The sequence below is a fragment of the Calypte anna genome, chromosome 18 (assembly GCF_003957555.1).
Source record: "Calypte anna isolate BGI_N300 chromosome 18, bCalAnn1_v1.p, whole genome shotgun sequence".
In the NCBI taxonomy this organism is placed as follows: domain Eukaryota; kingdom Metazoa; phylum Chordata; class Aves; order Apodiformes; family Trochilidae; genus Calypte; species Calypte anna.
Genome location: NC_044263.1, coordinates 10,034,922 through 10,104,118, shown reverse-complemented (window position 1 = coordinate 10,104,118; position 69,197 = coordinate 10,034,922). Strand labels below are relative to the sequence as shown.

General features: G+C 53.2%; 2 protein-coding genes across 5 annotated transcripts; both read right to left on the bottom strand.

Annotated features, from left to right (window-relative positions):
- Positions 1-9,880: 9,880 nt before the first annotated feature.
- On the bottom strand, positions 9,881-15,631 carry PIRT (phosphoinositide interacting regulator of transient receptor potential channels). Of its 2 annotated transcripts, XM_030462055.1 has the most exons (3): positions 15,406-15,631; positions 12,170-12,288; positions 9,881-10,401 (listed from the first exon to the last, which is right to left on the bottom strand). In XM_030462055.1, exon 3 carries the CDS (start codon positions 10,375-10,377, stop codon positions 9,979-9,981), a length of 399 nt encoding a protein of 132 aa, XP_030317915.1. In that variant the 5' UTR covers positions 10,378-10,401; positions 12,170-12,288; positions 15,406-15,631; the 3' UTR covers positions 9,881-9,978. The 2 variants fall into 2 exon arrangements, with proteins under 2 accessions (XP_030317915.1, XP_008497992.1); XM_008499770.2 differs by lacking the exon at positions 12,170-12,288.
- A 3,051-nt stretch (positions 15,632-18,682) lies between these two features.
- PIK3R5 (phosphoinositide-3-kinase regulatory subunit 5) lies at positions 18,683-67,452 on the bottom strand. Of its 3 annotated transcripts, XR_003988323.1 has the most exons (20): positions 67,376-67,452; positions 42,297-42,406; positions 36,032-36,132; positions 35,681-35,749; positions 34,798-34,936; positions 32,322-32,391; positions 29,996-30,170; positions 28,829-28,982; positions 28,312-28,395; positions 26,189-26,954; positions 25,784-25,937; positions 25,498-25,623; positions 25,184-25,309; positions 24,217-24,310; positions 22,753-22,829; positions 22,181-22,274; positions 21,831-21,913; positions 21,529-21,641; positions 19,936-20,729; positions 18,683-19,440 (listed from the first exon to the last, which is right to left on the bottom strand). XR_003988323.1 is itself a non-coding variant. In XM_030462077.1 (19 exons), the coding sequence occupies exons 2-19, from the start codon at positions 42,391-42,393 to the stop codon at positions 20,588-20,590; spliced, it is 2,664 nt and encodes an 887-aa protein (XP_030317937.1). In that variant the 5' UTR covers positions 42,394-42,406; positions 67,376-67,452; the 3' UTR covers positions 18,683-20,587. The 3 variants fall into 3 exon arrangements, 2 of the variants coding, with proteins under 2 accessions (XP_030317937.1, XP_030317938.1); XM_030462077.1 differs by having other exon boundaries at positions 18,683-20,729; XM_030462078.1 differs by having other exon boundaries at positions 18,683-20,729; positions 21,529-21,638.
- Positions 67,453-69,197: the final 1,745 nt, after the last annotated feature.

The window sequence follows — 69,197 nt, the reverse complement described above, 5'->3', positions numbered from 1 at the left end:
TGTTCAGAGGATGCTAAGGCCTGAGACAGGAGCTTTGGGTGTGAGGTTGGTGTCAGGTACCTGCTGGAGGTGGCCGTAGCTCCAGGGCTGGCACCAGCAGAGTTCTCCCCCATCTCCTTGCCAAACCCAGGACACCCAAGGCCTGGCTGCTCCCCAGACAGCCCCAGCACTGCTCTGCCATGGGCAGGGGGATGCCTGAAGGGAACAGGGGGCCTGACCTCCATCTCCAGGTGTTTCCTGGCTGCCCAGGAAATCCCAGGAGCTGAAAGAGGTCAAGGTTCTGCTTGCCATCCCTGGTAGGCATCTCACAAGCAGCAAGCACAGGGCAGAGCAGGCTGCCCAGCATGGCTCCTCTTTCCTGAGCTTTTCCAGCCTGCAGCTTCCAAATCCAGGGCAGACAGGACTGTGCAGACCATCTCTCACAGTGTCACCATTGCCTCCCAATCCCAAGGGTTTGCTTGTTCCAGGAGAGTTTTGTTTTTGCTTTTTTTTTTTTTCACCTGTCTCTGAATAATTAAGGCTTTGGAACACACAAATAACTGATTTACTTTAGGCATTTACATTTCTGCATCCTCTGGGGCTGGGGGATAATCTGCTCTTTGCCAGCTCAGGCTCAGCCCTTGGCTTCATTACCAGAAGGCTGGAGGGAAGAAGCTTCTTCCAGGAGCCCATCACCCTGTTTGCAGGAAACATGCTCTGAAATCTGCCTTTGGGAGTGCTCAGCCAAGGAAATCCCTTGTTCTCAAACTCAGCCTTCAGTTCCTCCTCAGTGGCCCCCAACCTCTGAAGTCAGAGCTGTGCCCAACCCTTGCCTTGCTCTGGGGAACCTCTGAGGTTCTGACAACTTTTCCTGTTGTCACGTTTCCATGGTCTCCAGTGAGCATGGAGGTGGTGAGAGGGTGAAAAAGAGATTTGCAGCTCTTTGCTCCCTGGTTCAGGCTCATTTTGTTGAACCTGCCTGAGATTTAGTGATGATGATGATGGATCTGCTCTGGCCAGTTTTTTCATGAGTTTGAGCCTCTTCATCCTCCAAAAGGAGGGACCTTTTCTGTGCCCCCTCTTGCCCCCACAGCTGTATCCAGTGCCCATCATTTTTTTTTTTATTTTTTTTTTTTTCCTTTTCCTGAGTCTTTATCTTCTTTATCTTCTGTTCACTGAATTTCATGGATTTCTTCCAGGTGATTACACCAACACTTTTTATGGTAGTGGAGAGAGCTCCAGAAGATTTCTAGAGACTTCTCTGTCCTTTCTATCCAGGGCTCTGATCCCAACAGGAATTAGCCACATGGAGCAGAGCAGGCATCACCCCAGGAACCTCCCTCAGACCCTGCAGAATCTCAGAGCTCAAAGGAAGCTGAGTTTGATGCAAGGACTTTGGATCAATCCAGGACTTTCCAACCCCACACTGCAAAAGACTGGTGCCACCTTGATCTCACCAAGTCAAGGGGAAGCTTTCTCCTGGGCTGCATCTCAGGCCTGGGAAAAAGGCAGCTGGAAAACCTGTGGAGATTATTCCAACACAGAAATGGGGAACCAGCACAAGTATCTGTGGCAACTCCTGTCCCTCTGGAGGAAACACTGGGGGGTGGGATGGCCTATCCAACACATCTGGTGTCCCTCCAAGGGAGATCTTGGAAGCATTTAGCACTTCAGGCTTCCTTCCACTGTAGCCTCTGGCTTTCCTGAGCCAGATGTTGCAAGGGGAGGTCCTTGCATTGCTCTCCTGGAAGGAATCAGCAGCCCAGCTTGGGTTTAAGCTGCAGGAGGCAGGGTTTTCACCTGGGTGCATTTCAGTGCTGTCCAGCCCTGCCCTGGAGAGCAGTGATTTTACCCATGATAGCATGAAAGGAAATGCCACACACTAAATAAAGTCACTCCCTTGGCTGGAAAGGTAGCCAAAGACTTCTAGAAGTTCATTCACCTCCAGTTAATGGCTCAGAAAGCTGGAAGCAGCCACGTTTGAGTCCAAAGATATTGGGGAAAAGAGCAGAAACGCTCATTACCTCCTCTGCCTTCTTCTAGCCCAGTTCTGCAGCAGCTGGGAAGATGCTGTTAGTGGGAAATGCACTTGCCTGGAGCTGGCCCGGGACAGGTTTGCAGAGATCTGTGAGAAGAGCAAAGCAGTTCATGGCAGTGAGAGTTACATCTGAGTTCCCCCAGTTACATCTGAGTTGGGTGCAGCCAGAATTTCAGCAGGGGAATGGAAAGGGTCTGACCAAATCTTGGGCCAAGGGAAGTGGAGACAAACCTGAGATGGGGCCTTCAGCAAGTTTACCTTGTAATAAACCCCAGGTAGCTCCTTGTAGCATGGGTTGAGCTTTTATGAACTCTCTACCTGAGGAAGCAGATGGGCACCACGGGGCTGCTTGACTGAGCAGCTCAGTTGATGCCCCAGGAGCTTCAGGAGTCAGTGCTGGCCATGGGGGGGAATGGCCCAAGCTGCCCCAGGTACAGGGGCAGGAGAGGAGTTCAGCCCTGGCAGGGCTCTGCAAACTCCATCCCACAGCACCAGAGGTCTGGTTCCCACCAAGGGCCAGCAGGTCCATGCAGGCATTTTGGGTTTGGGTCTTAGCTGTGGGACTAATGGGTGCAGGAGTGAAGCTGCTCTCCAAGTGCTCTTCTCCCAGCTGTAGGAACATCTTCCTTGACCAAAGGAAAGCATGGAGTGATTTATGCTGAACTCTCTGGGTATTTCCCTTGTGAGGGAATAGTGAAAACAGCTTCCTCCCTCCCTGCTTGCCCCCAGAAGGCACTGGCTGGACATGGAGTGATGGAACCTCTTCATACATCTGGGAAGGGAGCCTTGGAGTTGGAGAGGAATAAATGAGGAATGAGGAATGGCTCCTACCCCAGTGCTCCTACCTTGCAAAGCCCTGGTTGGTGATGCTGATCCCCTGGCAGGTATTCTGCAGAGACCACCACCTTAAGGCATCCTGGGGAGTGGGGAATTAGAACATGCTCCCCTCTGCTGAAAGAAACTCCCCCTCTTTGCAGGACCCCTGACATCCCTGACCAGCTCAGCTCCCCCCAGCCATGCTGCACCCCCCATCCACACAGGGATCACCAACATCCTCAATCTCTGGCTGGCACAGAGCTTTTTCTGCAGGATCTGCAGAGGCTCCCTGGGAGCAGCCAGCAGCTGGAGGTGCTCCTGCCCTCTCCTCCTGGGATGTGGGAGTGGGTCAGGAGCAGTGCTGGGGGCTGACCTGCAGGACAGGGCTGAAGCCACTGCATGTAGCAGAAGGAGCCATTCTTGCTCCTGAAGCTCAACGAGCTGCTGGTCTCTTCCAGGACTCCAGCCACCACACAGCACTTACAGGGTAGAAGTGTAGCAGGAGGAGCCTTTCTTGCTCCAGAGGCTCAGCAAGCTGCTGGCCTCTCCATGCCTCACACCAGAGTGAGCTGAGCTCCTTCTGTGGGTGTGTGTCCCACCTTTATTGGCCCCCTGGTATGCCCAATAGGGGCCTGCCCTAACCAGGCACAGGTGGACTCACACCCACTCACTGGCAATTTGAAGCACCTGGTTTATCTTGTTTCTCTACAACTGCAGGAGGTTTGGTAAGAGGGAGTTGGCTGGGCTTGGAACTTGCATCCTGGGGAGCACAGCTGGAAACAGCTGGAAAGAGCTGGAGACAACTGAGCCATCAGGTCCTTCACCCACCAGCACCATCAGCATCCCTGGGGGGTCAGGCTGGGCTCCAGCCAGGCTGCACCAGCCAGCTCAGGACCAGGCTGGGATTCATGGAGCTTCCATCCCCCAGGGAGGTGGGGGAGAGGCTGGGACAGAGCTGGGCAGCTCAGAAATCTCAGAACCTTCAGCATTTACTGCGGGCTGGAGGCTGGAAACCTCCAAACACAAGAAGAAGGAATTTAATTTTCCCCTTCCCAAGGCTGCTGCGTGCAGAGGAGCTGAGCTGTCAGTGTCTTGTGAGGGAGTACAGAGTGGAACCAACTCCTTTACAGTGCTGGCTTCTGTTGCAACCTGATATTCCAGTTGAGTGGAAGTTAAAAAAAAAAAAAAAACCAAAACCAAAAAGCCAAACTGCTTGCTGCAACACCCAGGGGAACTCCCAGCCCTGCACACGAGTCCGGGCAGCTCTGAGGACTGCAAGGATGGAGGCATTGCATTCCCTGGAAACACCCAGGGGACTGTGTCAGAGTGAGAAATAACCAGATTTACTGTCCCTGCCAGGGTCTGGGTGAAAGCCCCAGCTCAGCATCCCCTCTCACCCCTTAGCAGGGTCACTGGGCAAAGCTGGGGCATGTTTGCTCACATCTGGCTCTGCTGCTTTCCCACACTGCAAGTCTGAGCTGGTCCAAGAGTTTCCATGTTCCCAACAACTTGTACAAGAATAGGAAGGATTAGATTTTTGTTTATTTTGTTTGGTTTGGGTTTTTTTATTATTTTATTTAATTTTGGGGGTTTTATTTGCTTGCTCTTGGTTTGGTTTGATGACATTGTGGTTTTGTTGTTGTTTTTATTTTGGGTTTTTTTAATTTTTTTTGGTTGGTTGGTTGGTTGTTTTTTGTAGGGTTTCAAATTCCCATTGGGCACTGGGACTCCTCTGGAATCACACATTATGTTGGAAGGGACCCTAAAGATCAAGATGCACCCCCTGCAGGTATTTCTCTCATTAAGAACAGGAGAGCTGCTGCTGGCTGAGTGAGAGAGAAGAATACATAGAGAATCAGAGAATCATTGAATCGTTTTGGTAGGAAAAGCCCTCTCAGATCACCCAGTCCAACCATTAACCCATCCCTGCCCAGGCCACCCCCACCCCATGTCCCTCATCCCCACATCCCCAGGCTCTGAAACCCCTCCAGGGATGATGGGGACTCCAGCCCTGCCTTGGGCAGCCTGGGCCAGGCCCTGACAACCCTTTCCAGGCAGAAATTGTTCCTAATATCCAACCTAAACCTTCCCTGGTGCATCTTGAGGCTGTTTCCTCCTGTGCTATCACTTGAAACTTGGGAAAAGAAACCAACCCCCACCTGATTCCAACCTTCCAGGGAGTTTGTACCCCTGGGGCCACCCGTGCTCAGCTCCTCCCTCCCACACTGGGATCACCCAAGCCCCAGGAGGGGTGGGATGTGAGTGCAATTCCCAGCAGCAGCTGCAGACACCTGCAGGTCACACCAGGGATGAATGCAGGTAAAGCAAAGTGAGATGAACCCCAATTAAAGCTCCTCGGGGAGAGGTGTGTGACAGCATCTCGGGGCAGGGGTGACTTTGGTCCCAGGGATGCAGAAGCTGTTGGTGGCACAGGGCAGAGCCTGCTGGGTGGGTTTGCAGGGCTGACCTTTAAGATGCAGGAGAAGGGTTCCTCTCTGAACTGCTCTGCAGAGATAATGAGTTTTGCAATAGATTTCCTGTTCTTTTTATAGAAGAGGGGAAGCTGGCAGATCATATCTAAGCTCCCTTTAGTGAGCTGGATGTAATTGTATTTGCTGAATAACCTGGTGTTTGGTAAAACATGGGTTTTGTTGCTCTGATCCAAAGCATCACCCCAGGATTCAAGCAGGCTTCAGTGGGAGCAGAGAACATTGAAGAGCACTCAGACAGAGCTTTGTGGGTCCGTGGGCATCCCCCAAAGACAGGAACGGCCCTAGGAACAGATCAAAGGTCTCTCTCTACCCCTGCTCTGTCCCCAGAGCCACACGAGCCCAACCCTTGCTGCCCATGGACTTCCTCAGCATCCACCACTGTTAGGTTACAGAAGTTGGAGGGCATGTTCCTCCCTGTTCCTTCTGCTTTCTCTATTTTGGGGAGTCCATAAACACCTTTTAAACCCACAGATACCTCCTGCTCCTGCAGCTGCCTGTGTCAGTGGGATGGAGGAGCTCACACAGAGGTAGGATCCCAGTTTTCAGCAGCCCACAGGGGTTCTGCTGAGTGATAGCAGGACATGCACTTTATGTCAGGTCCTAACAAAACCCTTGTGAACAGCCTCCAGGACACCCTGCATCTCTGTTTCCCTACATTTATAGAATAATAGAATAGTTTTGGCTGAAAAAGACCTTTCAGATCATCAAGTCCAACCATTAACCCAGCACTGCCAAGGCCACCCCCACCCCATGTCCCTCATCCCCACATCCCCAGGCTCTGAAACCCCTCCAGGGATGATGGGGACTCCAACCCTGCCTTGGGCAGCCTGGGCCAAGCCCTGACAACCCTTTCCAGGGAGAAATTGTTCCTAATATCCAAGCTAAACCTCCCCTGGTGCATCTTGAGGCCATTTCCTCTTGTGCTATCACTTGTAACTTGGGAGGAGAAACTGATCCCCACCTCACTCCAACCTCCTTTCAGGGGCTGCCCCAGCTCACTTCAGGAGAAGGATGCATTTCCCAGCATTAGGAGCAATTCACATGGCGCACAGAAATCCAAAATCCACCCAAGCTCCTGGTAGTAACCAAGCATTTATACCCATGCTGGGTATCCCCCTGCATGCTGATCTGGCTGTGCCTTCAGGCTCCCTACAGATCTGGGCAGCAAATGATAAAATTCAGCTCTCTCAGCAAGCTTTGGGCCTTAACCCTCAGCTGGGCAGGATCCATCCTCTTGCCAGGTACTTTCCCTTGCCACACATGTGCTCCTCACACCTCCACTGGGCACATGGACACCACCCAAACCAACCTGTAGCACCCTTCCTACTGTTCCTGATGTCCTTCATGGTGGTCCCTTGATGTCACCATCATCCCTCATCACACAGGGTCCCCTCTCCACCAGCAGACACTAAATAACAGACATCAGACCAGAGCAGCAACATCAAAGTCTCTTGGGAAATTTTGGCTTTAATTAAGTTTAATAATCTTGTTATAAATGACCAGTCTGACTCTTTACCTCTGACTTCTTACCCTACTGCCACTTCATTGCCCGTGTCCTTGTCCTGGGTCATTAGATTTGGACAGCAGGACCCCTGCTCCCTCTCTCCAGGCCTTTTGGTACTTCCAGTCCCTTAGCACTGAGGTTTTTGCAGCAGGGACCATTTCCAGGTGCCTTCTCCAAAGAGTGCAGTGTTAGGCCACAGATCATCAAGCAGGAGCCAGGCAGGACCTGGTGATGCTCTTGACATCACTCCCTGATTTCCACATCATGAACCCTGATGTTTTTCTGCACTTCTGACTGCACCCTTGAGGGATGCACCCTCAGCCCCTTGCAGCTCAGTCAGTCAACACCCATGCTTGCAAAAAGAAGCAGAGGCTTGCACAGCATGAGCAGTGGCTGAGGAGCAGAGGGAGGTTTGCTGGGTCCAGTGCCAGAGGGTCCCTCTGGTCCCCCCCCATCCATGGACCTGACACCAGCTGGCCAGGGACAAACATTTCTGCACCACCTAAGAAGCCAGGACCAGGTTGAGCCTGGGGCTAAGGGATATGTGTGGCATCTCTGCCAGGCTGGGAGCTGAGCCCTGGAGCTCTCCCAGCATTGGGGAGGGGATCTTGAAGCCCATGGGACTGGTCAGCCTTGGTCATGTACTGGTGGGAGCTGGTAGCAGTGCCAAAGCCCCCTGGTTACCCAAGGTAGCCACACTGGTAGCATGAGCACTTCCACCTGAAGGGTTTGGGTAACTTGGACCAGAGCTGCTGATGTGGCACCAATGTCAGATGTCAGGGGGTTCAGGAGGAGGTTAAATATTAATCCCCAGGGAATCGACTTGTGACCCTGAGCACAGCTCCATCACCCTGGAGCACAGGGAACAAGCACCTTCCACTGGTGCCTGCTGGGCTGAGCAAGAGGATCTGGTTTTCCCTGTCTCCTGATGCTATGCAAAGCCTCCAGCACAGCTGGGAAATCAGAGGATTGAAAGGATTGTGGCTCCAGGATGCTGCAGAGATTGGAAATGAGCAGTGGTTTGAAGAAGTAAGCAGAAGGGGAGGACTTGGGCACCTTGGCTGGAGCAGGGACCCCTCAAACAGTGGTCGGGGGCAACCTCAGCTTGGGGCTGAGCTGCTGTGAGCTGCCAGGTGGCCACAAAGCAGGAGAAGGAGAATTGGCCCATTCCTTGGGCTTCTGTCCAGCCTTCTGGGGGAGTTGTTGGCAGACACAGCACACGGGGGCAGGGAAACCTGAGGGCTTCCAGGAGTGTCCCCCAGCAGCTGAGGGAGGTTGTCACCCCCTGTCTGTCTGAAACCAAAGAGCAGACACATTGCAAATGGTCTCAGTGTCACCCTCCACCAACTTCTCCCCCTCCCATGGTCTGAGGGCTCTGCCTCAGTTTCCCCACAAGATGCAGACCCCAAAGAGGAGCTGGGTGGGCTCTCCTGGGTTCCTCTTCTGCTCAGCACCAACCACATCCTCACCCCACAGTGGGTGGCAGAGCCTTGGAGCCCGTGCATGGGGCTGATGAGGGGGATCCAGGCTGGAGCAGAACTTCTGAATTCTCAAACTCTCATCACCACCTGAACCCAAAGTTAGGAGCTGGACATTATGGGCCTGTCTGTATCAACCCAGGTCCTGTTGTTCAGACTGAGACCAGCTCTTCAGACTGAGAAGTGGAGTTTCAAATTTGGCTTTGAAAGCAAACCAGGACTACTGAAAATACAAAATGAGAGGAAAAAAACCACTGGGAAGGGATCTGGGGTTTCTTTGATGAGATGCCTGGGGGCACACATCCATGAGAGGCAGGAACACAGAGTGGTGAAGAGAATGAACCTGTTTCACCTGCCCTGGGTCCAATTTTGGTTGCACCAACAAGCCAATGGCTGGGGTTTGGGGGTGTCTCCAGCAGACCTCAGTGCCAACCCAGAGATGCTGCCAAACAGCTTTGCCTCTGTGGGCACAGAGGAAAACTTTGCTTAAACATCCTCTGTCAGGGGTAGCAAAGAAAAAAAATACTAAATGTGGTGGTGTTTCTTGGCTTGAGCCTTGGGAGCAATAAATGAAGTTTGTGAATGGTCCACCCTGAGTGAGCAGTGAGCTTCAGCTTCCAGCCAGGGCCAGGAAAGTCCTGAGCATCAGCACCACAGCTGCTCCTCAAAAGCTCTGGCGAGGTGACATTCTGGTGACACAGAGGGCTCTGGAACTTCCTTGTCCTGCTTCTCCTCTCAGCTGGCTCTGGATGAACCATCTCTGGCCTCCCAGTTCCTCCACCTGAGCTGCAGTTTGCAGCCAGGAATGGTCTGAAGCCCATCAGCTCCTCTCTGCTGACACAGCTGGAAGCAGCTCCTGGGGGCTGGCAGGCTCCTGGGGACTTTGCTTTGCCCAGCCTGTGACATTGGGTTGCTCAGGGAGCTGGGACCTGACTTGATTGGGCTCAGCTGCAAAATCCTACTCTCTTTTTGTCTGGTTTGTTGTTTTTTGGTTGGTTTTTTTGTTTGTTTGTTTGTTTTGGGTTTGTTTTTTTTTCTGGGATTACTTGGATGAAAAACAAAGTCCATTTTCACACCAGAGCCCAGTACAATGTGTTTGCTCCATAGGGAAGAGATTTCACTGAGATGAAATCCTCTAGGAGAGTATAAGAACATTTTTTGTCTGTGCCTAACCAAGAGGGATGGGGAGAGGAGAGGAGAGATGAAGAAGAAAAAGAGAGGAGAGAAAAGAGAAGAGAAGAAGAAAGAGAAGAGAGAAGAGAAGAGAAGAGAAGAGAAGAGAAGAGAAGAGAAGAGAAGAGAAGAGAAGAGAAAAGAGAAAAGAGAAGAGAAGAGAAGAGAAGAGAAGAGAAGAGAAGAGAAGAAGAGAAGAGAAGAGAAGAGAAAAGAGAAAAGAGAAAAGAGAAGAGAAAAGAGAAGAGAAGAGAAGAGAAGAGAAGAGAAGAGAAGAGAAGAGAAAAGAGAAAAGAGAAGAGAAGAGAAGAGAAGAGAAGAGAAGAGAAGAGAAGAGAAAAGAGAAAAGAGAAAGAGAAGAGAAGAGAAGAGAAGAGAAGAGAAGAGAAGAGAAGAGAAGAGAAGAGAAGAGAAGAGAAGAGAAGAGAAGAGAAGAGAAGAGAAGAGAAGAGAAGAGAAGAAGAGAAGGAGCCTTCCTGGGGAGGCCCTGGGCTGCCCTCAGCGGTTAAAGAAGAAGGACTTGAGGCTCTGCAGGAACTGTGACTTCTGTCTCTGCTTCTGCTTTTTTCGGATGATGGGGACCCAGACAAGGCCACAAACGAGGAGCATCAGCCCCATGGAGAGGAAAGCTGGGCCACACATTTTGTAAACGTATTTGTTCTTTTCTATGAAGCAAGACAGACTGGTGATGACCGTCCCAAAGACAAAGACAGCTGCTCCCACAGACATGACAATGACAGGCTTGTGGTAGATGTCCCACTTGCTCCTGGATGTGCTGGTCCAGACGGATTCACTCCGGGAGCTGATGCAGGGGGTGCTGGCTGTGTTACTGCTCAGCAGCTCCTTGGACTGAGGAGATTTCTCACTCCCATCAGGGCTCTTGGGAGGAATTTCCATGGTGATGGGATGTCAGGAGGAGACCTAAGATGGGCAAAAGAGAAAGAGCAGAGCGGGGAGAGTGAGGGAAGATGGATTTGGCCCTAAATCAGTGCCATGTCAAATGAAGGTGGAAAAGGCTTTGTGTGTCACTAGAGGGAGAGAAGAGCATCACAGCTGTGTGAGCAATGAAATGGAGGAATAGGCCCAGGGTCCTGCACGTAGACTGGGGCTGAGGATGCCTGCAGAGTCCCACTGCCCACCCAGTGGGACTGCTACAACCCCAGTTCCTCTCCTGAGACCTTCCAGCTCACCAGCTCCTACAGGGATTCAGTGGGGGGATGACTAGATGCCCACCAGGACCCCCTGTCTTGTCCCAAGGCTCTTGGCAGTTTTCAGGGAAGCTTTAGAGTGCTTCAAGCAAGGCTGGTGATGCTGCCCATGGGAAAGGGCTCTGTAACCCCCAAACCTGCTTTCCCTCCCAGATCCCACCTTCTGTCAGGATCAGGTCTCCTTCTTGCAGGTAGGGAAACTGAGGCACGGGCCTCAGCCTGCTCAGGAGCTCTCAGCAGGAGAGCAGAAAGCTCCCATGGGCTGGGTGTTTCCTTCTGCCCCTGGGGCTGGATGTTCCTGCTCCTCTCCCATCCAGCACAGGCAGCTCAGCCTGGGAGCAGCCACAGCCCAGGGGCTTCCCATCTCCTGCCCAAATGCACAGAGAGAGGGGAGACAGGGAAATGCTCCTCAGACAGGGGTGTTCAGCCTGGAGAAGAGAAGGCTGCAATGGGGAGACCTTAGAGCACCTTCCAGTGCCTGAAGGGGCTCCAGGAAAGCTGGGGAGGGACTGGGGACAAGGGCCTGGAGGGATGGGATGAGGGGGAATGGCTTTAAACTAGAAAAGGGGAGATTGAGATGGGATTTTAGGAAGAAACTCTGCACTGTGAGGGTGCTGAGCCCCTGGCTGCCCAGAGAAGCTGTGGCTGCCCCATCCCTGGGAGTGTCCCAGCCCAGGTTGGATGGGGCTTGGAGCACCCTGGGCTGTGGGAGGTGTCCCTGACCATGGCAGGGGTGGCACTGGAGGAGCTTTAAGGTCCCTTCCAACCCAAACCAGTCTCAGATTCTGTGATTCATTTCTCCATTCATTTCTCTTCATTTCTTCAGGCTGCAGGATGCCTCCTGTTCTGGGGAGCAGGAGCACTCCAAAAGGCTCTGCCTTGGATGGCTGGGTCAGCACTGGGGCTTTTTGAGGCATTATTTTTTTCAGCAACTCGAGGAGGAAATAGAGTTTCCCAGAAACCAAGTGCCTTTAGATCAGAGAAAACACTACAGCAAATGGGAAGGGCTGAGCATTATGTTGACCACTATTTCCTCAGGGCTCTGCTGAGGGGAGAAGGGCAGGAGGCTGGCTCAGCCTGGAGGATGCTCTGCCCTGCTGCTGCAGAGCCTGGCAGAGATGGAACCATGGGGGGCCTGGGGGTAAGGATGGTGGGAGAGGCCACGGCCAGGGGTGCTCTGCCCCCAGGAATTGGATCTTTGTCACAAAGTGAACGCCTTCCTGTGCTACCAGGTTTCCCCAGGGCTCTCTTCCACACAGGGCACTGGGACTGTCCCCCCCCCCTTGGGGCAAGGGGATGCTCTGCAGAACCCTGTGGTGTGACAGCACCACAACCCTCTGGGCTGCCCTAAGGGACAAGCTGTCCCTTAGCTTTGCAGAGCTATGAACTGCCATGAGGTGACATTTGGATGGCTACAGCCACGTTTGGCAGCCAAGGGATTGGGTACAAGAAGCAGGGTACAACTCCTGCTGGCAGCTCACCTCATCACTCCTCTAAGTCCTGGCTCCAGCCACGGGCTCCTACGACACCAACCAAACACTGACAATAATGGTTGGTGCTCTAGGGGGATGCTGAGGCAGAACCTTTGTTCTGCTCCCACCTAGAAGACATGACCAGGAGTCAGCCCAGTCCCCCCCTCCCCAAACAAAAACAAAAACAAAAAAACCCCAAAACAAAACAAACAAAAAACCCCAAACAAACAAAACCAAACCAAACCAAAACCAAAACCAAACCAAACCAAACCAAAAAAATAAACCCCCCAAAAACCCAAATAAAAAAACCAACCAAACCCCCCCACCCAAAAAAAGAAACCCACAAACAAACAAAACCCCAAACCCCAAACCCCAACACCAGCTGCAGTTCATAGAATGATTCATGTTGGACCTTTCAGATCCAAGGCCACCACTAACCCATGTCCCTCTGCATCACATCTCCGTGGCTTTGAAATAATTCCTGGGGTGTTTTCCTGGTCCTGCTCTGCTGGGGTGTGCGGGGTGTCCACCCTGCTGGGCTGTGATGCCCTCCTGCCTTCTTCTACCTCAGATCTTTTGCCTCTACCTCTTCAGATCTCTTCCTGAAATTTCCCCCTGGGCAGTTGTGGCCCTTCTTGTCTCTCTCCTTGTAGCATCCATCGTGGAGAGGTTTTATGAGCAAACCGCCCTCTAATTTTAATTTCTCTTTGTGGCTGGAAATTTTCTCTCTCCTCTGGAACAAAGCCCAGCTCGCAGAGCTCAGCAGCCTAATGCAGTTTTGCTTTGCCCCATTTGTCAGCCACCCCACTCTGCTTTTCCCCTTGTGCTGCCTCCACATCCAGGGTTACTCTGAGCTCTGCAAACCATCTCCCTCCTCATTCTGCAGAGCATTCACAGCTCCTGCAGAAACCACCATTTTCCTTTCACGTTTGCTTTTATGCTAAAGTAGATTTATTTTCTGCCAGAAGCATCCCCTCTCACCACACTTCCCAAGCACTGATAATTTGATGGCTTTTCCTTGGCCAAGCATCCTTTTTTTTGGTCACACTTTCCCCCCCCCCCCCCCCTTTCAACCCTTTTCCTCTATTTCATGAGCTCTGTCTTTCTGCCTGGGTTTTGGTTTTGCAGGAGGCTCCTGATATCCTCCCTGCTGTTAGGGAGGGAAATATTTCACTCCCTGCAAGTGGCCAGGAGGTTGTTTGTGAGCACTGCATGAATCTGCAGCCCTTGGGAGAGCTGATGTGATTTCAGCTCCTACTCTGCCCAGGCTCCATCCCTAACTCAGCACGGATGCGCTCGGATTTTGGGGACACAGGGGTTGTTCTGAGCAGTCTGCTGGGATAATGCTCTCAGGTTTCTCCTAGGTTGGTTTTTGGGGGTTTTTTTTTGGTTGTTTTGGGGGGGGTCTTTGGGGGTTGGTTTTGTTTGGGTGTTTTTTTGTGTGTGTGTGTTTTTTGTTTGGGTTTTTTTGTTTTTGTTTTTTGGTTTGGTTTGGTTTGGTTTTTTGCCTGTTTGGGTTTTTTGGTTTTTTTTCTAATCATTAGTGCTGCAATGAGGGTTTGCTGGCTTGAAAATGCCTCCAGAGCACATCTAGGAGTTCCCAGCTGCTGGGATGGGCTGCTGCCTCTGAAGCCTCAGACTGAAGCTGTTGATGGGAGAGCTAAAGCTGAGCTCTTTCTACCCCCTCCTCACTAAGGAAGAACCTCAGGTGATGCTGTTTCTCTTCCCTTTGCTCTCCCATGTGGTGATGCTCAGTTTCAGAGGTGGGAGATCCACTGGGACCCACCTGTTGGAGACCCCAGTGCCAAAGTGGCCCAGACACCTGGGTACCTCCTGGACCTTTGGGACTGGTACCACCAACCCTGTTCAGGTGAGTGGCAGTGCCAGTGCCTGGGTGGTTCACCTGGACATGGGGGTGCAGAGGTTTCCCCCAGCCCCCCCTGACCTGGCCATCTGCCATCCAGATGCTGCCCCAGGCTACCCCACAGACAGGGACCCCCAGACTTTCCCCACTGCTTCCTGGCTCCCTGGGGTTTCCAGAGGACTACAGAGGGTTTAGGATGGTCCCTGGCAAATGAAAACATCAGATGCTTTGCAAGGTCCTGTGGTCAGACTCAAAGGTCTTCAGCCAGAGGATGCATCCTGCCTGCCCCCCAGGCCTCACTGGGGTGTCCCAGCTAGGAGGAAAGGACAATGGTGGGGAATGCTGGGGTTTTTTTTTTGGGAGGGGGCATGGGGAAAAACAAGTCTGACTCGTTCAACAGTTCTGCTCTTCAACCTCAGTGGAGGAACCCCCAGAGGACAGCCATGGGTCCTTGCTTGCCAGGAGCTGGGGTTACCTGCTCTGGAGGAGTGGGGTAAGAGGCTGAGAGACACGGGCAGGGATGCACTTGGCAGAAACATTTTTGTTAGACACTTAGTGCTGGCCAAATGTAATGAAGAGTGGCTGTCCACCAGGCTTGAAGTGACCAGGAGTGACAGCAAGTGAGCCAGAGTGCCCAAGGTCCCCAGAGAAAGCAAGTAAGGTAGGGTCTGGGATGCTGCTTCCCAGTGGTGGTGCTGGGACCTGCATGCAGGGACAGAGCTGTCCCCTGGGAGGGGACCAGGACCCCACTCACCATGCCACGCAGGCATTGTCCCATCTGTCACTGGTGGGGAGGGGACACAGCTGGGTGCTCTAAACATCCCTGGAATGTGGCAGGGAGGAACCCAGCCACCATCTCCTGCAGGCACTGGAGGAGCTGCTGGCAGTGTCCAGCTTTCTGTCCCTGTGTGCCAGCCTCAGGGGGGCTGGATCTGGAGGGGCTGGGGGGGAACTGTTGGGGGAGAAGACAAGGGAGGGCTAAAAGCCCATCCTGGCTTCCCCATCCCCACAGCCCTGCTCTCCTTGGAGCCAGCAGTGAGCTCGAGGTGGCCCTGGGGGCTGCTGAGCTCTGCCCCAAGAGCAGTGCTGGAGACACAAGAGAACATGGCAGGAAACTTCACATCACCCACAAGCCCAGCTGGATCGGGGATGTTCATGGAGATGGAGCCAGTGTCCATTTTGCTGGTTTAGTGGAGCCCAGCCTCCTGCATCCCCATCTTCCCAGCATCACCCAGAGTTTCAACAGTCCCAGAAAGGTGCTCAGGGTCCTGCTGAGCAAGGAGCATCCCCAAGCCCCTTTTTGGGGCTACGCATGCTGCATCCCCACTCTCTCATTCCACCTCCCCCAAGAACCAAACCCATGGCAATCCATCCTACTCACGTGGCAAGGGGACAGCTGGACACCCCACCAGTGGTGGGATGGGCTCCAGCAGCTCCTCTTCTCCTAAGCCAGGCTCATCCCCATCTCCGCATCCCTCTGGATGTTGCCTACTGGGCTCTGTTAAGAGTCTAATAAACAATAGAAGGTCTCCCAGCTCTGATGAGCTCACCAGCCTCTCCGTGTTTCATTTAACTCTTTGTGTCCCGGCCTCAGCCCCGGCGAGGCTGGGTTGCAGGCAGCATCCCTGGGAGGGTTTTATAGGCTGCCAGATTTTGGGAGGGAGGCCAAGAAGGGCGGGTCTGTGCTTGGAGCTGAGATCCAGGACCGGGGGACAAGTGCTGATCCAGGCTTGGATCATCAACAAGTTCCTGAAACATCTCTAGGCTGCAATTTCTGCACTATCAAAGAGAGGAGGGGATCGCAGCCAGTGCCTGAAAAGCACTTTGAGGGTCCTTCTTGAGACATCAGAGAAATGCAATTAGCTATTAATTAACATCCAGAGTCCATTACCAGGAGGGGGATGGAAGAGGGAGGTGCTTCTGGCACACTGCCCCCTTTCAAACCCACAACCAGCCTTTCAAACCCTCTTACCTCCTGTGTGAATCCAGTAGCTGCAGAGAGGGGATCCAGCCAGACAGGGACATTCCTGGCAGCCAGGACCAGGTTCCAGCAGTGGGGGGGCTGTCACTGTCCCTGAGGGATCTTTGCTGCTTCAGTGCAGAGTAAAGGTGCCTGAAGTGCCCCACAGACCTGGCCAGGCAGCTGGGATGGGCAGAAAGTTGTGAGGTCCCTGTGGGGATGGAAATGCCCCACAAGGACAGTGGGGTGGGCACAGAACATGGGGCTGGAAGGGGAGGAGAAGGGTCCAGAGGGACCCTGGGTCAGGGTGGGGGGAAAACCACCAGTTCATCCAGGTATGGGGAGCTCAGCTGGGAGGATCAGTTGTTGTTTGGCAACATGAGGTCCTTCAATTTGGCTCTGGCTGGGGGTAGGTGGGTTATGGATGTCTGCAGTAAGGAGAAGCTGAGCAGACAGACTGGGGCAGGGGTAGAGAGGGGAAGTGTTTGAGTGCCCTGTCTGCCCCCAGCTCTTGGTGGGAGATGAGCACAGTGGCCGAGTGTGAGGATCTGGGGTGGAGCCCACTGGGCACCAGCAGGCAGAGGTGCCAGGTGTTCTGGGATGTTCAGGGAGTACTTCTGTGAATGGACAGAACTGTGAGAGTTGAGTGGGTTTGGGTTCCCTAGCTGAAGTTCAAATTATTGGACCCAAAGGAGCAGTCTGGGGGGGAAATAACAGTACAGGTGGGAAGGCTTCGTTTCAGCACCTGCAGCAGGATGCATTTCACACCCTGGTTCTGCACCATCCCCAGAAGAACTGAGTTCTTCTGCCCTTCCAGGGAGCATCCAGCCCTGTGTTTCAGGCAGCTGTCCCCTCACATAGCCCTATTAATTTCAAGTGCCCCAAGCTTGCCCTGTACTCCTTGCAGGTAGGGAAACTGAGGCACGGGCCTCAGCCTGCTCAGGAGCTCTCAGCAGGAGAGCAGAAAGCTCCCATGGGCTGGGTGTTTCCTTCTGCCCCTGGGGCTGGATGTTCCTGCTCCTCTCCCATCCAGCACAGGCAGCTCAGCCTGGGAGCAGCCACAGCCCAGGGGCTTCCCATCTCCTGCCCAAATGCACAGAGAGAGGGGAGACAGGGAAATGCTCCTCAGACAGGGGTGTTCAGCCTGGAGAAGAGAAGGCTGCAATGGGGAGACCTTAGAGCACCTTCCAGTGCCTGAAGGGGCTCCAGGAAAGCTGGGGAGGGACTTGGGACAAGGGCCTGGAGGGATGGGATGAGGGGGAATGGCTTTAAACTACAAAAGTGGAGATTGAGATGGGATTTTAGGAAGAAATTCTGCACTGTGAGGGTGCTGAGCCCCTGGCTGCCCAGAGAAGCTGTGGCTGCCCCATCCCTGGCAGTGTCCCAGCCCAGGTTGGATGGGGCTTGGAGCACCCTGGGCTGTGGGAGGTGTCCCTGCCCATGGCAGGGGTGGCACTGGAGGAGCTTTAAGGTCCCTCCCATCTCAAACCAACTCTGGGATTCTGTGACAACCCCTCCCATCCTGTCCTTCAGGGACATGCTGTGGGTTCAGTCCCCATCCCAGCCGGGTCCCAGCCCACTCTGACCCCCCCGGCACCTCCGCAGCCTCCAGCCCTCTCCGCTTCCTCCGTGGCCATTTGCTGCCACCTCGTGGGTCCATGAGGTGGGGACAGCGCTGGAATCTGCCTGGGGACACTGTCCAAGCAGGGACAGGCTGTCCCTGAGCCCATCAGGGGCAGAGCAGACCCCAGCAGAGCTGTGTCCCCACGGCTCCCTCTGCCAAAAGAGCTCCAGACACGGGAAGTGGGAACCCCACGGGGTTTTGGCTTGCAGAGCTGTCCTGGGACACCAGTGGGTGATGTGGCTGGCAGGGTACACCCCTGGGGCACAGCCCTCCCTGGGGAACCTGTGCCCTGTGATGCTCATCACAGCCTGCTCACCGTGACACAGGAGGTGAATAAGGATTTCCTGCCACCCCCAAACCCTGTGGACAGTGGGATGTGGTCACCACCCTACACGGTGACAGCAGAGGAAAGCAGGGGTCCTGCCTTGGTCCCTTTCCTTCTGACTTTCCTCCAAACTTGTTTCCTAGGGCAGGTGCTCTGGTGAAGGGATAACCAGATAACCTCAGCCCATTAACCTTTTCATTGCCTGGCTGGAGGGACCACAACCCCCTCTGGTCATCAGGGCCATGGCCAGGGAGCCATCAGGAGCCCAGGTGATTTTGGTTTGGGTTTTGTTTTTTTTTTTTTAGAGGTATTTCTGGGCACCTGCACTGCTCTGGGCTGGCTGGCTCAGAAGCACAGGGATGTAACGTGGGATGGGATGGGATGGGATGGGATGGGATGGGATGGGATGGGATGGGATGGGATGGGATGGGATGGGATGGGATGGGATGGGGTGGGATGGGGTGGGATGGGGTGGGATGGGGTGGGATGGGATGTAAAGCAGGGTAGGCAGAAGGTGTCCTGGAAAGGGACTGGGATAGCTGGGGTGTCCCAGAGCAGCATAACAAGAGGACCAGAGAGGCAGCAAAGCCTCCAAGGCCATGGAGGTGACCAGAAGCATCCCAGAAGCTCCTGACATAACCTGACCAGACAGCTCAGCTTTGTTGGGTGGGGAAGATGATCCAGACCTTTTCACCTCATGGTTTGAATTTTATCTATTTTATCTTCTTGCTGGTGGCCAGTTCATCCCCCTTGCTCAGCACCATTCCTGTGTTTCCCTTCCCCCCCATCACTTTTCCTTCCCATGTTGTTCTGGTCTCTCTCAAAGGTGGATGGGATGGGTGCTGGGCTCCTGTGGCCTCTGTGCCAGTAATTGTCTAAAAAGTGGGACAGCTTCCTTCATTCAAACAGTGAACAAGATGAGTTCCAGTTCTGCTCCTTGGGGTGCTCCTCTCCCTTCAGACAGGTCCCTCCTGGGTGGTCTCTGCCTTTCTCATCTCTCCTCAAGTTTTTTCCATGCTGGTCTCTGGCAAAAGCACAGCCCCAGGACCAGGAGCTGCATAGGTATGATGAGCCTCTTCCCACCTCCACAGGGATCAATCCAGCTCCTGGAATCACTGAGCTGGAGCTAATGAGGTTTTAATAGCCACAAGAAGAGCTCTCTATTCAGGCAAAGAGCTTGGGAAGTGTGATCTGGCCCCATTGACCCCCAAGCCTTGCCAGCAGGCATCCAGGGATGTGTTTGTGCTGGCATCTGGCAGCTGGGATCCACGGTGCTGAGTGCACAGAAATCAGATGGCTTGAAAAGTGGGAGGACCTTCCTTGTTGTTAGTTTTGTTATTGTTTTCTAGCTGAAGTTTAGCAAAATGAGAAGAATTTCTGGTCTACACATTAGGTGTGTAAGGGGCTGCTGTGTCCACAGGCAGGTCCATGAAATTCTCCATGTAAATTGCTGGATTCTTGGAGAAAGAGATCAGGACACCAAGGCAGTGCAGGTGCAGCAAGGAAACTGCAGAAAACCAGAGGGTTTTGAGGCTCGTGGTCCAAGATCCATCACCATGTGACTGCTGCTGGAAACTCCTGTTTGATGAGCAGCAGGAGCTGCAGAAGTGACACTGAGCCCCCCAGTGCAGAATGCAGAGATGAGATGGGAGGCAGCACCAGACTGCAGACCCCACACACATTCTCCACTTGAATGCTGGGTAACCCTGGCTGAAGAAGACCCCAACTACAATAACCTAACCACCCACTTGACCTTGCTTCTGGTCACAAACCTCGTCCTGCATCTGGGTTAAGGAGCACACTCACAACTCCTGTTGGGGAGCGGGTGGACTGGATGAGGTGGACTCTCCTTCTGATGCCCAAGCAGGTGAAACCCACCCAGGAGATGGAAGCAAGGCCTTTCCAAGCAGCACCAGCAAGGTTTGAAGCCCACATCACCTGCAGGGCTCTGAGGTTTGCCCCGTGGCTGCAGCAGGAGGAAGCAGGGGCTTGGGGCACTTACAGTCACTGTGAGGCTTCCCCAGGCGATGCCAGACGCGTTGATGTTGTTGCTCTCCCAGAACTGCAGGGTCTCATTGCTGGGTTGGGTCGGGGCCTCACACTTATAGCTGGGAGGAGAGAAGCCAAGACAGGGGTAAGGGAAAGGAGCTGGAAGTGCAGCCCTGGTTTAGGAGGGAAAAAAACCCACTAGCAGTTGGTGAGGAAGTCAAGCTTGCTGAGCATGTGCACAGGGTAGGGCTCTCACAGCTCTGCACCCATCAAAGGCCACCTGGCCACACAGCACAAACATTCTCTGTTCAAAATAACCCCCCTGCCAGCTCCCCCCAGGTCCCACTGTCAAATACAGGCACAGCATCACTTGCTGGATGGAAAATGTCACTGTCCCTGCCTCGCCCTCTCAGTCCTGGTGTTGGCAGCCTGCTGAATCAGGTGGAGATCTCACGGGAGGAAAGTTGAGAGGTATCAGAGCGAAACACCAGTGCTCCCATTTCCCAAGGATGGGCTGAGCCCAGCTCAGGAGCAGCTCAGGCTGACACTGGAGGCTGCAGCACATCGTGGGATGGGTCTGATCCCAAAGGAGGACAGGCAGCTCTCTCTTCCCCAGCCTGTTCTGGTGTTGGATGAAGCTCTGGCCCGAGGTGAAAAAGGTTCTTCTATGGCAGTGCTCCACTGAAAGTGGCAATGGGTAAGCACAGGAGAGAATGAAAGTCAGAAGGGTCCTGGGGAGGCAAAGAGAAGCCTCTCAGTGCAAAGACGTCTCTGTCCCTGGGTTTGTAGCACACTGAGATCTCACATCTGCAGGGGAACAAAAGAGAAACCGAGGCAGAAGTCAGGTGTGTGGCTGAGAATCAGTGCAGCAGAAATACCTGCAGACAAACAGGAATCATTGTGGTCTTTAATGGGACTGGGGGCTTTAATGGTGGTCTTTAATGCCCTGGGGACAAAACTGATTGATGAACTGTCACAGGAACAATCCCTGCTCTACCCCAGTCTCTCCCATGAAGACCAAGGGTTCTTTCTGCAATGGTGATGTCAAAGGCAGTGAACCCAAATGAGGTTTAGAAGTTGAAACCTCTGTTTGTATCCCCAGTGCTCTTCAAGCACCTCCTTTATATTGCATACCCCCCCTCTGGTCTTCCTGAGAGAGCTGCTGGGGAGCCGTGGCACTCATGGAGCTAAACTACTGCTGGGATCTGAGCAGGACCATCCATCCCATGGGAGCTCAGCTGCACTACAGAGCTGGGACCTAGATCATAGAATCATAGAATACTTTGGGTTGGAAGGGACCTCTCCAGGTCACCCAGTCCAAGCCCTGCAGTCTCAGGGACACCCTCACCCAGATCAGGGTGCTCAGAGCATCCTCAAGCCTCACCTTGAACATCACCAGGGATGAGACATCAACCCCCTCCCTGGGCACCCTGTGCCATTGTTCCACTACACCAGTTTGGGTTTCTGCTATAAACCCCCTGTGGTGCTCAGGACCCTTTTTCTAACCCCTTGGCCACCCACTTTTCAGGGTCAAGTCCTTACCCACAGGATACCCCACCCAGGAGTGCTGAATGCAGTGGGCAGTCAGCCACACTGCAGTTCCTACCTGGTTACACTCTGCAGGATCTTCTGCTCATCCTGGTCCAGGCACACAGCAAAGGAGGACTGGAGACTGATAATTTGAACCTTGTCTACTTTTATCTGGGACACACTGATCTGCTGAGAGAAAAGGAGTCTGAATGAGGGAGCTGCCAGGCTCAGCTCACAGCCCTGGGCACCCCTAAAGCAGGTCTGGTAGCCAACTGCAAATGGATCTCCCCAGAAGCCACTGTCTCCTGCCCTGCTTCCCCCCCTCCCAGCTGAGGCAGGCTAAAAGCTTTTTACCAAAATTAACTTGATTTGAGTTACCTGATTGAAACTTTTCTTGGATTTGGAGTTTTGCCTTTTGACCACCTCTGTCATGGTCAGGTTGAGATATTCTGTCTTTGAGGCTGGAACAAACGAAACCTGGCATCACTTGGGGCTTCTGGGCCACTAGTGGGGACCCAAATGGTCCCTCCGGCCCTGAAAACATTCCAGAGCCAGCAGTTCTCAGCAGGACCCCATTGTCAAGGCAAACACAATCATTTCCAGCTTTCCTTCCCAAAGGGCTGAACATCCCTGCTTACTCCAGCTGGAAGATCCACCCTGTCCACTTGCTCCACCAGTCCTCCCCATTGCTCCCTCTGCAAAGCCACGAAGATCACCTCCATACCCACCTAGTTCTTCCTGCTTCTTGCAGGCTTTGCTGAGGTTGATGGATGTGCAGACCTTCTCAATATCATTCCAGTGACTTCTCCCACTGATGGCTGTCTGCAGAGACCAACCAAAGCCCTTCAGATGCCACATCCCAGGCTGATGCATCCCAACCCTAACCACCCACCTGGAATAGCTCAGGTCGAGATTTCCCTGGAGCTGCACAAAGTTTGAGCAGGCATTAAAATTCATTTAAGCTTGGACTGAGAAAAACTGCCCAGAGTTGACACTAAATAACTGCAGAGGGACCAACCAAACAGGAGGACTGCTGCCACCAGCAGAAGAGAATTCCCTGGATGCAAAGTGGGCACCCAGCACCCATCCAATCCATGGAAACTGGCTGCACATTCCCTGTTCTACAGGGATGAACAGGACTGGAAAACCTCCCCCAGTCAGACCATTAGCTTGAGTTTGGCTGCTCTGGGCTTGGTTCAGGCTCCTCCAGCACACTCTGGGTCTCTCGGACCCCCAGCAGTTGTTTCTCCAGTCCCTGAGTGGTTTTCTGCCCCAGTTTGTGCAAGCCCCCTGCACTCACCTTGCTGTAGGCAATCTGTAGTGTCAGGGGGATTGCTTCTCTGTCCCCATCTATGCCCAGCCTTTTGCTGCCTGGCCCTGCACAAAACAAGGAGCAAATGTCACACGGGGACCTTGCAGCCCCATTCTCCTCCAGGTGCTGATCCAGCAGCAGCCTCAGGACCTCCAAGGAGAGGGGGGAAAACTCAGTTTGCTGAATACAGCTGTGGCATGGAAAAAAAAGAAGGAAAGGAAAGGAAAAAGGAAAGGAAAAAGGAAAGAGAAGAGGAGAAGAGAAGAGAAGAGAAGAGAAGAGAAGAAGAGAAGAGAAGAGAAGAGAAGAGAAGAGAAGAGAAAGAAAAGAAAAAAGAAAAAGAAAAAGGAAAAAGAAAAAGAAAAAAAAAAGAAAAAGAAAAAGAAAAAGAAAAAGAGGTGTGTCCCCTACACTACTTTTTGTTGTTGTTGTTTAATTCCCCTGGAACAGTTTTTGGAGATGTTTTGTGGTGCCAGACAACTCATGGCAATAAACTTTTTTAAAAATCAGAGTTCAAAGGGATCGGTGATTTCCTGAGCTGCTGGGAAGGGCTCTCAGCCAGGCCTGTAATAATTTTGGGGGTGGTGACGTTTTGTACAGAGGAAATCTGATGAGCTCTGTTTGGAAAGATGAAGAGAGATCCCAGAAAAGTCACTGGATCCCAAAAGAGAAGGGATGTGCTGAGATGCAGTGGTGTTGGTTGGCCAGGAGATGTCCTGTGAGCTGCACCACACCAGGCAGCTCCTGGCCCTTGGTACCCAGCAGAGTTGGGATGCAGAGAGATGCTGCTGCTGCTGCTGCTGCTGCTGCTGCTTCTCTCTACTGATTTGAGAAATTCCTACTGTAAAAGCTCTGCCCTGCAGGAAGGCTACAGGCACAACCATGAACCTCGTTTTGCCCAGCGAGGGTGAGGAAAATGGAAACTGGGTTTTTAGAAATTATGCTCCTGGGCAAAGCACAACCAAGTGTGAGGTTCACAAAAGGAAATGTGGGGAAATCCCTCCCAATTTGTGAAATTCCTCACAAAAGGAAATTTGTGAAGGGATAGCTGGGTCTTTGCTGGTGGTGCAGCCTGGGCTCAGACACCTCATGCAGTCCCCTCCAGCCCCTCTTTCCGTCTATCCATCCATCCCTCCATCCATCCATCCATCCATCCATCCCTCCATCCATCTCTCTCTCCATCCATCCATCCATCCATCCATCCATCCATCCATCCATCCATCCATCCATCCATCCATCCATCCATCCATCCATCTCTCCATCCATCCATCCATCCATCCATCCATCCATCCCTCCATCCATCTCTCTCTCCATCCATCCATCCATCCATCCATCCATCCATCCATCCATCCATCCATCCATCTCTCTCTCCATCCATCCATCCATCTCTCCATCCATCTCCACCCAGCCCCCTGAGGCTGTGGGTGCAGAAGCAGTGACACAGGGACAGACCTGAGGCTTTGATGGCCCGGGTGGCTGCCGAGTGGCCCAGCTCCAGGGAATGGATGAAGACTTCAGTCATCTTTTCTCCCCCAATGAAGGTGAGCTGCCAGGAGGGAGAAGAAAGGAGATGTGGTGGTGAGGAGACACAGCCCATGCTGGGAAATTCACCCCTTTTCTGCAGGAAACAGGGGAAAAGCACAGAATGGTGTGGGCTGAAAAGGTCCTAAAGATCATCTAGATCCAACCCCTCTGTCATGGGCAGGGACACCTCCCACAGCCCAGGGTGCTCCAAGCCCCATCCAACCTGGGCTGGGACACTGCCAGGAATGGGGCAGCCACAGCTTCTCTGGGAAACCTGGGCCAGGATGTCACCAAATCCTTTCATGTTTTCAAAATCCACCTTTCTACACCTCCTTTGGGTGTCACTTGCTGTTCTTCCACTTTCACCAGACCACCCAGCAAATAAAACCACCCAAACCCCTCACTTTTCACTGCAGGAAAACTGGAAAGAAAACCCATGATGAGCCTCCCAGCAGGGTCTGAGAATGACTTTGGGTGAGACAAACCCCAGGAACAGCAGGAACTCTGCTGGCCACAGCCCCATGGCTGCTGGTCCCCTGCCACCACCCTGAGGAGCATCCAACCTTCCTTCCCCATCACAGCCTGGACACACGGATAATGTGGCAAACAGACTTCATGGAGGGGCTTCCAGCAGAGTGAATAACTTGTCTGCACAGCCAGGGAAAGGCTGGAATGGAAAGGCTGGAAATCTGCTCGTGTGACTCAAGGATTGTCTAGGCAGGACCTGAATACAGCCAGGAGCATCAGCCCAAGCACCAAGAGGAACAAGAGGAGATCAAGCTCTGCCTCAAGAGCCTGTGGAGGTTGTGCTTCACAGGCAGGTCCCATGTTGGTGGCACAGGCAGAAGACCTCCCTTTCCTCCTGGTCAAGATGGGGCTGAGCCCCTGCTCCTACCTCTGTCTGGTAGAGCTGCAGGAGGAGGGGGCGTGTGGCGAAGCGGCAGTAGTAGAGGATCATGTCAGCCAGGATGGGAAGCTGCTCCTGGGAGTCCTCCTGAGGCTCAGCCTCTGGCTTGGCAGTCTGCAGAGAGAGAACAAATCCCAAGCCTGATGGAGTTCATGGTACCCCCAACCAGGTGCCAAGAACTTCCACCCCACCAAGAATGCAAACCCTCCTCCTGATCACCCCCTCCCTGGTGAGCCAGCACAAAGCAGAAGTTCTCAGATGCCCTGGGGAAGGGGGACTCCTACCAGCTGGCACACACCTACCTGGCACAGGACATCCATGGGCAGGTTCATGAGCCCGAGAACGTTGCGCTCGTACCAGGGGTCCAACATGCCAATGTAGTGGGAGATATCATTGGTGCTGCTCTCCAACCCAGCTGAGGGGGGATCCTGAAACCAGACACACCAGGGTCACACCAGGGACCCCCAGGGTCTTCACCCCACATTTGGGGCTGGTGGAAGGGACACCAACATCCCCCTCAGACCGTCCATCTGGCCTCCTGGCCCAAGCAGAGTGCTGGTGGCACCCTGAGGTGAGCAGGACACCTACCAGTGGTGCTGGGGGACGGAGCTGCGGGTCCCCCAGGGATGGGGAGGGATGGGTCAGAGGGGTCAGTGGGGCCAAGGAGCTCCTCTTCACAGGGACGTAGAAAAACTGCAGCTTGAAGTACCTTGTCAGTGAAGGGCAGGTGCTCTCCTTCAGCCTGCCAGAAGGTAGAATCATAGAACTGTCAGGGTTGGAGGGGACCTTTAACATCACTGAGCTCCAACCCCCCTGCCATGGGCAGGGACACGTCCCACTAGATCAAGTTGCTCAGAGCCCTGTCCAGAGAGCCCTTCCAGGGATGGGGCTTCCACCACTTCTCTGGGCAACCTGTTCCAGGTAGGAGAGAGCTTGGGTGAGCAAAGCCCCCCAGCACATCCCAGCAGGGCCAGGTACCTGAGCTGGGCTCACCTGAGCTTGCTGTAGGCTCGGGCCACTTTCCCAGAGATGCGATCGGAGCCGAAGACCACGACCCTCAGGGTGGACACCTTGGTGTCCTCGTCACAGCTGAGGAAGGGCCGGCGGGGGAGGCTGAGGTGTGGAGGGAGGAAGGGGGCCGGCGGGAGCCGTGGGTTCAGGAGGTGCTGGGGCAGGGAGTGAGCGCGCCGGGAACGCGCGGGGACCCGGGGCTTGGCCGGGGGGGTACAGAGGCTCCCGGCCCGGCGTAGGGGCAGTGGGAGAGAGCCCGTGTCCAAGCAGTCCTTCAGGTCTCTCCTCAAGACCAGCTGGCTTTTGGCCTTGAAGAGTTTGTAGAGCTTGGTGGTCAGCGTGTGTCTGGGTTTGTGCGGGGGTTTCTCCACCTTCAGCTCCGGCCTCCCCGTCACGTCCAGGGAGCTCTCGTCACTGTCCTCTGCGTACCCGCTGTCCATGCAGTCCTTCAGGCTGGAGACGAAGGATTTCAGGGACTTTCTGGAGACCACCGTCAGCTCTGAGATGGAGTCCTTGGAGGTGGTGAAGAGGGACACTCGAGAGGGACACTTGGATCCCTCCTCTGAGAGCGCTGAGTACGCTGAGTCTTTGGAAATGGTGGAGAGAGGGGAAAGTAGTGAGTCCTGCTCAGGGGAACAGCCATCGGCTTCCTCCTCCTCCTCCTCCTCCTCTTCATCCTCCTCCTCGTTCTCTGAGGCCAGGGGCTCAGCAAGGCTGCACTCTTTGCTGAGGACATCGTTGAGGACATCTGAAAGGCAACCGAAGGGAGATGGCACCTGGCAGGGGCCATAACCACTGGGGATGTGATGACCCCAGACAACAACACTGAGTGGCCAATAGTCCCTTTCTCCTCCATGGTTTCAATAAGGAGATGGAAACCTCTCACTGTTTTTTCAAAGACTCACAGAACTGTTCTGGTTGGAAAAGACCCTGAAGATCATTGCATCTAACCACTACCCTGAGTCTACTGACTCCAGTGCTAAACCACAGTCCTGAGCAGCACATCTGCACAGACGCAGCCCAGAAGGCCAATCAGATCCTGGGCTGCATCAAAAGTGTGGCCAGCAGATCAAGAGAGGGGATTCTGCCACTTTGCTCTGCTCTGGTGAGACCTCACCTGGAGTCCTGCATCCAGCTCTGGAGCCCCCAACACAGGAAGGACATGGAGCTGATGGAGCAGGTCCAGAAGAAGGCAAAGGAAATGATCAGGAGGCTGGAACACCTCTCCTGGGATGCCAGGATGAGTGAGCTGGAGAAAAGAAGGCTCCAGGGAGATCTAAAGGAGACCTTCCAATAACTGAGGGGGCTACAGGAAGGCTGGAGAGGGACTGTGTGCAAGGGCCTGGAGTGATGGGGTGAGGGGGAATGGGTTTAAATAAGAGAAGAGTGGATTTAGATTGGATGTGAGGAAGAAGTTCTGTCCCAGGAGGGTGGTGGGACAATGGCACAGGGTGCCCAGGGAGGGGGTTGAGGCCTCATCCCTGGAGATGTTCAAGGTGAGGCTGAGGATGCTCTGAGCACCCTGATCTGGGTGAGGGTGTCCCTGAGACTGCAGGGCTTGGACTGGGTGACCTGGAGAGGTCCCTTCCAACCCAAATTATTCTGTCATTCTATGCTTTTACACAGCTTGTAAACAGCTCCAAGGATGGTGATTCAACCACCACCCTGGGAAGTCTGTTCCAGTGTTTAATAAGCCTTTCACGTGAAGATTTTTCTTCTAGCATCCAATCTAAACCACCTCTGGTGCAACTTCAGGCTGTTTCCTCTCATCCTGTTGCTTGTTACTGGGAAGTAGAGACCCACCCTCCTCACACCAACCTCCTTTTCAGGGAGTTTTAGAGTGTGATAATGCACAAACTCTGCCAGGGGAGGTTTAGGTTGGATATTAGGAACAATTTCTTCCCCCAAAGGGTTGTCAGGGCCTGGCCCAGGCTGCCCAGGGCAGGGCTGGAGTCCCCATCATCCCTGGAGGGGTTTCAGAGCCTGGGGATGTGGGACATGGGGTGGGGGTGGCCTGGGCAGGGATGGGGGAAGGGTTGGACTGGATGATCTGAGAGGGCTTTTTCAACCAAAACAATTCAATGATTCTCTGACCCCCTCCTTACCAAAGTTATCCTGATCCCAGCTGTAAGTGTAGCAGCGAGCAGCGGGGATGGGGATGGTGTGGAGCTTGTGGGGCTGAGCCTCACCTGGGAAGAGAGGAGGGAAGAGAGAAGTGAGTTTGCAGGGACCCTCAACACCACTCCTGACACCTCTCCTGCCTGGTGGGAGATGCCAACAACCACGTGCACGTGTTTGGGGCAGCCCCAGGTCACACAAGAACACCAGTGCTGCTGTCACTACCCCCATGAAGTCACATGGAGACATTTCCCACCCCTCAGAGCCAGCAGCATCACTGCTTTCCTGCTTTTCCCCCATTTGAATGGAAGATGAGAAACCATTCTGGCTCAGGGACTGGAACAGGACCCATGGTGGTGGTTTGGGGTTTGTTGCTTTTGGGTTTTTTTTTTGGAGTAGTTCTTGCATTTGGTTGAACCTTTGCACAGAAGTGCTCTGCACACACTACAGGGGCTGAGCTGGCAGAAAAACCTGGAGGAAAGAGAGACCTGGAGAATTCCTCACCTGGGATGGCAGGGAAGGAAGCTGCCCCAGCAATGTCCTGCAGCATGGTCTGGAGCTGCTCCCGGGCCAGGTCAGGGTCACTGCTGGCTGCTGCCATCTCCTGAGCATCCGTGGCACTGGCATAGATCTCCGAGAGCTCTTCCAGGGTCTTGGACTGGGGGAGCAGAGCCCAGGAGAGAGGGCAAGAGGTGGAGAAGAAGCAACAGACAGATCTTTGTACACCACCGGGTACATCTCTCTCCCTCTTCTACCTCTGACCCCCTTTATAAGTCCCCACCCAAAACCTCAGCGAAGAAAAAACCCCAAAGATCCGAGTTTGAAGACACCCAAAGCGTTTCCTTCACTAACTTTTGTCCCCTCCAAGCCCCAAAGCAAAGTGCTGCTCTAGGAAAGGAAAGATCTTTGCTGCATCTCAAAGGCAGGGGCTCTCCCTCGCTCCACTTAGGGATGAAGAAAGGGAGAAAAAGTCAAAACAAGATGTGCAAGGGGGGTTATCTCCCTGCCACACCTCACAAAACAGTGGCACAAACCTCAGGTCTCACCTTTTTTTCCTCACAAGAAGTGTTACCAAAACAGGTTTTTTGTGGGTTCTTTGTTTGGTTTGATGTTTGGTTGTTTGGGGCTTTTATTTTGCTTTTGTTTTGGGTATTTTTTTTTTGTTTTGGTTTTATGTTTGGTTTTGGTTTGGTTTTTTGTTTGTTTGGGTTTTTTGTTTGTTTGGGGGGGGGTGTTTCTTTTGGTTTTATGTTTGGGTTTTGTTTGGGTTTTGTTTGTTTGGGTTTTTTCTTTTTGTTTTGGGGGTTTCTTTGTTTTGGTTTTATGTTTGTTATTTCGTTTGGGTTTTTGTTTGTTTAATTTGGGGGGGTTGGTTGGTCGGTTTGGTTTTATGTTTGGTTTTTATTTGGTTTTTGTTTGGTTGGGGGGTTGCTTCGGTTTTACGTTTGCATTTTGTTTGTTTGGGATTTTTGTTTGTTTCTTCTGGGGCTTTCTTTGGGTTTCTTTTGTGAATTTTTTCTTTGTTTTTTTGGTTTTCTCTTTTTCTTTGCTTTTTTTTCATTTTGTCCCTAACCCCCTATCATTATTGGTGTGAGGAAAGCCACCAGCCAGCAACCTGCTGCTCCTTAGGGCCACGGGTGGCATCCCCAGGGGGAAGGTCTCAGCTCCTACCTTCAGGAGGTGGTACAGGCTCTCTGGGGGGCAGCGGGTCCCAAAGGTGGCCTGGTAGAGGTGCTGGAGGAGCAGGATGAGGGTGGCTCGCTGAGGGTGCTCACTGGAGCTCAGCTTCTCTGCGATGGAGAGAAATTCCCTCTGCACCTCTGAGGGGTTGAGCAGCAGCACAGTCCTGGGGACAAAGGGACTCTGTGATGCCCAGGTGGCCAAGAACGCCAATGGCATCCTGGGCTGGCTCAGGAACAGCGTGGCCAGCAGGTCCAGGGAAGGACCTGGAATGCTCCCCTGTCTTCAGGCACTAAAATGTGTTCCTTCTCTGAAAACTGCTGAGTAACAATGTTAAGCTTGCAGAGATATGGAGTCAATTGAATGATCAATTGAGGACATGAATGTGTGCTATTAATTTCATTTTCTCTCTTGTATATGTGCTTGTGTTTCATGTTGTATTTGAAATCCCTTATAGAAAGACACAATACCTCCAAAATTCCCTCAAAACACACACTAGTGGTGACTCCTGTTACAAGGGGTAGGGTTGTACTCAGCCCTGGTGAGGCCACAGCTTGAGTCCTGTGTCCAGTTCTGGGCCCCTCAGCTCAGGAAGGAGATTGAGGTGCTGGAGCAGGTCCAGAGAAGAGCAAGGAGGCTGTGAAGGGATCCAGCAGAATTGCTGTGAGGAAGGGCTGAGGGAGCTGGGGGTGTTGAGGCTGGAGAAGAGGAGGCTCAGGGGAGACCTCATCACTCTCTGCAACTCCCTGAAAGGAGGTTGGAGCCAGGGGGGGGTTGGACTCTTTTCCCAGGCAACTCTCAGCAAGACAAGAGGGCACAAAGGGTCTCAAGTTGTGCCAGGGGAGGTTTAGGTTGGAGATGAGAAAGAATTTCTTTCTGGAGAGGGTGATCAGGCATTGGAATGGGCTGCCCAGGGAAGTAGTGGATTCTCCGTGTCTGGAGATCTTTCCAAAGAGCCTGGATGTGGCACTGAGTGCCATGGGCTGGGAACCACGGGGGGAGTGGATCAAGGGTTGGACTTGATGAGCTCTGAGGTCCCTTCCAACCCAGCCCATTCTAGGATTCTATGACCTGGGTATTCTTGGTACAAATCCACACTAGGTGGCAGCCTGCTGTCGTGTCAGGCACCCCCAGAGGGGCTCAGGGTTGGTGGATGTGGAAAGAGGAGGTAAAAAAAGGAGCATCCTCCATCCTGCCCCTCGGCCACATCTGTAAGATCATCAGCCCAAGAATTGTTCAGTCAGCCCCAGACAGGGCTCCAGCCAGCTGCCCAAACGTGGTGTCCAGCACATGGAATGAAAATGGGGGATAAAAAGTAATAATAATAAAAAAAAATTCTAAGTGCACCTCCAAAACACCTTCCCCCCTGCAAGGTGCAGGTCAGAGCATCTCTTCTGGGTTTTAAGAAGAGCTGCAGCCTTTTTGCTCTGAACCACAACATGACTTGGAAGTGCTGGCTTAAGGGTTGGACTTGAGGATCTTAAAGGTCTCATCCAACCAAAATGGTTCTAACAGGCTATGAATATCCACAGGCTTTGAATCCCCAGACCTGCAGCCTGCAGGCTGGACAAGAACAGTCCAACCCCCTGAGCTAAGGTGGCTCTGAACTCAGGACAGGTTCTGCTGTGCTTGGTTCTGGGAAGCTCAGGCAATTGGCACAAACCTTCAACAAGCCCAAGGTTCAGGTGTTCATGCCAGAGTTTTAGGGCTCTTTTTGCAAATACAGGTCCTGCTGCACATCACCAGTGGTTGCACTTGCACCAGTATAAGCAGGCAGAACCAGGGGAGCTGTACTGGGAAAGCAACCCAGAGGCACCAGTGCAACCAGGAGCAGATCCAGAGCTTCCTGACAGGAGTGGACAAGGAAAACCCCAGTCCTGCACAGAGCAGAGGTGGCCCTGCACCAGGTCCCAGGAAGGGCACACACCCACCAGGATCCTTCTTCTATTTACAAATGAGGTGCCCTGGCAGGAGGAAAGGTTCAGACCTTGAATAAGGTGCCAAGTCCAACCACACAGACTCAACCATCTCCTGGTTCTTCTCCAGCCTATGCCCAGGTCAGCAGCTCCCTGCAGACACTTGCAGCCCCTGGCTGATTTCACCCAGATCCGGGGTGATCCCAGCCACAGGGAGCCACAGCCCCTGCCCCCTGGCTGTGGAAATGCCACAACCACTTTCCTCATCCCTTCCCACAGCTCAGCCCAGCTCTCCAGCTCCTCTCCCTGCCATCCATCACTAACTCCACTCTGGAGCTGCCCCTTGCTGCAGCTTGGGCAGTGTGGGGTGATGGGGATGCAGCACCTGGGGCCACACTTACACGGTGGAGCTCTGGGAATTCTTCACAGGCAACCCCTGCTCCGTCCTCACCAGTCTCTGGAAGGAGATCCCTGAGGAGAGAGAGCAGAGGAGAGGATCCATGGCAGCCCCACACACAGCCCTGCTGCAGGACATTGACTTCATCTCCTAATAGGGCCTGACCTGGCTGAACCACAGCCTGGAGCAGCACCAAAAATCCTTAAAGGGAAAAGGCACCATGAAAGGGGACCTGCCCAGGAGCAAGGAGGTGAAAACCCTCCTTGGGGATGGGAAGGGAAGCAGAGGATGGGCAGGGAGAGCTCCTCTATCCCCAGTCCCTTCTGCCCCACCACAGATGGGGGCTCCGTTAGGAATCACACCAGTGATATCCAGCAGCTTCTGCCACTTCCTAAACCCCCCCAGAGGCCCTGGATCTCACTGATGGACAGCAGGGCACTGCCACCTTCCCTCCCACAGCCATGGAGCCCAGCCTGGCCCCAGCAGAAGCCAGTTTGGGGTGAGGAGCCCCTGGATGTTACCCTGGGCTCACCCCTGGGATGCCAGCAGGAACCCCAAGCAGGTGACATCTCCCAGACCTGCACTGGGTGACAACAGCAAGGTCTGTGTCACCCTGGCTACACCTGGGGAGAGGTGTAGGAGAACCAACACCCAGGCAGCCACATCCCAACCCCAGCTGCTCCTCAGCAACCAGGAAGGAGGGCTCAGCACCCATGGGTGTTGCTCCACACAGCCCCTCCCAGGTCCAGCAGCATTCACCCCTCCTGCAGAGACATCAGCCCCTGGTTTTAGAGTCAAAGCTCTTGCATTCCTGGTAAACCCTGACAGCAGCTTGTTCTCAGTTAATATTTACCCTCATTTCAATAAAAAGCTTTTGCTTCAGCAGGTCATGGAGGCTGTGCAACAAACCTGTAAGCTCCCGAGCAGCTTTCCAGCAGAGGCCACGTTTTCACTTAGCTCCAGTTGGGAGAGGCCACGGTGATGGGCAGCACCAAGCTCCCCAGCCCTGGCAGACCAACACCTCCCCCACAACATCTCTTTTTTGTGCTTGGAGGAAGGGAAAAGCTTTGCTATCAAAGTCCCCAGCTCAGGCTCAGGCTCTGTTTTGCACCAGACACAAGAGGAGGATGGAGTAAACCCTCCAACACTGGGGTTTGCCCAGTTTGCCCACAGCCCCAAGCAGGGTCCCAGCAATAAAGGTCAGGTAGGAGCTGGGGAAGGTTATGGCTGAACCATGAAGATCATTCCCACATTTCTGCTGACCCTGCAGCTCCAAGCTGGGCCCAGCACAAGCAGACTCTGCCTGGTGGCCATGGCCATTCCTGCTGGTAGAGCCTTGAGCTGGGGGTAAATCAACCCACCCAGTGCCAACTCTGCAAAGAGTCTGGGGGGTTGTTCAGCTTTTTGTTCCTTTGGCAGCATCACTCATCCCACCTCTGCCTACAAGCTCCCATTTCCACAGGACAAAGTTGCCATGATGGAGACCCTGTGTGTGACATCCCCAGCAGGGCTCTCCAAAGCAGCTGCCTGGTTGGGGGATCACAGAATCACAGAATAATTTGGGTTGGAAGGGACCTCGAGATGGTGTCTAGGGGGGGAACATTTCCAGCCCATAGAGCCAGCTGAGGCCTCCCAAGCCCTGCTCAGAGCCTCCCCCACTGCTGTGACCCTCCACAGGGATGAAATCTGCTCCGTGCTCTCCAGAAACCACCAAAAAAAAAAAAAAAGGGGGGGGGAGCTTAGGAGAAAAAGCCTTTTAGAAATAATTGGAAGAGCTGCTCCATTGGGAACAACAGGACATCGACAAGGAGCCCTTAATTAAGGGGAACGCTGCTACTGCTGCTTGTGACAGCCATGCCCAAAGCTGTATCACAAGGTGGTGTCTGAGTTGTAAAGAAAGGGTCAGGGAGTCCCTCAGCCCTGTGGGAATCTCCACGCAAGGGCAGGCACCAAGGCTCCAGCCACCTTGATGCCAATGAATGGCCCCACTGTTGTCACCCAGGTCACACCACTGAGCATCCCCAACTGAGCATCCCCAACAAAGCCCAGGGCAGGGCAGGAGCAGCCAGCACGTGCTTCCCCATGGAAAAAAGCCACCAGACTGAAAGGCAGCCAGGAAACAGCTCCATGTTCTGCTAATCCATGCTGGTCCAGAGCTGAGAGTCCCTGGGGTGCTCCCAGCAGCTTCTGCACCAGGGCAGCTACAAAAACCCCACAACCCTTGTCCTGCTCCTCCAGAAGGAATCTGCTCCCACCCTGTGCTGGATCACCAGAGGGAAAATCCTCCAGGGATGCTGGGCAGGGGTCCTCCCCTCCTGGAAAAGCTGAGGTTTGGGCTACGTAGGCTAAAATAAGGACACAGTAAAAGAGACAGCAAGACCAGGAGGGTGTTGGGAAGAAAGGGGGGGTGGTCCCAGCAGTGGGGATTTTGGGGGAAGCAGCAGAGCTGGAAAGCCCATGGGGGGTGTGGGAGGACTTACCAGGAGCTCTGAGCTCGTTGCTGATGAAGGTGAGCAGCTCACGGAAGATGTCACAGTAGGGCACGGGCCAGGTCAAGAAGCTGTGGTAGACGCTGGCAGCCTTCAGGAGCAGGTCAGAGCCTGGTGGGAAGTGGGGAGCCTGCAGGGGAGAGCAGGTATGAAAGGGAGGAGGACAAAGGCTTCAAGTGCTGTGTGAAAAGCCCAGGGTTTAGGCTGGGAAGAGCTGAGAGCAGAGGTTCACCCCGTGGGATCCCCAGCAGGCACAGCCCTGAGAAAGCCCCATCCACCCCACACCTTCCCCACCTCCTGCCTGCAGCTCAGGTGCCAAAGCCTATAAATATAAGTTTCTTTTCAACAACCCCAGATCCATACAGATGAATCCCATTACAGCCTGTCCTTCTGCAAAGGATCTGGCAGCAATGATTTCCTCGGGATAATGATGCATTGTGCTAATAATAATCATAAAAAAAAGTCTTTCCTGTGAAGACTCAGCTCCTTCTTTTCATCAGCACTGCCTGTATGTTTTGCACCAGTAAGAAGGGCAATAAAAAAACTGGCCTTCCCTGCACAGAGCCATCATCCACCTCCTTTCCTGATGAACCCATCTTTAAACAAAAAGATTAAACACTGAAGCTCTTCTTTTTATTTTTTCCCCTCTCCCAGCCTGTGCAATGGTGCAATGGTTGATCCCTCAGATTGGTAGAAGAGCACTTTTTTTTTTTTTTTTTTTCTTTTTTTGAGACAAATTCTCAAAGCAGACTGTGATGTTTCAGGCAAAAGCCAACCCGGTTCTGGTGACTGTTCTGCACTGATCCGTGGGGTGCTGGAGCTGTGCCTGCCCAGGGGCTGGGATCAAGCTTCATGCAGCAGCCTCAGGACTTACATACAGGACTGCATAGTAGAAGAGCAGAGCCAGGGGGGTCACCAGGTCATAGTCACACTTCTCCTGCACCTGGAGGAAAGAGCCCCGGGGGGAAGAAGGATGAGCTGGGCTGCTCCACATCAGCCTTACCCAAAAGCATCCTTGGAGGTGCCTGGAGACCCAAGAGTGCAGCCAAGCACCCAACCCACACCATCACATCACATCACCCCATCAGATTCCCTCAGCTCCACAGCAAAACAACCCCTAAAGCTCCAGTAACCCCCCAGATGGGTCAGGCAGAGCAGCACAGGCTCTTGGCTCTGCCTTTACCCTCAAGAGGGGGAAATACAGCCCCTTTCCTCCCTTCCTCACCTCTTTGGCCTTGCTGAGGATCTTCTCCATGAGGATGAGGTAGTTGCCAGCATCCCTGCTCACCAGCTCCTGCAGGCTCCAGCAGTTCAGGCACAGCCCAGCTGTTGAGGACACAAGAGCCACTGTCACCCATAGTTCTGCTCCAGGAGCTCCCAGGAGGAATGGACACCAGGAAGGTGTCAGGGTGAAGGTGCTGGCCAACTGCACCAAGTCATGGCAGAGGAAAAAGAAAACCTCATGTCCTGGTTTTGGACAGATCACCAAATGGTCCTTATCTCAGGAGCATCACTTTGCACCCAAGTGCCTTCCTGCAGCCCAGAGCTGGGGATGGGCATCTCCCCCCCCTGCTGGAGAGGGAATTGCATGGCATGGGTGGATGCCCCCTTCAGAACACAGAAACCCCCCCAGCCTTGCCATCACTAGGTTCAAATGCCCCAAACCATCAACTCCCCCAAATGGGAGCCTTCAGCCCCCTGAGAGGCACCCATGCAGCATCCCCAGCTGCACTGCACCCCAAGGGGACAGGCTGCAACCCCCTGACATCAGCTCTGAGCAGTCAGAACTCACAGCATCATCACCCTTAAGCCTGCCCAGCATTTATTTATTCTCTTATCACCTTCAAGTTTTTATTCAATGTATTATTCACTTGCCTCCAGTACTCCTGGTATCTTGCTGGGTTTGCTGACACCCAAGGGCACCCCCCCACTTGTGATACCCTGGCAGCAAGGGCAGAGCTGCCCCCCACCTGAGAAGCCAGGGATGCTCTGGTTCTCCTGGGAGAACTTCAGCTTCCATAAGTGAGTTCAATGGCACAGAGCCAGGGCCCAGCCTAGGAGAACACCAGCAGCTTGCTCAAATAAACCAATACTGCCCCAGAATCCTCCAGGGAAAGCCCCAGCACCTGTGAGATAGTCAAGAAAGCAAAAGAAGTGGTCAGAGCTGCTGAGAGCTTTGCTGACCTACACAAGAAGTTGGGGCTCACAGGGTGAACCAACCACTCCTGCTTCAGCCTCCTGGGCAGCATCCCCAGCAGCATGGCCAGAAGGGTAAGGGAGGGGTTTGTCCTCAAGCCAAGAAGGACATGGAGCTGTTGGAACGAGTCCACAGGAGGACACAAAGATGGTCAGAGGCTGGAGCAGCTCTGTTCTGGAACCAGGATGGGAGAGTTGGGGGTGTTCAGCCTGGAGAAGAGAAGGCTGCAATGGGGAGACCTTAGAGCACCTTCCAGTGCCTGAAGGGGCTCCAGGAAAGCTGGGGAGGGACTGGGGACAAGGGCCTGGAGGGATGGGATGAGGGGGAATGGCTTTAAACTGGAAGAGGGGAGCTTGAGATGAGACATTAGGAAGCAATTCTTTGGTGTGAGGGTCCTGAGCCCCTGGCCCAGGTTGTCCCCAGAAGCTGTGGCTGCCCCATCCCCGGCAGTGTTGAAGGTTGGATGGGGCTTGGAGCACCCTGGGCTGTGGAAGGGGTCCCTGCCCACACAAAGGGCTGGAACTGGATGATCTTTAGAGTCCCTTCCAACCTAAACCAGTTTGGGATTCTTTTGATTATTCCAGCTGAGAGATCCTGGCCCCACTGCAGCACCCCCCATGGGAGGAATGGAGCTGAGCTCCATCAGGCTCCATCTCCAGAGCAGGAGGTGAATGCTGCTTCCTGCCCATGACCACACATGCAAACAGCCCCACGAGATGCAGGCTCCTTCCTTCCTCTCTCTTCTAGAGAAAGAGGAGGAAATCACAGCAGCTCCAAGTGTTGTTCTGTGCTGCACGGGGCAGCAGAAGTTCTGGGCTGCTTCCTCAGGGAGGGGATGGGGCAAACCTCCTGTGAAGGGGCTGGAGGGATGGACAGGCAGCAGGAATGAGAGGGATCAGGTCTCCTCAGCCTCCTCTTCTCCAAAATAAACATTTCCAGTTCCCTCAGCCTCTTCTCATAGGACTTGTTCTCCAGACATGACAGAGCCCCAGAGAAATATCTCTCTGAGAGCAAATCCTACATCAAAGCCTCTGAGCAGGGAGCAGGAGGCACCAAACCCCCCACCTTGGTACCCACTTTGTGTGTTGCTGGGAGCTGGGCACCCGTGGGTGGCCTCGGAAGGATGAGGCTTTGCCATCTCTTTTCTGAGAAGTGCTCTGAGCAGCCCTCCCCTCCCAAAGTGGCTCCTTCCTGCCCTCGGTGCTTGACACTTCCCCTCCACCTCTCTTTGCAGGGGGCAAGAGGCAAGGTGGGAAAATAAAAGGAAAAAGAAATAAAGCAGAAAAGGAAAAGTCAAGAAATACTGGGTGCCCAAGCTGCCTGCACCCGTGGGGCTCAGCCTGGGCATCAGCTCCTGGTGCCCTCAAAAGGAAGGGTGGGCAGCAGGACCAGGGTAGGGAGTGTGCTCCTTACACTCATAAGGGTGCATTTCAAATCCTGGGGTCAGTTCTGGGCCCCTCAGGACCAGAAGGACACTGAGGGGGTGGAGAGTGTCCTGAGAAGGGAATGGAGCTGGGGAAGGGGGTGGAGAAGTTGTGAGGGCCCTGTGGGTGCTGATCCTGGAGCAGGGGAGGCTGAGGGGAGACCTTGTGGCTCTCTGCAACCCCCTGAGAGGAGGTTGGAGCCAGGGGGGGTCGGGCTCTGCTCCCAAGGAACAAGGGATGGGACAAGAGGAACTTCTGGCACAACTCAAGTTGTGCCAGGGGAGGTTTAGGTTGGAGCTGGGGAAGAATTTTTCCCTGGAAAGGGTTGTCAGGGCCTGGCCCAGGCTGCCCACGGCAGGGCTGGAGTCCCCATCATCCCTGGAGGGGTTTCAGAGCCCTGAGGATGTGGGGATGAGGGACATGGGGTGGGGGTGGCCTGGGCAGGGATGGGGGAAGGGTTGGATTTGATCTTAAAAATCTTTTCCAACCCAAATGATTCTATAGTTCTAAAAAAAAGCAGGTATCTCCACTTCCTCCCTCCCCCAGACATGCTCCCACCACTTCCACCACATCCTCACCAGAATAAGGTGCTTTTCTCCAGGGGACTGCCCAGAGGAAGAGCCAAGTCACAGCAGTTTGTAAGCAAGGGGGGTTTGGAGGTGCCCAAAGCACCAGGGGACAGCAAAGTCCCTGCAGCCACAGCATCTCCTCAGGATGCTCCCTGTGCCTCACAGGAGCCCAAGCTGTGGGTCCCCTTTGCAAGCAGCTGCTCGGAGCCTCCTGAGCAGGACAGGGTTGCACCTCCCATCCCAAGGCTTTCCACCCAACCTGAGCAGTGGTCTCTGTAAGAAAACCCACCCCAAGCCCAGAGAAAGGTTAAAATTTGCACGGCTGAGGAAGCAGCTCACCTGAATTCTACACCCAAAGACAGAAGTAGTTCAGACATTGCATTCCCTACGTGGTGGCTAAGCTGGAGGATCCCCACACCAAACTCCCCTTCCTTCCCCATTTAGATGTCTCCAACTGAGCAGGTTCTTCAGCTTCACCAGAGCTGAGCGGAGCAACTCCCTTGGACACCACGCAAGACTTATCCCTGAATGCTCCTCTCCTTCCTCACTGCTCAGTGACCTTCACCCATCCTTTCTCCACAACATCCTTCATCCCCTCTGGCTCATGTGCAGCCCCACATCAGAACCACAACAGCTCCTTCCCAGCCCTGGCACCTTCCAGGCACTCCCTGCAGCCTCTCCAGCAGCTCCCCATCCACCACTCTCCTCCAGCTCTTCCCAAAGAAGGCTCCAGGAAAGCAAACCCAACCCTGCCAGCAGCCAGAGCCCAGCCCAGCACCAAACCCTTCTCATTTCAGTGCTCACCAGCAAGAAATAAAAATATTTTATTCTTTTAGCATGCCTGTCATCCCTCCAGTGCCATGGAGGAAGGCAAACAGGCTGTGCCCCCCCCCAGGTGAGTCTCTACAAGGGAGAGGTCATCCCCTCCAACAAGGCTTTCTTGTGAGTTAAGAGACAACTGATTTTCATTTGGTGCCTCCAACAAGTGTTGCAGCTCTGGAAAGAGTTTCTCTTTAGACCCCAGAGTCAACCATGGGCTCATCCAGGGTATAAATCCCTGATGGCCAAAACCTTCCCACTTCTCCTCTTTGCTGACTTCACAAACCTCAGCTATTCACTCACTTACACCAGGGGGGAAATACCACATGGGATGTGATTACTCACCTCCTCTGGAGCAACCTCCTGTAAAATTATCATGTAAAAAACCAAGCATAGAGCAATTTCAAAACTTTTAAAATTCCAGCAATCCCAGCCCAAAAAAGATGCAGCGTGGGACCTGTCGTTTTGGGGTGCAACTGGTAAAGAGGAGGGGAAAGCAAATATAAACTGGGAAAGAGAAGTGATATCAGGAGTTCAAAATGAGGAAGGAGAAAGCTACTGTGCAGTTCAGAACGAGCTGGAGGGATTCTCTGACTGTGAGAGGAACAGAGTCCTGCAAGAACAGCAATAATTAAACTGCTGCTTGTAACACCAGGGGGGAGAGAAGAATGTGAAGAAATAGAACCCATGGATAAGAGGTGTAAATGTATCAGTGCATTTTGGGCTGGCTTCCTTAAATTATATCAGTACCCAAGGGGATTCTGAGGGTGCTGAGCCCCTGGTTTCCCCCAGAAGCTGTGGCTGCCCCATCCCTGGCAGTGTCCCAGCCCAGGTTGGATGGGGCTTGGAGCACCCTGGGCTGTGGGAGGTGTCCCTGACCATGGCAGGGGTGGCACTGGAGGAGCTTTAAGGTCCCTTCCAACTCCCTCTTGGAATCCCAGAAGGGTTTAACAAAATACTGGAGCACCTACTCTGATTGCAAGGGGGTAGGATGGGAATCAGCAGCTTTGCAAAGTGGAGATGTTGGAGGTGTCAGGAGGGCTGGGACAGCCCAGCTGGAAGAGCAGGGAAGGCTCTGGGCAAGCAGTGCTGCCCCAGGGGGGGTCCAGGAGCTGTGCCCAGGGACAGGGACACTGCAGAGCTGTTACCATCCCATCCATCTTCAGCTCTGGGCTTTGGTGGTCACGCTGGAGATTTTTAGCAACAGCACAAATGGTTGTGATGAAAGGGAACTTTCTGATGTGTGAAATGCCTGAGATTCTCCCAGGAATGCCAGGTCATTCTGCTAAAGCCCAGAAAACCCACATGAAGAGAGGGCAGAAAGCCAGCAGGGAGAGAGATGGGGGAAAATGAGGCATGAGTGGGCAGCTGAGCTGCTTCCAGCAGAGCCACCACCACCACCCCCATCCTGCCTTGTAATGAGCTGGAAAAATTAAGTCATTTTGTTTGGGGTTTCTTTTCCAAGGCTACCTTAACACAAACACTGAGGGGCTGGGATTAGGGAAGGGCAAAGTTTGTGAGTGAGACAGGAATTGATTAATTCTAATTCCAGGGAGAGGTGAGTGGTGCAGGGCACAATGAGATGGAGTCCTCTGGACACTCCTCTGGTTGAGGTTGAACCTCCAGGAACCAGGAATGTCACACTTCAATTGGGCCCTTTTCCCAGACCATGGGGAGACCAAAAAGGATGCAGGGATTGCTCCAGCCTTTGGCAGCAGGCAGGATGCTGTTTGCATCTCTCCTGACTTAAAGGGAAATGGAAAAGCAGAGGAGGTTGAAAGAAGAACTGCACAGCTAAAGAAGATGTCTGGATTTGACACACACACACACACACACACACACACACACCTCCCCCTGTTGATTTCATCCCTTTCATCCACGAGAAAGTTTGGGAGGGATCTCACTGCAGCCTCCAGTGCCAGTACGAGGGAGAGAGGTGCAAATGACACCCAAAAATTCCTGCTCCTCATCACTGCTCTGCCCTCCTCACCTCCAGCCCAAATCCCTTTGCAGCCCTCTGAACATGGCTCTTTGGGGCCAGCCTGGTCTCTGATCCAGATACAAACAGAGCTGATAACAATATCTCCACGCTTGACTCTGACAATGCCCCAGAGATTAAGCCTGGAGGTTTGAGGATTTCCATTCACCAAGGCAAGGCAGGCTGATTGCACAAAGGAGTCTTTCCTCCTCCTCCTCTCCCCAGCTCCTGCATGGAAAACTGGGAAGATGCATGGCTTCTCTGCTGACCTTCACACCTATGGAAGACCTCACACGACTTGTTCAGTGTCTTAGGACATCTTCCTACTGCAAGATGAGGCTGAGGAAGATGGACTAGATTGGATGCCACCTCTAACTTTGAACACTGGAAGGGAGAAAAGGCCTCCAAACCTCCAGCAGCACCAGCAGCTCCCTCTTACCAGGTGCCCAGCTCAGCAGATCATGCAGAGGCAGAAGAACAAGCTCATGGTTAAATTCACCTACCAGCCCATCTGCTGGAGACAGCATCTCTGCTAAGTCCATGTAGACACCTTTCTAGTGCATGGTAGATCCTGTCCTCCGTGCACGTGGTGTGCTGCATTTTAATTCATCTCCTACAGAGAGAGAAGGAAGAAAATTCAGTGTGTTGGGCCCTTGGTTCAGTGGCAAAAAGAGAGCACTGCAACCCTTCTGCAGCTTGATTCTGCTTTTTTTTTTTTTTTTTTTTTTTTTGGCCAACCTCTGACACTCAGCTCTGCCCATCACACTTCCCCACCTCCATCCCAGGAGGAGCACAACCTGCTGCAAGGTTCCATTCTTGCCCTCCTCCCCCCACCCCTAACTCCCAGTAATTCCCCCCAAAGAGCCCAGCAAAGCCATCCCTGGCTTTGGAGCTCCCCAGGGGCCAAGGGAGCAGCAAGGCCACCTCCAGCCCTGCCACTTGCTCCTTCACCTGCAGAGAAGCCACCAATGACTCCGAGCAGGTGAAAGCAAAGACATGGAGGAACCACTGACCTGCTGAATGCAAGCTTTACCCCAAAGAGGCTCACGGGCTCCTGTCCCTTGTGTCCCACTGCCACAGCCCCTTATTAATGCTCTTCAGCCAGAGTTCTAACCACCCACGGTGAGCACACAAGGGAAGCCCAAGGACAACCCCTCCGTAGTGCTGAGGACAGGCTGAGGGGGAACCTGCAGCTCAGCAGCTTCGTCATGACTTGTGGGGAGAGGGAAGCAGTGACTAAGAGCTCATCATGACTCATGAGCACCCCTGACACCACCCTGCTCACAGAAACACAGCTCCCAGAGCCCAGAGTCACAGAATCACAGAATCATCAGCCAGGTTGGGAAGGACCTCAGAGCTCATCAAGTCCAACCCTTGATCCACTCCCCCCGTGGTTCCCAGCCCATGGCACTCAGTGCCACATCCAGGCTCTTTGGAAAGATCTCCAGACACGGAGAATCCACTCCTTCCCTGGGCAGCCCATTCCAATGCCTGATCACCCTCTCCAGAAAGAAATTCTTTCTCATCTCCAACCTAAACCTCCCCTGGCACAACTTGAGACCCTGCCCTCTTGTCTTGCTGAGAGTTGCCTGGGAAAAGAGCCCAACCCCCCCCTGGCTCCAACCTCCTTTCAGGGAGTTGGAGAGAGTGATGAGGTCTCCCCTGAGCCTCCTCTTCTCCAGCCTCAACACCCCCAGCTCCCTCAGCCAGAATTTGCCCCTCACCACCTGCTCTGGGTGACCCCTGTGCCAGCCCAACCATCCCCTCCTGATGCCTTGTGGATCCCATCAGGGAACAGGCAAGGAATTTCAAGACAAAACCTGACAAAGACATTACCATACCTTTCAAACCACAAACCACAGTCTTGGGTGGGTTTATTTTGTTTTGTTTGTTTTTTCCTGCTGTACTGCAGACCACACGTGAACCTAAACCTCTTCTCCCCAGGCAGTGCTTATGGAAGCAGCTTTCATGGGAGAGGGCTCAGCTTGCTCACCACAACCAGGCAGAAACCTTTCAACCTCTTCTCCTGTTTATTCCCCAAACTCTCCTTTCCTCCCCACCCACACTGAGGGAAACAAGAAGGCAAGGGGACACTTCTGGAGGACACAGCCAGACTTCCCAAGCAGCTCTGTTAAGCATCTTCAAGAGCACTAAAAAAAAAATAGAGGTTGAGCTCAAGGGTTTCTTTCATCAGTGTCCAGTGATGGACTCCCAGGAGCAGAGCTGCAAACCCAAGAGGTCTGGGGTGCTGGGAAGAGGTGGAAGAGGCACTGTGTGCTGTGGTCACGTTTCACAACCCACCCGGGGTGGATGCTGAGAGGGGTGATGCTCTGGAGCCCTTTGGGGACACCTCTGTCACCAAGCCTGGCTGCTGCTCTGCACAGCTCCCAGCAGAACAATTTATTTATTGCAGGAGATGGGAGTTTCCCTGCCAGGTGTCAGGAACGTTTTGCAGAAAGCACAACCCAGGGAAGGGAGAAGGGTTTTGATGGAGCAATGGAGACAAAACAGCAGGGAAGAAAATGAGACCTTTATTGCCACAAATCTCCTGCCAGCAGCTCCACAGGCAATGCAACAACAGGATGCCCAAACATCTCCTGCCTCCACTTAAAACCCCACTCCCATGCAGAGGGCTTGGAACTCGATGACCTTTAAGCTCCCTTCCGACCCAAACCACCCTAAAATTCTGATTCTAAAGCATCTAGAGATATTCCCCTTAGGAGGCAGGAATGGAGAGGACACCACAGCAGGTATGAGGAACATCCTCATGCAAGGACTGGACAAGGCCTCTTGTGGATGGGGCAGCATGGCCAAAGCCTCTGCCCCTCCTCTCAACAGTCCCACCAAGAGCCAAGCAAACAAGCAGAAGGGCTTTACCCACCCCACCACACCAGCCCTACAAAACCAAGCTATGGCACTTGAGATCTTGGATGTTCTCTAAGAAGAGACTGGTTTCCCTTCTCCAGTAACCTTGTACCTTCCAAGCAGCCTCCGAAGACCACACGTATCGCACAGCCACCGTTGAAGAGGCACAGAAGCCAATGTCTGGGTAAGTTCTGCAATTTTTCTGCTGTTCCACAGAGATTCGTGGTGGATCTGGGAGTGGAAGACAAACCTCCAGCTCCTTACCCTCCATGCCATCTTCCTCCCACCTCCAGAATCAGCAGGACACCAGCAGTAGATGGGAACACAGCAAAAGAGCTCAAAGATCAAGTCCAAGCTTGGTGTTTCCACATAAAGTAGTGAAGAGAACTTGACCACCCCCCCAGTCACCTCTGATCCATCTGGCAGGGCAAATCCCTGCCCACCCACCTCACATGGCTTGGACCATCCCCAGGTTGGATGGGGCTTGGAGCAACCTGGTCCAGTGGGAGGTGTCCCTGCCCATGCAGGGGGTTGGAACTGGGTGATCCTTAAGGTCCCTTTCAACCCAAAGCAATCTGGGATCCTGTGAGGTGATGGTCCCATTGCCTCATGGAGATGCTGACTCCCAGGTTAGTGCAGGGAGGTACAAGAAGGGCAGGGCAAGAAGTCTGGGGAGTCTAGAGAAAAAAGGAGCTTGGGCTGATGCTGCAACAGAAAGAAAACCACTGCACTGGGAATTAAATAAATAGATTCTCCCCAGGGGAGGTGTCAGGGCAAGATGTACAAACAAGCACCCTGGCGAGGTCACCAGCTCCTTCAAGACCTTCATACAACAAGGACACCATCTCCTTCAAGCACCTCAACTTTCTGCCTCTTCTGTTTTATCCTCCAAGCTTTTGGAGACACAAGCCCTGCAGCAGAGGAGCAGGACACGTGGCTGGGGGGTGTAGCAGAGCAAGGCACCTGCACCTCCAACCCAAGGCTCTGCTTGGGCTCAGATTTTCGAGGAAACCTTGGTTTTAACTCCCCTTAGGTTGCAAGATTTTACTGCCTCCTCTCCATCCCCATCCAGGAGCCAAAGATAGAAACCCAGAGGCGAGGGAGGGAGCAGCTGGAGGAAGTCCTGGTAGAAACTGGGGAGGAAACTGCAATTTGTAAGAGTCAAACTTCAGGCTTTGGGTGTTTACTGCTCAAGTCAGTGCCCTGCAAAGAGCAGGGAGATGAAGGTGATAAGGTGTTCAAACCACACAAAAAGCAGTGCAGCAAAAGATCCAAGAGACAACTGGTTTGACAACATCCTCTCAGGGGGCTGGTGAAGGAGCACAGGCAATCCAAACCCCCAGGGGCCACCCAGGACATCCTTGCAGGGCCCTGGGTTCTGGGGTGAAAGCTGCTCCTACCCTGAGCCCCAGCAGTGACCATGAGTGACCTTTCCTCCTTGGACTGCCAAATGTCACCCCCAGGGAGCCTCCACTCCCCAAAGCAACAGAGGAAGAGGCAGCAGAGGAGCAACACGGAGTCTTCTCCAAAAACCAGGTGGCAAAACCCAGACTAAGAGCTACGACTGAACCCTGGTTATGGAAGAACCCAAACCCAACCTCTGGTGGCACCAACACTGTCTGACAAACCCAAGAGAAATCCACTTCAGTTCCATTACCCAAACCTCTGCAACTCTCCCCATACACCCACCCACCCTATACCCACCCACTCACCCACCCACGCTGGGTGGGCTTGCTGAGATCTTCCCCTCTATGGCTGCCAGGTAGGATTATGGGCTTGAGAACAAGGGATAGGACTGAAAAAAAAAAATGTCATTACATCCCATTTCTTGAAAAGTCAAGTTGCAGCAGTGCCTGGGAACCCTGCAGGACCATAAAGCAAGGAGCCAACATACTTGGAATGGGACAGATTAGAAATGGGAACCACACCAAGATGGAAGCATCCACCAGGAAGGCTGTGGTTGTCTCATCCCTGGCAGTATTCCAGGGCAGGTGGGATGGGATTTGGAGCAGCCTTGTCTACTGGGAGGTGTCCCTGGCCATGGCTGGAGGTTGGGATTAGATGGGCTTCAAGGTCCCTTCCAACCCAAAGCATTCTGTGATTCTATGGAAGGTGACATCAGGAGGACAGAGCAGCACCCAGGTCTTTGGTCCAGGTTTGGCTGCCTGCTCCCCTCTGGGTGCTGTGTGGGCACAGCAGGTTTGGGGGGCTCTTTGGGGCAGTGCAGGAGGGGGACCCCAGCCCAGAGTGAGAACTGGAAACGTGAGGTAACCCTGAGCAACATCATCAAAAAGAACAAGAAATCCTGTGCAGAGAAAGCAAGGGTGGGGGGCAGCAGGTTGCCTGGGGTGTGGGGTGACACAGCCAGCCCTCTGCAGAGCCCTGGGAGCCAGGGGAGGATTCCAGACCTGCTGGGGAGAAATATTTTGAATTACCAGAGAAGTAGGGCAGCTAGGTTTTGGGCTGCAGATCCCACAGTACCAGGTGCTTTTCAGTGGTAATCACAAGTGGTTTATGACCCCAGCTCCCCCTGGCACAGCTTTGCTCTGCTCCCAGCTCAGGGGATCAGGAGAGAAAGGCAGGAGGAAGCTGAGCAATGCCTCAGACCCGAACACCCCCATCCAAGCCCTTCACGTTGCTGCAAGTGGGAGTTATTGAAGGGGATTTCCCAAATCCCATCCCCAAGATTGCCTGAATTTAGCAGCCAGAGCTGAAGGCTCACACTCCTGCAACGTTGTGAGGTCCAGAAAAAAAACCCAACAAAAACCCAAGAGGTACAAAACCCCACCAGTTCCAAACTGAATTGCTTTTAGCTTCAAGCACTCAGAGATGGAGGCTTCCCAGAGGGAGAAAAAAAAATATAAATATCAGAAGCAAGGTCCTAAAGCTGCACACCCCGTGGTCAGGAATCTGAGGCTGCTGAAGCCTCAGACCAGGAGCAGAATTCCAGCCCCAGAGCAGCCAGCTTGAAGCAAGTCCAGAAGTGCTCCAGGCAATGGGTAAGAGTGAAGGATGCAGCTTTGCCATGTCCCACCTGGGGGTCAGCTCATGGGGTGGCCTTGGGACCAGCTCAGGTTTCTAAAGGTGTTCAGGGAGAGCAGAGATGACAGGAGGAACAATGACAGGGAGGCAAGAAACTGGGCAAAAAAAGATTAACTGGTTAAATAACTGCACAAACTGTTTCGAGGTGAGCAAGTTCCTCAATGAACTGGGATGGATTTGAGAAAAGAAAGAAAAAAAAAAAAAAAAAAAGAAAAAAAGAAAAAAAGGAAAAAAAAAAAAGAAAGAAAAAGAAAAACAGAAGAGAAAAAAAGAAAAAAAAAAAAAAGTGTCTGTTCAGGAGGTTCTCAAGGCAATGAGTAGAGAGAGGGAGGTCTTGAGGACTCAGAATGAAACCTTTCAAGCCATCATTTAGAAGCAGTGTTTGTACTCATTTGCCTGTGATTCAAAGAGTAAAAATGAAGCCAGAAAAGAAATGAAACTTTCATTTCTGATGAAAAAAAAAAAGAAGTCTTTTTCTCCACACACCAGTGTTCAGGTTGATGTTGCAATGAGCAAGCCCCCACTATGGCAGCTGTCCCAGGGATCAGGATCACACCAGTCTGCAATGACACCAGCTGGAAAATCCAGTACCCAGGGCAGGTACCTGCCAGCAGGATGCTCCTGTGCTGCTTCCCCCACCTCCAGCATCCCTGAGACAGCTCAGACCCTGAGCAACAACTGTGCTCCTGCACCTTGAGAGCTCCCTGGCCATCACCATCCACCTCACCCCTTATAGAAACCCTTGGGGCTTCCTCAGAGCTGGGATTAACCCCAGGGTCCCTGCAGGGAAAACATCCTGCCTGGGGCAGAGCTTTAATTTGGGGCATCCCAACATGCTCAGAGGAGGAGAGCTGGGTGCTCAGCTCACACCCTGACAATTATTATTCTTTATGGAAAACCTTTTCCATCATTTCCCAGATGGTTTCCCTGCTGGGAAGAGCCAACCAGGAGCATTGGGCTGCCCAGCTCCAGCACTGATTCACAGCTGGCTGAGAGCAGGAAGGAGCCCAGCTCAGCAGCCCCCAAGCATTGTTTATCTGCTGGTTCCTGTTTTTAGTTTTGCCTCCCTTTTCTTTCTTTGTTCTAAAATTGTTTTGCAAAGATGCTACCTGCTCTGAACAGGCATGGGGATTGCTCTGAAGTAAGAACCAGCCCAACTGCTCAATTTCCTTATCTAATAAAAGAACAGAGGCCCCAAGCACAAAACAAACCATGACCAGATAAACCTCCACACCCTTTGTTTGGAAGCTGAATTCGAGCAGAGCTTACCAGCCCTTGGGAGCCCCTGCTAGGAAGCACACCACATGCATCTCCAAACCTCCCAGCCCTGAGGCTCTCAGCAGGGATCCAGCTCCTGGGATGAAGCAGGGCTGCCAGCAGCTTGCCATACTCCAATAGCAGTTCAGGTGATGATGGGATTTGTCACCAGCACCTCTTGGGGGGACATCTGTCATCCAAGTGCATCCTCCTTGCAGTACATAACAACAGGGGGGTTGTTGGAGCTGCTGCTGCTGGGCACTGAAATCCTCCTGTGGTCTCACCTGCCAGGGTTTCCTCCAAGCCTCAGTCTGAAGGGGGATGTGGATGGGCTTCACCAGGAGGATGCTGCCAGTGAAAACCTCTTGGCTGTACCCCTCATGGGCTCATCACCAGGCTCCTTCTCCTCTCAGCATGACAAAGGGACCAAGAGTGGCCAAGGAGGTGACCAGTGGGCAGCTTGAGGACTTGATGCTCCTTGGCTTTGGGTTGCAGCAGGCTAGAAAAAACCCTTTAACTCCCAGAGACAGCAGCACCCTGAAGGCCACGGGGACACAGATGCAACAGACATCTCCCTTGCTCCTGCTCCCATCACAGAGCTGACACCCCTGAGCAGGTCCAGACACCACCCAGGAGCACCAGACCTGAGTCCCACCAGTTCCCTGCTACTGAAAGAACAAACCCCACAGCCCCAAGCACAGATGGGAGAGAGTTCCAGCCCAGCACCATCTCACAAACACACGTCCTGCCTCTTGCCCAGCTGGGACCAGCCTAGGACAAGCTGTATTTTTAGCAAATGAGGCTTGAGCCCCAAAAAACCACAATGGCCCCATCAGACTCTTCTCCATGTGGTCCCTGCCTGCTCCTGAAGACTCTGACCTAGATTTCAAGCCTGTGGGTCCCCCAGTTCCATCCTGCCAGCCTCCAATTTCTCCATCCTCATCATTTTGTCCTCCAAAGCCAACTCCATACCTGGTGGTCCCCTCAGTCCTGCTTGCCACAGCCACCTCCTGAAGCAGCCTCAGGTCAGGGGGTTGCATTAGAACCCTGCAAAGGGCAGATATTTGGGCAAAGCCCCTCTGATGAGAGGGAAAAGAGAAAGAGAAAAGAGCCCAAATGCTTGCATAGCTTCTAGAGGTTAAAAAAAAAAAATCCCACTTTTCCAGGCTGTGCCTGGGAACCCACATGGCACAGCCCTAAGGCTGAAACACTTGATTCCCAAAGCCCAGATTAGCACCAGCTCCCCCCAAGAGCCACGACCTTTAGGAATAATTCACTCCCCCATTCCCTCAGCACCAGATTTGGACATTATTCAATACCCTTATCCTCCAATAATTCCTCTGAGGTTGAAAGCTATGCACGCAGTGATGGGGAAAGGTAAAGGGACTTTGTCCAGGTCATCCAAGACTGTGGCAGGACGAGGATACACCAGTATCCTGACAGAACCTTAAAACCAGAGTTTTTCCCCTTGGAGCAGCTAGAAAATCCAGTCACCACGTTTACCTTGTGCTTTTTGCTGCTTTTCCACCCTTCCTGTGTCATCCCACCCTCTCCGTGTCACCTCTAAGAGCTCAGAACTGAGATGGTCACTCAGGGACTGTTTCTTGTTTCTGAGAAGTGCCTAGCTGGCCTTTCATGAACAGTTATGGCTTTTTAAAATTCAAAATAAAGAAAAAGCACAGGCTCAGCAAAGTGAGGCCACTCTGCTCTGCCATCACACAGCTTTGGGAGGCCCAGAGCAGCTTGATGGGCTTCCCACCCCACCAACCTATCCCCCACCCTTTCTCTCACGTCCAGGGAAGCCCTCAAGTTTTTTTTTTGTTTGGTTTTTTTTTTTTTTTGGCTTTTAACTTCCCAATGTTAACCAAAACCAACTCTCAGGTTGTTTTGACATGAGTTCAAAATTCCTGTCTCACATCTTCCAGCTCCACTCTCGCCTCCAGGAGGGATCAAAAGACCCAGGGAACTGCTGGGCTCACCTCCTTTTGGGAATATAACACCAGGGAGGTGCCAAGCCCTGGCTCATTCCCATACTGACCCCTCTGCTTTCTTCATCAGACACCAAGCAGCAGCAATTTGCCTCCAGCAGCAGTGGGGTCCTTGGGAGATAAAGAACTGATCCCTGACCCCACAACTCTCCAGTCTGTGCAGTGCCAGCTGCTGCTGGTCACAGCTTTTTGGCACTTTGCAGAACTTCTGGTCTCCTCCCCGAGCTCCTCACCTACAGAACTCCTCCTGGTACCCATTCCAAGACTTGGAAAGCATCATTTTCCTTTCATCTATCTTTATTTCCTAACGTAGGCTTCTTCCCAGTCCCATTTCTAACCCTGGCAGGTGAGGCTGGCAGAGCAGGACACGTTAAAAAGAAAAACAAAACGTAATCGTAAGACGTGAAAACATCCTGCCATTTGACAGGGGCTCTTTCTAACCCACAAGAACCACAAGATATCCTGCCACGGGCACCTCGAGAGCAGAGCACCCACAGAGCCAGCCCTCAAACTTTTGGGGCAGTCAAACAATGCCACAGAATCAGAACTGCAAAGGCAGCAGCAAACTGCAGAAATAAAGAGAAAATAACTGAAAAAACCCCACGTGTTCTCCACAGCAGTGCAGGCAGGGGAGCTGTGGTTTCCACCACTAGGACCAGCACTGCCTTCGAGCTCCACTTGCTTTAAAAACCCAAATTCCTAAGAAAACAAAATACAGAACTGGCCTTGTCCCGACTCTTGCAGCAGCAACCACTCAGCTCAGTAAATCTAATTAATGAGCCAGGAAAAAGTGTCATTCGTTTGCTAACTACTTCGCCCAGGGTTGCCAAATAGACAGATAAAGGATTTAGCTGGGGCTGATTCCAGCCAAAAGAGCTGGGAACCTGGCAGAGATGGCAGCAGATTAGAGAGGGCTGAAAAGACCAAAAAAAAAAAAAAAGAAAAAAAAGAGAGAAAAAAGCAAAATAAGATTAGCACTTTGGAAATGCAAGCATGTAAATCAGCTTACACCCCACATAATGCCACCCTTGTCAGCCTCTGCCACCACCATGAGCATCCAGGCTCTGCACAATCCAGTTTTATTTGGGCTCAGGGAATCTCACACCACCAACTCCTTCACAAAAAAACCCAAAAAACCAAAAAAACACCAACAAAAAAACCCGAGCAGTTTTGGGTTTTGTTAGGTTTGATCTGCTTTGGTTTGGGGTTTGTTTTTTTTCCACCAGCTTTGTAAATTCTCACAGGAAGCCAATTAGGGGAAACCTGGGAACAGAGGCAGATTCATAATTGCAATTAAGGTTTCAAAGTCCTTCCCCCGAGCAGAGCCACTAAAATTAGAGCTGAGGAAGACAAAAAAGCCAAACAACTTTGAAACTTTGAACAACTGAGCTTGCAGATCCCCCCAGGCTGGGAGAGGTTCTCCCTCCCACAACCCCATCACCTGGCAGACCAGGAGCTGACCCTGAAGGGGACCCAGCAGGACTGGCCCCAAGGGTGCTCAGAGCCAGGCACACAGCATGGATTTATCCCCTGGGTTTGGTTTTGGGAAGAAAAGTCCAGTCCTGGCACATATGAAACTTCCCCCATCTGAAAACTGGGGTGTCAAACAAAGCCTTTACTTCATCTGTTTGATGTCCTCAATGCCTGAGACCCCTCCTAACCCATTCCAAGGACAGAAGGTCTTTGCAGACCAGGCTGCCTGCTGGGGTAGAAGAGATTTGGCTTTTAATTTACTTTCCAAGCGACCCAAAGTTTGTCACTTAGTGCTACACATCCCAACCCTTCATCCTATCACAAATCATAGAATCATAGAATTGGCTGGGTTGGAAGGGATCTCAGAGATCATCGAGTCCAACCCTTTGACAGTGTCCTCCTAAGAGAAGTTCAGCAGTTTCAGTCCCAAGGTGGATACCAGGCTCTGAACAGCCCAGAAAGCTGTGTTGGTGTTTTTGCACCATGGCAGAGCTGCTCTGCAATCAAACCAACCACAGCAGCTCACGAGCCCAACACAAACACTGCTGGGGATGTTCCAAGGGCTGGGAAAGCTGAGCCTGACCACAGCAACACTCCCGTGGACTTCACCATCCCCATGGCATGGAGGTGGCTTCTGGTTTTGCTTTTACTTTCAAAGACAAAAGCTTCAGGTCAGGATGAGCCCTCCCTGGGGAGATGCTCTTCAGGCTGGAGCTGATCCCCACTCTCTGGTGCAGAAACCTGCAACCATTTGGCTTGGCTTGAGATGCACAACCCAGCCAAGCAAGTGACATGGGCTGAACCACAGCTGCTCATATTAACAACCCTGAAACAGGCAAAACCTGGGAACACTCTGATCTGCCCAAACTGAACATATTTTCAGGCCAGGGCTGGGTCATTTCAGTTTGGAGCAGAGCACTACAGCCCTGCCTGTAGATATTCAGTCCTCCAGCAGCAGACCAAGGCTTTTTGCATGTTGGAGAATGTCAGGGATATGCACAGGACTGGCCAGACACTTCTAACCAGGGCTACAAACTTCTTATATCTCAGTGTGTATGCCAAAATCTTCCATAATCTTCTGTCTAGTCCTTCTCTTGCAGTTCAAGTACAAGAAACACAACTTACAGGTAACACATCTGCAGTAGGACATCTTACAGCTCAGGGATCTCCCCCCTTCACATCCCTCATCTGCAGAAATGGCCCAAATGTGGCCCCCAAACGTGTGGTCTCTTTGCTCTAATGTGCCCTTGCCAGGGAAAAGGGCTGAGAAGAGCCAGGAGGAGAAAAAGTAACTTACCCAAGATGTCAAGGTAAACCCCTGGGAGGAGACCATGAAGTCCTGCACTAGCTTAGAGCCAGAGCTCTGCCTGTTCTTGCTCCCAACACTCTCAGACCCTTCCCTCCTCCCAGCACCTCCTCTCCAGACCACACTCTGGACCCTCTCTGGACAGACTCTCTGGACTCCCAACCCTCTCTGGACAGACAAGGGAACATCCAGCAAAGCCAAGGTAAAGGAAGCAAAGAGATCTCTCCCCAGGGGGAATCACAGAATTGTCAGGATTGGGAAAAACCCCCTGAGATCACCAGTGCATCCAACCCTCCAGATGCACCAACCCCCCTGGGGCTGCTGCAACCCTGGTACCCGGCAGAGTCCGGAGAAGGAAAGTTCTGCTCCAGCTGAACATGGGACCCAGGAACCCATGCAGGCAAAGGGACTTAACCTCAGCCTCTCCATCCACAGCCCTTACCTGCATCTGCTTTTCCCTCTTTTCCCCCCACAGCCTCACACACCCTACCAGCTGCTTCAAGCCAGGGTTCAGCTGTTCTCCAGGAGTCTGAAGCTCAGGGTTTACTGCAGATCTGCCATGCGACCTTGGGAAGTCAGTTGTGTAGCTGGAAATGTATTGGCTGGAGGTACTTTTGCATAAGCTGCTTTCCCTGGGGTGTTTGTGCCCTACCACTGAGCAGGGAGGACTCGGTAATCAAATGAGGTCAAAGAAAATTCCAGCCCCAAACCCGTCAGCCTCTGGCCCTCCCCAGCAGCAGCCTCTGGGAAGACCCAGCAGCATCCGGGTGAGCAGCTCCCTCTCCAGCAGCACAAGACAAAGCACCACAGAAAGTGGGAATGATCCTGTGGGATGAAGCAACCTGCCAGGAGCAAGGCTGACACTCAGGGTAACAGAGAGGCAGGGACCCAGCCCGCTCCTTCCCAAGGGCAGAACAACTGGAGGAGACAACTCTGCAGAGTGAAGACTGCAGAACATGCAGCCCCCCTCTTCTCTGCCACTCCTGAGGCACTGAGCAGCCTTCCCAGCTGAAGAGGAAGCCACAGGGGCTGAACTCATCCACCAAAAACCAGACCCCTCCCCGCCAGCTGAAGCTGAAGCCCATCGAGCTGGTTTCCAAAGGCAACCTGAACTTCTCCATTTTCGACAGAGCTCTTCTTACTTCACCTTCCTGCTCGCTGATGCCAAAAGGAGAAGTGCTCTGGAGCCGATGGGGGATGAAGTTGTGCCACCATTTCCTATTCTGGTTGATGATTTCACTCTCCTGCCACATCCGAGAGCCACACGTGGCACCCAGCAGGCTCTGCAAACCAGCCAGGAGGTTGGTAACATGCAAAGGGCTCTGCTTTGGGACAAGCAGTTCCAGGAAACTCAACAGTCGCGTTCAAGAAACTACCATAAATACAGACCACACACAAATGATCTGGTCAGAAATAACCACACTGTCCCCCGGAGCTCAAAAGGCTGCAAGAGACCAAAGAAGGACATGTGGCTCAGGGATTAAGAGGCTGGGGAGGGAAAGAGAGGTGAAAAGCAGCAGTCCAAGCCCAAACCATGACTTTCTGCACTCCCCTAAATGACAAAAGGCATGGCTGGGTTGAGCTGCAGTCATCCTGAGGTTATGGAATCATCATGGTTGTAAAGGAGCTTCAAAATCATCGGTCAACCTGTCAGTCCTACACCCACCTGAACCACTCAGTCAGCTCCTGAATACCACATCTGCCTCATTTGTTTTTAACACCTCCAGGGATGGGGACTCCACTGCTTCCCTGGGCAGCCTGCTCCAGTGCTTAACCACTCTTCTGTCAATCAATTTTTCCTAATATGCAGTTTGAACCTCCCCTGGTGCAGCTTAAACCGATTTCCTCCTGTCCCCTCCTCTTGTTTGGGGGGGGATCAGCTCCCCTGGTCCCTTCCCATGGGGAAAGAGCAGATCCAGAGCAGCCAACAGATCTGCTCTTCCCTGCACCTCCATGGAGCTGGACTCTTCCCACCTTGATGCCAAAGGAGCAGCTAAGTACAAACCAGCCTCTGGTAAGCAGCTGAAGGAAAGAATCTTTCCACCATCATTTGCCAGAGTTTCCCCCCACTTGTTTGGTGTGGGCATGGGGGGGGCCAGGATTTAGAGTTCCCCCCAAGCAGCTCCATATGTAGAAGGCTTTCCCTAGAGCCTGAACAGCTTGGATTCCAACAGAAATGTCATCCCCATTTAGAGGACAGAATCTCCTGTCTCTCCCCCCCAGGGTAGTTTGGGAAGTCCCATTCTCAGAAGTTTCCTACAGCACAGCTAAAGAGTGGGTCAGGTCTTAAAATATTCCCTGCTTAAAGCTTCCTGCTGCAGCCTTATCACCAGAGAGGCCCCTCTAGGTGTTTTTAGAGGTAGCATCTGCTAGCAGAGGAATTACAGCACATTAATTAGCTAATTAGCAGAGAGATGCACACCCAGGGTCGCAAGGTCACCACATAACATCCAGAATTTACACCTTGCTGGGAGTTACTGAGAAAACAGAAGATCCAAGCCACTCCAAGAGCTGCCATCATTAAGGGCCCTGAGCTTACCTCCCCCCAGAACAAAGAGGGAAAATTTGTTTCTCAGATGGTCCATGGACAGCAAACCTCAGAGAAGTCCTGTGATAAGATCAAGTCAGTTCCTCAGAGGTAACTCCTGGGTTTGCAAGGTTGTCCAAGAGTCTGATGGCTTGGGGAAAAAAATAAAATTAGGGGTGGGCAACATTTGATCTTCTGGGATAAACTACCAAGAAAATTTGCCTGCAGTTTTGGTGCTCCTCCACAGACAGAGGCAGCCTCAGCCTTTCAGAGGACTGGGTACCTCCACTCAGACCAGGGGGAGCTGCCTTTTAATGGATGGTTAAGAGTAGAGAAAGTTGTGAGTTGGTCACTCAGATGAGCAGACTCACTTCCCAAAGCCAGCCAGTTTGTTCCTCATGAAGTTCATCATCTGACCCCACCTTACCCAGGCTCCCTGCTCCCAGAGCTTCCTCTGCTGGATAAAAGTGATGGGCAAGGAAGCATCTGGGTAAGTCAGGCTGGGACAGGACCCCCCACACTTCCCAGGGTGTGCAGGGACAGCACCAACACCTGAAACCTCAGAGCAATGGCCAAGAGAAGGTTCCACCCAGGTTCCACCACTGCTCAGCAGGACAACACTACTAGATGAGTGGATTAAGCAGGATAACTCAGTTCCCTTCCCCAAAAAATCCCCAAAGCCCAGCTGCTCGGGGGCGAGAAAGAACCACGGTGTGCCAGCCAGTCAGTACTCACCCCCAGCTAAAGAAAACTGCTGCTACCTGCCCCCAAAAAGCTGGGTGATGATGAAAATGCAGCTGAAGCCTGATGGGCAGGTCAGATGCACTGTGCTTAGGTCCAGAAAGGGTTTGTTCCTATGTCCCAAGAGTGCCCAGACAGGTTATCTGCCAGGGTGCTTTACACCTTCTTCACCCAACACCCTGTGCCACCAGCAGCCCTGCTGGCATCCCCAAAAAGCCTCTTACCAGCTCCCCAAAGTGCACAGTGGAATGAAGAAAGCCTCTAACACCCTAAATCCCATGGTGAGCCTTCCAGACAGCCAACAATACATCAAGGCAAAGACAAGCAGCCAAAACACTTTGTTCCTTCTTTCTTCCAGCAATGTAATTAAGGCTGGCAACTTCAGAAGTCCAAAAAAAAAAAAGAGATGGAGTCCAAAGCATCACGAAGCAAAATAACTGACTTCAGAATAGCACAGCAACTATTTGCTCTGCTACAAAGCTCTCCAGTGACATTGGGTCCAGCCCAGGGGCCAGATTCATTGCCTCCAACTTTAGCTATGAGGTGAATCTCTAAGCAAATTGACATCCAGAGAGAGCACCTGCTGTGCTCATCTCATCCAACCTGAACCCTTCTTTGCAATGTTCCAGTAATTAAAGGGGGGCTACAGAGATGATGGAGACTCCCAATTTCCAAGGAATCCCATGGAGAAGATGAGGGGCAATGGGCACAAGTGGCTCCTGGGGAGGTTCTGGTTGAACACCAGGAGAGTTTTTTCCCCATGGGGACAGTCAGACCTTGGAATGGTCTCCCAGGGGAAGGGGTGGATTCCCCCACTCTGGAAAGTTTGAAGTCTCAGCTCGAGGGGTGCTGGGACACCTCACATCAACAATAACATGAGAAGGGTTGGAGCAGGGGATCCTGGAGGTCCCTTCCAAGCTGACATTCTGGGATTCTTTAGGGGGGAGCCCAAAACTAAGTTAAATGAGAGGCCTACATTTTGGGGCAGGCATCCTTAAGGAAGACACCTCCCACCCTTCTCCCCCCTAAGCTGCTTCCCACAAGCAGAGCAGGAATAATCACACCTCCTGCCCTTGCCAGCAGTTGCACAACCAAAAGTTTCAAAGCCCGTAAGAAGGTCAGGCAGTGCAAGACTGGGAACATGGAAATTGCAATAGACTGACTCTGTTTGGCTTCCACTTCTTTCACACACACCCCCAATTTGTTCTGTACCAAGGCAAACCAGAAGCTAACAGTTTGGCAAGTGACTTTGGCTGTTCAAGGTCCCCAAGACTCCTTGTTGGATTTCCATGGCTGGGCAGCCAGGTAAAAGCTCTGGAGAAGAGTTCCAGGGGTGGAAGGAGCAGCTCTCAATAAATCAATGTTCTGTGACATCTTTACAGCACCCACAGTGAAGTCTCTGCTGTAAAACCAGAGTTATTTCTACCTCTGAAGATGAAGTGTGTGCTCCAAGGCTGCCTGAGGTTGGCTTTACGGGGCTGTTCCAGAGATGAACTGCACTAGAGTACTGATAATCCAGAAAACACAGACAAAGCAGAGAAAATAACCATCAGTAGTGATTTGCAGCACAGGTAGGGCTGGCAACAGGCACTCACAGACACCAGCAGCCCCGCAGGTGTGGGACAAGGCAGCAGAGGTCTCATTTCCACACCAAAGAGCATTAACTCTGCAGCCAGCAACAAACTTCCCATTTTGGAGACCAGGCGTGGGCTTTCACCTGAGGTTACTGAAGACATCACCTGAACTGGGCCAGCACCAAGCATCCCCCATCCCTCCTGCTGAGACCCTGCAGCCTCTCACCCCCCCTGCTAATGCTGACCAACACCAGCAGGATGTGAAGTGATGGCAGAGGAGGGGAAGGCTCCAGCACCCTGGGAGGATCATGCTGAACACTGCTGCCTGGGGCTGGCACTGCCTCTCCTCTCTTGAGTCATGGTTTTTTTCTTTCCAGTCAGATTTGTATTAAGAGAAAGTCAGGAATGCAGCTGGGGCTGCCCCTAAAATATACAAAACACAACGATGACAAGTTTTTACTGACTTCAGAATGAAACCCTCGTCGTGTTATCATCCTGGTAATGAACTTCTCAACCTAATATGACCAACTTGGCTCCAGCTCCAAGAAGTTGCTCTAGGAGTTCATTTTCACTTTACAAAGCAGGAAAGAGAGTCTCCTCCTAAGAGGACTGGAGATACCAGGGTAAAGCCAGAGCTAGAGGAGACACACAGCACCCAGGGCTGAGTCTGCAGCCAAGGCTGGCAGTTTTCAGCAGCCCATGTTTGGCTTTCTGCCTGGGAGAACAGAGCCAAGCCCATTTCTCCCCTGCTGCCACCATCACCAAGAGCAGCTCTGCCACCAGTGTCCCACAGGTAGCACCCCCTCTCCAGCATCCCAAACCCCCCCTCAGCCAGCCTGTGAGGGGTGACAATGGATGACCCAGGACATCACCAACCCCAGCCCCATCCACAGCCATGGAATGGGTTGTGTGGGTTTGGCAAAACTCAACCAGAGGAAGAAAAACCTTTCCTTTTCCTCCTCAGAACCCAGCAGAAATGCCATATATCTGATGTAAGAAAACACCAGCTACACATACTCACTTTTCTGAGAGGAAATGTACTTGTTCCTGGCACCAGTTATGAAAACCCCTCACCACATGATGCAAGAGTTAATTTTAACTTGGGATCAGTCTTCATCACGAGAGTGAAGGTTCAAGTTCTACCCATCACAGCCATCACCAGCTCAGTGTCAAGTGAAACCCCAAGAAGATGCAGGCAGGAGGCAGTGATGGGGTTTGGCACAACCCAGATGGGTGCTGGGTGCTGCCAGCAGCATAGAATGGAAACCCCAGGACTGCCCTTCAAGGAAGGTGGAAGTTCAGCAGAGGATGATGTGTATCACAGGAGAGGACCAGGGGAAAAAGTCAAAAACTAAGCAAGTTCATCATTTAGAGGGGGTGGAAAGGTATTTCCCAAAATGAAGGCAGCAGCCCAAGCTGCCACTGCCAAGAAGGAAACAAGACAGTGTCAGAGAGTTCCTCCCAGCACTCAACCTGGTGGGACAGACCAAGAGGAGACATCCCTGTTGGAAGGGTCTTAGGGCAAAGGGGACAAGACTTCAGGTATTTCCAGCTCAGCAGGAGACACCTTCCCAACAGCCCATGGGACACCTGGGGTTGCAGTCCATGCTCAGAGGTTGCAGGAGTTGTCTCCCAAGCTGAAGACTTCACTGAGGCTGAAGATGTTGGGCCACCTCCCAGAGACTTCACTGAGGCTGAAGATGCTGCACTGAAACTTTCAGCCTGAGAAGGAGCCCAGCACCTCCTGGCCCTGGGCAGGGACCTCCACCCGAGCTGCCACCCCTGCTTTCCCCAGGAGCTGCTGTGCAGCTGGGTTTCCCTAGGGAAAAGCTGTTTCTAGAGTGCAAGGTGGGTGGCACCATCATGCTTAGGAGAACATCAAACACCCAGGGAAACAGCAACACCACGAGATCAGGAAACAAATCCCACCAGCAAGTCTTCGTCCCACTGACCCAGCGCTTTCCTGGGCCTCTCCAAACTCTTCCTAAGACTGCTTGAGCCCCTAAAAACCACATTGTGTTGCTCAGCCTAAGGGAGAGGTGCTGGTTTTCCCTAGAGTTTGTTTCTTTTGTTGGTTGTTTTTTTTCTATTGCAAAATCATCTACTGGGGCCAGGGACCATCCCCATCCTGCCACCGAGCAAGGGGACCCCAACCTCTGGCCCAGACACTGCCTTCCCCCCACCCCAGCTCCCTTGTGGGGAAGCAGAGGAAGAGTCAACCCTCATTCCTTCATCCTGGTTGGAAAAAAAAAACAAGTTTCCATGGGAGGTTGCAATTGGCTCCCTCTCTGCTTAACTACTCCAGCTGTGAAACAAAGCAAGTGCCAGACAAAGCTCAGTAAATGAACTGCGGGGCCATTTCAGAGGTTTTGGTTGGGTTGGTTTTTTTTTCTTGTGAGCTTTTAATGCCAGACCCACTAAATAGATTAACTTACAGCATAAACAAGCAAGTAAATCTTTCCCCCAGGGCCCCCTCTATCCAAAGGAAGCTTTAGAAGTTGCTTCCTGCCATTGTGGAGGCCCTGCTGGGAACTCAGGAGCCTTCTCAGTCCCTGGCTTGGTTGCCCCAAGCCTTCAATTTATTTCCAGCACCACCACATACAGATGATGACAAGGATGTTTTTTGGGGGTTCCCTGTCCCCTTCAGTCCACAGGCAAGTGAGGCTGTGATTGACACCTGCTACAAACCCCCACAGAAGGGTTTGAGCCCCACCTTGATGGATGGACTTGGGACAACCACAGCACCCCCATCATCACTGAAGAGAAGAAGGGAAGTCTCCAACCCAGGAGACAGAGCAAGGAGAGGTGGGCATCCAGTCAGCAGTGACCAACCCCACCATCCACCAGGCATCCCCCAAGGATCTTCAAACAACCCCCAGAGCCCTGAAACAGCCCAGCAGCAGCATTGCAGCATCGAGAAGGCACAAAGCCCTTCCAAACCCTGTGTTCACCTCTGAGAAGAAGCAGGCCCAGGCTCAAGCTGTGCTGGAGGCCACCCTTGGATCCCAGAGGTATGGGATCCCTGGAGGTATGGAGCAGGGTTTGTGCAGGTTGCACAAAGGGAAGATGCTGGGGCTGGGGAGCTCAGGGCCATCCCATGACAATGAGTGAGGTCCAAGCCCCTGGCTGAGGGTGGGACCATCCTTTGGCCTGGCTCAGCACAGTCCCAAGAGCTCCATCTCTATCAGCCCAAAAAGCCATGGAGAAAAGAAGCTGGAAGGTATCCTCTTCACATGAAGGCCCTACCCACCACTCTCCATCCCTTCTGCATGGGACAGGAGGTGGATGCCATTAAATATTTGCTACTCTGCCAGCACTTTACCACCCAGCACAAAGAAAGCCTCCAGGCTCTGAGACAAGCACAAGTGGATTCAGACACATGCAGCATTCAGCCCAGGTCAACCTGGGCACAATTTGCATTTAAGAAGCAGCCTTTTGGGGACCTCCAGCTTATTCTTTGACTGCCACCCAGCTAATTGATCCAGGGAGCCAAACCTCAAGCAGGAGCCCTCTCAGATGAGCGGGATGCACACAGATGGATGAGGAGCAGTGGGGAGGTTGCCCAGCTGGGGGCTGCAAGGCTGGAGTTGCCTTGGTTGAACTGCAAAGCCTCAGCACCCAAAAGGTGAGCCCTGGGGGGCTGCCCACAGAGCTCTGGGTGTACCAATTTGCAAGGTTCATCAACACAAAGGCACCGAGAAAACACAGCAACATTTCTGCAGTTTCACATGCATGGGGTTGCCAGAAACAATGAGAAAAAGGGAAACACCACCTGAGGGGCCAAGAGCTTGTGTGCAGAGAAGCCTCTGAGGGTTTAAATAGACACTGAGCACTGGGGGAAGCAGCTGAAAGGGGAAGTGTTTCATCCTAATTTGAGACACCAAAGAATGGGCCTTTGTGGAAGAGGATGAAAAACACTTCTGCAAGCTGAAGACAAAGATGCCTTTCCCTGAGCCTGCACACACTGCCCTGCAGCAGACCTCAACAAAACCCTGAACATACATACATGGTGCTATGGGACAAAAAAAACACAACACAGGACACACACACACACACACAAAAGACAATAAATTCCCTCCCACAGCAGTTGTTTGGGGTGCTCACAAGACCAGGCTGAAGCTGAGCCCTTCCTGCTGGACCTGAGCAGACTCAGGGAGCAGTGTGCCCAAGGGAGGATGCTCCAGTGTGCCCTTCCCAAACACCACATCATATCAGCTGCTCCTGCCAGGATGTCCACGCTTCTGCTTGCCTAAATCCACCCCAAAATCAGGACCAGCAGCATTTTAGGAGTACCCAAGCTCTCACCAGAAGCACTGTGGGAACTTCAGGTGATGAAAAAAAAAACAGCTGAGGGAAAAGCAAGCCCTGTCCTTGTCTCTCTTACACACAAGAAGGGTTCCTCAGCAGCCCCGAGTCATGAACATCACAGCTCCACACGAGTACGTTCCTCAGCCAGGCAGCAGCTCCCCATTCCTCTTCTAACTCAGAAAAAAAGGTGATGCTCACATCTGCAGGGCTTTTATCTGCCCAGCCAGCTGGGGGGTGAGCTCTGAGCCCTCTCCCCCCCTGTACAGGAATGATGGGGTGCAGGGAGAGCACTGGACCATGCACCCACCCCAGGCAGGAACTGGCCTCAGCCTTACCCACAGGAGACTGGAACCTGGGTGAGCTCTCAGATGTGGCAGGATAAGGTAAAATACAGCAATGTGAGAAGAGGACATCTGAGGCAAGACCAGCCAAGCCTCGCACACAAAACTCCAAATGAACCACACTGACAGAACCACAGAATACTGGAAGGGATCTCTGGAGAGCATCCAGTCCAAGCCCCTGCCAGGACAGGCTCACCCAGAGCAGGTTGGCACAGGATGGTGTCCAGATGTGGTCTGAATGTCTCCAGAGATGGAGACCCCATCACCTCTCAGCCTGGCCCAGTGCTCTGCCACCCCCATAATAAATAAGTTCCTCCTCACATTTAGATGGAACTTGCTATGGTCAGGTTTAAAAAAGATTGTCCCCATCCCCGACACCCACAAGTAAAGTATTTAGAAGTGCTGGTAAGATCCCCCCTCACTCTTCTCCAGACTAAAAAGACCTGAGTCTCCAGCCTTGCCTGATAAGAGAGATGTCCTGGTCCTCCCATTCCCTTTGCTCCCTGAAGCCTTCACACTGATTCTGATGATCTTCAAGATCCCTTCCTGACCACTCTACGATTCTATGGATGGAACCAGCTCTCTTCCAGCTATACTCCTGCAAACCACAGCATCCACACCAGTGATGCAGCAGGCTGTCCCACCACAAGCCCGAAGTTTTTCTTTTTTTTTTTCTATTTTTCTTTTTTACTATTACTCAGTAGCAGAGCTTGAAGTCGGAGGTGAAGCAGCCTGAAGGAGCTCACTGCTGACCACTCCTGTATTCCAGATGCACATGCTACAAGAAGCCTCCACTTGCCAAACAGGATACGAGGCGTAAGAAAAATAAAAGCATTTTATCTCCCAGCTTCTCCAAGAGGGTACTGGAAACAATGGGGAGGAAATCCGAGATTAACACGAGAGAAGAGCAATTGGCAGCGCCCCTCGCCAGCGTGCTCTTCATTACAGGACTGCCTATTCAGTGGCTTTCATTAGGAGAATCGCGCCCCAGAGCCCTTCCCAACAACGTCCCCGTTTCCTAATGAAGCCCCCGCCAAGGAGCCACGGCACACAAAATCCCAACAACTACCCCTTCATTGCAGCCTGCCCGCTGCAAACCCTGCAATTAAAGCATCCCAAGAGTCCCACGGGAGCATCATCCGGGGAAACGAGTTCTCCCGTCGTGCTAATTGGAGGCCAAAGACGAGAAGAGAAAGAAAGGTTCAGGGTTTTTCGTTTGTTTTGTTGTTTCCAGGCTGGGAAGTTGCAGCCGCTGCTCAGGCTCCACCCCACAAGGAGAGAGGGAAGGGGGCTGAACCTCCCTGCCCACCCCTCCAGGCACAGGGAGATGCTCAGCGCATCCTTGTGCATCCCACCCACCTCACCTCTCGGGAAGGTGAACAACCCCCACCCAAGGTGGCTGATTGGGTGATTTGCAGAGGTCACCTGGAGACACTCCCCAGCCCGATGATGGTTTCAGATGGGTGAGACCCTCGCAAAGAAATGGCTGAACCCCCAAAATGTCCCCACACTGCCACCAGCCAAGACAGGTAAGGCTGCAACACCAAACTGCTTAGGCAAGTCTTGTAGGGATGAGGGAAAGAGCCTGAGCTGCAGCTCTGGAGCCTGGATTGCATCCTCAGGTCACATTCTCCTCCAGGGCAGCCAGCAGGGTCATTTCCAGCCCCAAACCCCTCCCTGGCTGAGCACTGCCAAGCACAGACCTGGGGGGCTGCAGTGCCATGCCCAGAGGGCAGGGGAGGGCACAGTTGGCATAGGAACCTCACCTCGCCCTTCCTCTTTCACACCTGCTGAAGGCAAAGCACTGATGGGAGCAGGAGCTGCAGAGGTTTCTAATCCCTCAAAACCAGCCCGGGGCACTCACCTGAGCAGCTCTGCCCCCAGAAAACTCGCACCCAGTTTTCCACTTGCAAAACAATAATGCAAAAAGAGGTGGCCCCTCTCATGGCAGGAACAGCTCAGCCATCACCCCAAAAAAAGAGAAGTTGAAGCTACCCCAGGTGAGCTGCAGCAGGGCAAGACCCCTGCAGTCCCCATGTCACCGAGTGTCACAGCCCGGTCCCCGTGGCACCGGGCATCCCTCAGCCCCTCGGGCTACTGCAGCATGGGCTGGGGGGTTCTGTGCCTCTGACAGTGCTGTGGGCTGGATTCAGTTCTTCTTTCTCAGAGAAAAACTCACATCTTCGTTTTCACGTCCAGCAACAGGCACAAGGGGACAGTTTCGGTTTGCTTTTCCCCAGCCTGGGGTGCCCTGATCTGCCCGGGGGAAAGAGGGACTGCCCCATCCTACAGCACCAGAGCAATGGGGGCTGCTGGAGGAGCCCCAACACCCCCACCCAAATCAACCACACTGGCATTACAGCCTCTCGCTTCTCCACAAGCACCTCCCAGCACTTCTCAGTTCTTTGCCTCTTGCCCCAACCAAGCTGCGGAGTGTAGCAGGAGGAGCCTTTCTTGCTCCCAAGGCTCGATGAGCTGCTGGCCTCTCCATTGCCTCGCACCAGAGTGAGCTTCCTCTCTGTGGGTGTGTGTCCCACCTTTACTGGCCCCCTGGTAATAGGGGGCCTGCCCTAACCAGGCACAGGTGGACTCACACCCACTCTTTGGCAACTCGAGGCACCTGGTTTATCTTGTTTCTCTACAGCGGAGCTGCAGAGTCACAGCCATGGTGCTGGGGGAGGCAGACCAGGGAGCTCCCCCTCTCCCCATTCCACAGGAGAAGATGGTGAGGCTGGAGCCAGCACCCTTGGCTCCTGGGGCATCCACCCAAGCCCACTCCCCACACCCACTCAACACCTCACCCCCCGACCTGTCACTGACATGCCAAGGGATGTCACCACCACCACAACCAACCCCCCCGAGGCTCATGCTCTTTATCTTCTCATCTTTCGAGGTTTAAGCTGTAATTTGAGACACGCCCAGAGCTCCAAAACAACTCGGCAATCACGTTTTGGAAACAATTTGCAACTCTTTAAGTTTTTGCTTTGAACAAGAGGAAAAAAAAATAAAAAGCAACCAGACCCCAGACCCCCTCTGACAGGGGAATTAAAGCATCGACATCCTGCATATCCCTGGACTTTGCAGGCTCTGCATCAAAGCAAGATTTAGCAAATTAATCTAAATGCAACGACTAAATAAATTACAGGTGGGCAGCACCGACCCCTTCAGCAGCAGCCCCAGCCTGCAGCTGCCTGAGCACCCTCTTGCTGCATGGAGCAGGACATCAGCGCTTCCAACAAGCCCTTAGCAAAGTCACTGGGTGCTGGGGTGACAGCGGGCAGATTTTAACAAACATGAAAACAAAGGGCTGTGAAATCTCCTGTCTTCCTTTGGTTACTGATTTGACTCAGCCCACCCTTTTCCTCCCTCAGGGCTTACACCGACTAAAGCAGCCAAACATCCTTTGGGGGGAGGTTGTTGCACGAGTGAGCGTGGGTCCTTCCAGCCCAGCCAAGAGAGCTCCTGCTGTAGGGACACGGAGTGGTGACTCAATGACCCCCCCCCTCAGCCCTGCTAAAACTCCACTTGGGTTCTGGTGAGCCCCCGGGATTTCCCGGGGACCCAGGCACGGCTGGGGGGGTTCCCTAGGGCCGGGCAGGGCCCCACAGCTGCGCCCCGAGCAGCAACTCCGTGGGGCGGCCCAGAGGAAAAGAAGTTCAGAAATGAGTCAGGGCAGGGGGGGCCGTCCCCACCCGCGGGGTGACACCCGCTCCTCCTGGCCAGGGGACCCATCCTGGGCTGTAAGGGGTCCTCTTTCCAGATTGCAAGGGAAACCACCCCCCCGGGGGATGGTGACACCCCCTGGCGGGTTTAAGTGGAAGTCCCCAGCTGCATGGGACCACCCCCCCATCACACCGTCTTCTTTCCCCCTCTTGCTCTTAGGCACCCCGTTTATAAGCACACATCTCCCCCAAAAAACAATCACACAGCCCCCACTGGCGCACAGTGTCCCCCCAGTACACGGCCCCCCTGCCCACTGGGCTCACGGGCTCCTCGGTTACACGGACACCCCGGTTACAAGGAACACGCAGCTCTCCCCCCAGGTGTACAGTAACACAGAGCGTCCCGGGTGCACCGGGTGTCCCCACACCCCGCCGCCCGGCTACACAGTGTCCCTCGGCTCCTGGGGTCCCACCCCCCGGCCCCGCGGCTCATCCCACCTGGCTGTCGGCAGCCCCCGGCACTCCCAGCCCATCCTCGGACGCCCCGGCGGGCTCCACGCCGCGCTGAGCTCGGCCCCGCTCCCGGCGGAGGCACCGGGTGGGCGGGCGGGCGGGGCTGCGGAGGGTCCCGCCCCTACGGGTTAGCTGACCGGCCCCTCCACCCCCTGCCATCCCCGCCCCGCTACCAGCCCCCCACACCTGCCCTCCACCCTTTCACGGCTCCTCTCTGCATCCCTCCCTCCCTCCTTCCCTCCCTTCCTCCACCCACCCATCCACCCATCCATCCACCCATCCATCCATCCATCCATCCATCCATCCATCCATCCATCCATCCATCCATCCCTCTCACCCTCCCACCATCCATCCTTTCTTCCCTCGCCTGCACCTGTCACTTATCCAGCTATCCCCCCACCCACCCTCACCCACCCCTCCATCCATCCTGACACCCATCCCCACCCACACCCACACTTCCCCTTCTATTCTTCACTTGTCCATTTGTCCATTTGTCCCTGACTCCCTCCATCCCTTCCTCCCTCCATCCATCCCTCCATCCCATCCTCCCTCCATCCATCCATCCATCCATCCATCCCTCCATCCCTCCATCCATCCCTCCCTCCCTCCATCCCTCCATCCTTCCTGCCGTTCTGCCACTGTCTGTTCATCCCCCCTTCCATTCTTCTATCCATCCACCTCCCATCCATGCCACCATGCTCCAACAATCTCCCCTTCTTTCCCTCCATCCATGCACCTTCCCAACCCTCCATCCACCACTCCATCCTTCCCTCCATTCATCCATCTGTCCCTCTCTCCACCATCCACCTCTCCATTCCCCCATCCCTCTCTCCCTCCTTCCATGCCTCCATCCTACATACCATGGCAGTTTCTTTTCCTTCCCTCCCTCCACAGCCTTTTACCCCAGCTCTGCTGCCAGAGCCCTCACCATGTCCCCAGCAGCACAAAGCCACCCACAGCTCAGGCTGGGTGACAGCAGGCTGAGGACATGCTGCTGGTTTCTGCTCCGATGGCACCTGGGAATGTCACTCTCCTGCTGCCTTTGGGATTGCCACTGAGAAAAGGCTGGACCACCTTGGGCACCACCCTTTGCCTTCCTGCTGGCCCATCTGCCAGACAGGGCTTACAGCCAGCTCCAGCCCAGCTGATCTCATGGGAAAAACCTGGCTTTGGGTTTATTTGTGGGTTTCATTTTTTTTCAGAGAGTGACAGCAGAGTGACCACTGCTCCGGATGCTTTTAGAGTCGAAAACTGCTCAGGGGCCAAAATAAATTTGGGTCTCACTGTGAGATTCCAGTGAATTTTAAAATAATAATGTAAAATCAAACATGGTCAGAGCCAAAGTCCCCTTTTGTTGGTGACCTATTGAGGCAAGCACCTGCCCTGCAAACTACCTGGGACACCAGTGCCCAGGGCCCTGCTGTCCCCTGCAGCCCCCAGGCATGGCCCTGCACCCTCCTGCATGGGCTTCACCTTCACCAGCTGAGTGGCCACCAGCAATTCAGAAGAAATTCTCCAGCAGCAGACATAGCAGGAAGGGGGAAGTCTGGTGTCTGTGTCATGGTGCCACCTGCCCTGAGGCTCTGCTCTGCAAAATAGCCAAATATTCAAGTGGAGCAGGATACGTGCCACAGGTTCCTCTCACACAAGCTTCAAAGCCTGGCTTCAGTTTTTGGGATGCCAACCTGATCTTTCCCATCCATTCTGCCCCCTTCCCACCTCCCGGTTTCAAACTGAGCTTTTCAGGTCTATCCCTGACCCAGTAGAGCCAGGACATGACAGAGGGGCTAAATCTGTAGAGGCCAGA

What these genes read in the sequence shown, in the direction of transcription:
- PIK3R5 (XM_030462077.1), bottom strand. Translation starts at nt 42,393, where the DNA reads ATGCAGCACACCACGTGCACGGAGGACAGGATCTACCATGCACTAGAA. An exon ending in CAACGAGCTCAGAGCTCCTG is followed by an intron (nt 32,392 to 34,797) that starts GTAAGTCCTCCC and finishes CTCTCTCCTCAG; the next exon opens with GGATCTCCTTCCAGAGACTG. An exon ending in TCCGTCCCCCAGCACCACTG is followed by an intron (nt 25,624 to 25,783) that starts GTAGGTGTCCTG and finishes GTCTGGTTTCAG; the next exon opens with GATCCCCCCTCAGCTGGGTT.
- PIRT (XM_030462055.1), bottom strand. Translation starts at nt 10,377, where the DNA reads ATGGAAATTCCTCCCAAGAGCCCTGATGGGAGTGAGAAATCTCCTCAG.